The 72,089-nt window shown below is 39.0% G+C and overlaps 1 protein-coding gene, 1 non-coding gene and 1 pseudogene across 2 annotated transcripts; 1 reads left to right on the forward strand and 2 right to left on the reverse strand.

Annotated features, from left to right (window-relative positions):
- Window positions 1-8,536: 8,536 nt before the first annotated feature.
- UBE2D2 (ubiquitin conjugating enzyme E2 D2) lies at window positions 8,537-52,417 on the reverse strand. The gene is made up of 7 exons (XM_043465350.1): window positions 51,767-52,417; window positions 22,137-22,200; window positions 17,608-17,639; window positions 17,451-17,528; window positions 17,258-17,363; window positions 11,413-11,506; window positions 8,537-10,206 (listed from the first exon to the last, which is right to left on the reverse strand). The coding sequence occupies exons 1-7, from the start codon at window positions 51,788-51,790 to the stop codon at window positions 10,161-10,163; spliced, it is 444 nt and encodes a 147-aa protein (XP_043321285.1). The 5' UTR covers window positions 51,791-52,417; the 3' UTR covers window positions 8,537-10,160.
- LOC122441060 lies at window positions 27,753-27,859 on the forward strand. The gene has a single exon (XR_006269205.1). It is a non-coding gene; the product is annotated as a U6 spliceosomal RNA (small nuclear RNA).
- An 11,908-nt stretch (window positions 52,418-64,325) lies between the features above and the next one.
- Window positions 64,326-64,794, reverse strand: LOC122440834 (annotated as a pseudogene).
- Between the last annotated feature and the right edge of the window lie 7,295 nt (window positions 64,795-72,089).

The raw sequence follows: 72,089 nt of genomic DNA on the forward strand, positions 1-72,089 counted from the left end.
ACTGTCCACTTGGGGCCAGGTGGTCATTTGGCGAGGGTCAGAAGGGTGATGGGGAGGGTGGGGAGCTACGCCCGGCCCAGGCCCGAGCACTGGCTGGCTGGGGCCAGAGATAACCGGCGCCTCCCGGAAAATCATTAGCATCTGTTTGGGCCGAGGCAAAGTTGGCCCGCAGGCGCCTCCGCCCGCCGGAAACGGCCCTCACGCCCCCACCCGAGCACACTGGCTAAAGCAGCGTGCCCCCACCCTCCCAGGGGCCAGCTCAAACTGGTGTATCGACAACATCCACCCACCCAGGGAGGAGGGTCTGGGTGCAGGGCCGCAGGCCTGCAGGCCTGGCAGACGGAGGTGGGGGTGGGGTGGGGGCCGCTGGTCAGGCCTCGCCGTCGGGCGTCGTGGAGTGGTGTGGGCGGCGCGGTCCGCGCTCCGGGCGATCCAGGCCGGCTCTTAGTGGCGCCCGCACTGGCGGCAGCCCAGGGAGTGTGTGGAAATGACACCGCCAGGGCGGCGGAGATCCCCCCTCCTGACATTGGCTGGAAAGTGGAGCAGCTCGTCAGGGACAATCAATGGCGATCGATCGCTGCACGGCGCGGGCGGGCGGCGCGGCAGAGGGGCTGGCGGAGGTGGGGGCATCCGCGGCTGAGGTCAAATAACACGCAGACCCCAAAAGGGGCTCAGCGGCACATTGGGTCACATGGACACACAATCTGTACAGGGATGGGTCACTATGGGCCACAGCCCCCACCAAGGAAGCACACTCACCACATGGAGTTATTGCACACTACTACAGTGTCTGACACAAGTTACAGCAGGAGGTCAAGGGGTCAAACAAATGGTTCCCACGAGCACACACAAATAACAATACAGCCACAGTATCACACAACCAGTTCACACCACCACCACAACCGGTGATCCTACACTAGACACCCACAATTATCACCAAGACACAAAAGTCATACATTCCACTAGCTGGTCTCAACTACATGACAGAAGGGAGTCACATACTCTGGCTGCACAACAAAGTCACACAACAAAGCAAAAAAGTCACACAGCCACATTATATACTATCACCTCAAAGAACATTGTCAAATTGGGTCTTAAAACTAAGAAACAACAATGCCCCATATTGGCAACCCAAAAGGATAGAGCCTAGGTATACAACAGGGCCCCACACTGCCACAAGTTGCATTTCAGCAACTAAGACAACAGATGCAACTGAATCCCATCCCCCAATATGAATATAACATGGGAAGATAAACATTGTGGCACAGGCAAACCAGCATTAACTCTGAGGGTTCTTACAGAACCAATGAGCTACTTACTGCAGGTTAGACACTTAGTACAGGGCCAAGTACCTGGTAAGCATTCAAAACACAGTGGGTACTGGATTATTTTTAATGTCTGTATACTAATTAAGTCATATCAATATAATGATTATAACTACTTAATAACATCCCTCTCTCCAGATAGGTCCATCCCTCTCCAGAAATCTGATTCATCTCAGCAACAAAACTAGTTCAGCCATCACACACACCTGGGAAACACAATCCAAGCATCACAAACTCAAACTGCTGTACTCATTCAACATAGTGGTCACACATATCAATTCTCTTAGTACACTGCACACTGGCCACACACTCTGGGGCTTTGGTGGGGAAACCACCTCCAATCTCTCATCAGGTACAACTAGTACACAGTTACTGGCCCCATTTCCTGCCACTCTCACAAGGTTGAGACAACTGAGCGCCTCCCACCCAACAATGATACAGTTACAACAGGGTCCCAGAACCTCCCATACAAATTCTTTAAAGACCATGGCAATTCAGTCTCTCCATTGCTTCATTTCTCATATAGAAATAGAGGCATCAGCTCCAGAGCCCTCTCTATTACAAATCTAAATCAGGAAAGGGGACTGGCCCCAGATTGAAAAACCCAACCCCCAATCCCCAAACACCATTTCCCAGTGGTACAGGTATGTAGGAATAAGGCCAAGATCCTTCAACACACCCTAATAGGCCACTCCTGTGGTTCCAGTTGTAGGGCTAGCTGGGCTGGAGCCCTCATTTCCTCCAGTTAAGGCCTGGGCCCTCCCAGGGGCTTCCAGTAATCACTTGCAGCCAGGGAGCGCCCCCTAAATGTTTCATCAGGAAAGACTTCAAACATTCTCCTCTGGCTGTGTAACTGACTAATCCCTGAACCTCTGTGCCTGGATCCCAAATCTTGCCAGTTGATCCAAGATTCCAATACCTGCTCCCCTTCCAGAGCAGGTATTTCCCTTCCTCCTGCACACATGTGCGCATGCGCACACACACACACAGGCACTCTCTAAGAGAGCTGCAGAACCACTAGGTAGCCTGTGACCTAGGACGGGGAAAGCAAGGATCCTGGGCTGTGGGCAGTGGCTACAATTACCTCTCATCCCTTATTCTCATCCTTCAGGTAGCATGGAGAAACAGTTGCAGGGGAGGTCTGGCCTCCTTCCACATCATCCCCACTCCCAGGTGGCTGGAGGCTGCTCTTCCCAGCATCCCATTCCAGGCTTTTATTCACTAGAAAGGGTAGCTGGACCCCTCGTTTGTCCCCCAAAAGAAACAGGGACACACAGGCTGGCCAGGCATGTCCATCTAAATGCCTACCTGTTTTTTAGGTAAATTTTTGCAGGCCTTGCCCAAATGGGTATGTAAGGCATAGGTCTGAAAGGGGCCCAGACAACATGCCCCCAAGTCCCTGGGTTTCCTGGGAGATGGTCCTGCTCAAAATCCTCTGGCTTGTATAAGAGTCCAGCAAAGATGTGCAACTACCTAGGCCAACTTCCCTGAATCCAGGAGCATTCACACGCAGCCCCAAGCCTTTAATATGTTAAGGCTATTTTCCACCAAGCATTGCTATGGGCCAGGTTGGGTCAAGTGCTCATTTTCTAGATGAGAAAACCAAACAAAAGAGAGAGAAGTTTGTTGCCCAAGAATATACAACTGAAGTGTCATGGGCCTGTGATTCAAATCCGGATTTGACTTCTGTTTCTCAAAGGCTACACAGTTTAGGCTCACACCCATATGCATAAACACTAAGGAATGTCCATGCTCACAATTCTCTCACACTCTCACAAGTTCCTACACACATGAGCAGCCCCCTCCCGCACAAACACACACAAGCAGGCCTACACTCTCCCACGCCTGGGGCCTGTCAGCCACATTCTCCATGGCTCCCTCCCTCCAACAGGGACAGAGGCAGGCAGTAAGTCCACATTCCCAGGTTTCTGCCCTGACCCTGCCGCCCCCCCTTCCCCACTCAGAGCACACATTCCTCCTGCTACAGCCAGATAACCAGCCCCAGGGGGAGGCCTGGGAGAAAGCAAGGCATTCTGGGGGCCAGACTGCTGGCCCTACTCTGGGATGCTTAAGCCAGTTCTATTCCCTGGATCTAGCATGGTAGGAAGTCAGATGCTTTCCCTGCAGATAGCCCCCATCCTTTCAGCCACACCAGACCCAAGGCTTCCCTCTGTATTCCAGGGCTGAGAGCTTCACGCTGCAGGAGGACTCCAAGGGTCTCCCAACTCACCCTTTGGATGCAAAATCCCTTATACAGTTAGTAACTAAAGCAGGACCTAGGGAGCCCCCAGGACTCCTCTCTTTACCACCTTTTTTTTTTTTCCTTTACCACTCTTAAGAGTCTCTCAATAGGTAAAAGCATAGGTTCCATGCACCAAGAGCCCCTAGGCAGTTTTCCCCATCTGGGGGTAGTAGCAGTTAAATTCTCACAGCTCTGCCTGGGGTGCAGCCACTTGGCGGGCTCAGCAAATCTGGAGATATTTGCATACCCAGATGGCCAAGCCTGGAATTTCAAAGAATTCCCCAAGAAGAGGCAGCTGGCTTCCGGGTAGTGGCCCTGGAGGCTCACAGCTGTTGGGCTGGAAGACTGGGGAGTGTGGGGCCCCCAAACACAAGATAAGACTGAAAAGGACACGGGAATAACATTTCCCAGGTCTTATTACCAGTCCCAGCTCTGTTCCTCGTGTCCTCAGCCTCCATCCCTCATGTATGAAGTCATGTCCTGGTTGCCCAGAGTAAGTAGGCAGGCAAGACTAGTTGGCTAGTCATAGGGACTGCCTAATCTTTGGGGAAAGGTTAACGGTAGGCACCAGGCAGAGAAGGACTAGAAATATGGGGTCCCTTTGTTCACATAAAGTAACAGGTCTTTGTGCCCATGCAACCTAAAGCTAGGTGGCAAAGGCCCTGGCCTGGTCCCTACGAACCTGTCCACACACATGCACATGGCTACTATACCAATGCTGAGGGGAAACGGTGGCTTGATACTTCTGGCAGACCTTGGGCTAGAACACTAACCTGTTTCCTTACTGTGATTAAGGCTATGGTGGAGCGTAACTGAGCTAGGCACCGGCCACCCAGTTCTGGATAATCTGTAAACAAAGCCAAGCCCAAACAGGCCTCCCCAGCCCAACAAAAGCCCCTTCCAGGTTCTGTCCAAGCCGATTTACTGACCACCCACTTCATGATTGTTACAGCTATAGGTTACCACTGCCCTCTGCTGGCAACTCAGGTACTAGCATCCACTCAGACACAGCTCACTCTCTACCCAAGCAAAAGCCCCTTTCAGTCACCTCCTCCCAGTCACACCTCCTCCATCTGAGGGCACAGAAACTTAAACCTACCCAACTGTTAGTTAAAGTCAAAGGGTGACAGGAGACAGGATAAGCAGGGAAGAACCCAGGGATGGTGTTAAGAGGAGAAATCACAAAGGAATTCTGCCAAATTCTTCCCAAAATTTACACCCAAAACTTGAAGTATCCTTTCTATCCATTAGAAGTTAAAAACTTCTATCTATTAGAAGTTAAAAACAGTACCCACCCCATAACCTTTTACAATGCACTAGAACCTCCCCCTTACTCTTTGTCTTATGCCCTTTGTCCCCTCCAAAGAAGGGCCAGGCTTAGATGACCCAGAGCCATCCTTTGAGAAAGCTCAACTTCTCTGGCAGGTTTCAGAAAGCCTTTGTTCCCCTGGTTCCTTCTGTTACACTGCAGCAGGTGACTGAAAGTCCTGGGCACCTTTGAAATGCCAGCTCCCAACTTTTACTTCAACACCCTGCAAGCAGCCACACCTTTCAAAGACAGCAGAGATGTAGAATGTAGGTAGAGGGGACACTGCCCAGAAGAACCAGTACTACCCCTCAATTAGCTGGAGGAAGATCCCATGCCCCTGCTGTCAGGGAGTTAACCTAGATTTGCTAACTCAAGCATGGAACATCTCTCACCCCTGAGCTGGCTCTGGAGCCCAATTATCAGGTTGTATTTGTGTACTGTTTCTAGAAACCTCCAAGTCAGATGGTCTAACCTCCAAGTCAGATTTTCCTATGGAAAATCAAGGGTGAAAAAGCTCACCAAACCCTCCCTACCCTTAACTCTTGTTCTCTAAGAGGCCCTACAATTTATGGTAGGGGAGTATCCTTTAAGAGTCAAGATTTATAAGTATTTAGGAAGAAATTCAAATAGGAGAACAAGTGTGTCAGGGCAAGAAGCGAGGTGCCTGGGAAAATGGCTGCTGTCTCCGCTCATGTCCTTGGAGAAGTCTGAAAAGGAACACAGCACACTGACTGAAGCGGGCACTGCTCTTCTCTAGACATCAGTCACCGGAGGCCTGATCTGGGCACTTAATAACTTTTTTCTTCACTTTTCCAAAAGTGATCAACCATTTGTTTTCAGTGTGCACTGTCAGGTTATCCGGAACCCCAGCCCTGGAAAAGGCCATTCTACTAACAACTCACACTGGACCATTATAAACAAACCAACCCCCACACAGCAGAAAACTATTAAACTGCTATTCTGGTGATAAGACCTTCATATAGTTCTTCATCTGATGAGAGGCAGTTTGAAGGCAGGCATCTGACATTTGCTATGGTTAAGATGCAGCTCCACAAAAAATTCAAAGATGTAAAGCAATCACTTGTCACAGAAATGTCTGACTCTACCTCTTCTTTAACCAGCCCAGGAACAGGCACTGAGAAAAGGCAAAGCTGGCTGGTGACTGTGTTACACTGAAGCCAAAGGCCTTAAAAGTTGTATAGTTAACCTCAGTCTTTGAGTTTTTCCACTTATATTGATTAGGGTAAAATATGGCAATAATGGGGGAATGTATTTGTTTTGGGGTCACTCTAACAAAGTGATCCCATGGCCAGTTTTCATTATTTCTAAGCCCATCCCAGGAATTGGCCTGGAAATACTCAGAGGCAACCACTTACATCAGCTGGGGGCTTCCCTTGTGGCTCAGCTGGTAAAGAATCCACCTGCAATGAGGGAGACCTGGGTTCAATCCCTGGGTTGGGAAGATCGAGTAAGGCTGGGGGTTAGGTTAGGAAAAGCTGGGGCTAAGGTTAGGAAAAGGTTTTTAAGGAAGGCTTTTATTTGGTACTGAGAACTCAGAGCCACTTTTCATCTAAGCACGCACAAAAGTAATAAGGAAATAGGAAACAGGCTCTAGGAGTGTCCCAAAGGAAGTCTATTTCTCTTCTTGGGTGGATATGAATATATGTTCTGATAGACTGCTGCCTTCATAGTTATTCTCATATTAAAAATCTGCTTTCTCCACACTTCTCCAGGCTGCTGGCCCAGCCAGGATCCTGAGTGGCTTTTTAGCACGTTCAAAGTTCTATGTTTGGGAGCTACCACATGACAAACTGACTGGCTGAAAGTTGGACTGGTCCTGGGTACCTCTAACTTCTTGTGGCTCTATATTATCACATATAACGAAGATGTTTTAGACTATAAAGAAGAAATGGGTTAGAAAAACTTTTGAAATGCTAATATGTTTTATATAGTGATTATAACAGTTCCCCTGGATTTACAAATCTATTAACAACGTAAGAGAAAAAGCTTTATGTCAATATTATGTCAAGCCAGCATTTGTGTTTTGCATCATTAAATTAAAAAAGAAAAAATCTGCTTTCTCTTATATAACACCACACTCACTGTAACAACCCATCACTTAAAGACCGTTTCATAAATGGAATCAAAAGGAGACGGGTTCCTAACATGACTGACAATTTTCTGCAGGGGTAACAAAGATGCTGTTCCTAAGTAGGAAGGAAGGAAAGATGTGTTCATAATTCCTAAGACCTAGGAACTGAAGAAAGTTCTTCCACTAAAACCTACCCCCTGGATTTGTTAAGAGGTATGATACAGCACATCAGACAAGGCCAGTTTCACTTTAATTGACGTCAAGGGGCGGTTTATAGGCTCTCCAACTGTAGTTTAGAAATAATTCATTTCTCCTCACAATAGGGCTCAAAATAACTTGTTGAGGCAAAGAGGAATGATTGGAAAAGTGGAATACTATAGTTGCTGGAAGCAGAAAAGGAATGCTTCATCTGCTAAGTTAGTGCAGAGAACATGGACTCCTCTCTTTGACCACCATATCCTTCTCTCTTATAGACCTCCCTGCCACTCCCCTACCCAACAGTCCTCTTTCCAAATCTTTACATTACCCAAAATGTAGAAACTAGCGGACAATGGCCACTGGCCAGTAACAGAGTATGTGAGTATCTGAAATCATGTAGTTTTACTGTAAGAGACTGCTTCAACCATAACTTGATCAAGCGCTCCATGTTGTTGAGAAGCAAAGCAATTAACATATACACACCACTACATCAAAAAACAGATAACCAACAAGGACCTATTATATAGCACTGGGAACTATACTCAATATTTTATAATAACCTGTAAGGGAAAAGAATCTGAAAAAATAAATATATATGTACAACTGAATCACTTTGCTGTATACCTGAAACTAACACAACATTGTAAACGAACTATATTTCAATTAAAAAAAAAAAGGCAAAGCAACCCATACACTTGACATTCCCTTGTAACCAATGCCTCACCAAGATAATCAAATCTACTGCAAACAAGCTTTTGTGATAAAACTAGAGACAGCTCTATAAAAAGCAACATGATCCCAGATGAGACCCATCCCAAATGACACACTTTTTTTGTGAGTGGGGAAGATGGCCTCCCTCACTGAGACCTCATTCTGGCCAAGGAATATACAACCAAACTTGACAATATATGTTCCAACCTCAAATGAGCAAGACCAATTGCATTCAAAGGCCTAATGTTTCATTCAGCACCCGAACACTAGGATGATGACTTTTACTTTAGCACTTGACTTAAAAGTACTCTTGTAAAAATATCTATGTTATGGCCTAATAAATGGTAATAAGCTGGCTGGTCTCTAAGATGACCACAGAATGAGGCTTTCAGGATCTGCGCAACTAATCCATGGTCAACAGTCAAAAATTGAATTCCCACTTACCCATGATACTGAGAATGAGGGTAATTCTAGGTTGGAGCTCAATTCTAACTCCTTTACCCACAACTATTAACAGTCAAACCTTCTTTGCAAAGTCAAGGATACTAGAAATACTAATAAGTAGCCAGCAGCTAAAATCCAGCACTTTAAAAGGTTTGGAGTATCACACTTTAGTTCTGAGATATAGTGACACTGAGAGATAAGACAACTTAAACAAGTTTTAAACCAAAAGCAGTGGACATTTATTCCTCAATTTTTTGTGCAAGAGTGTAAAGATGCATTTGAAAGAACCTGACAGCTAGAGAGCATCAGCCATGGCTTTCAGGCTAGCCTGGTTTACAATTAGATTAGGAGAAGTAGGGGGAAAAACGGTAACTTGCCTAGTTCACATGAATGATGTTTCTGGCAAACACAGTTGTTTACAAGTTTCAAACTACATTTTACTAGCGTCAAGGGAAGACTTCAAAAAGCCACATACAGTACAATTTAAAATTGGATGAACATCCTGCAATGTTAGTGCAAAGTAATTATGTAGACTCTCCAATACAAGATTGTGCTCAAGTTTCCCAGGTTTGGTCAATGTTGCTCTTTTACAATCACAATCACAGAAGCTTAACTTACCAAACAGCAATGCCTTTGTTTTGTGTCCTATGTACCAAAGGAATGTCACAAGGTTTTGGTGAAATTCAGCTTAATTTCAATATAAAGCAAATTTTTTATGTAACAGTCATGTTCCTGGAATACTGCACATGTTTCATGGAAATTCTTTTAAGCTTATGTGTTTATTTTGTTCAATAAAATTACTTTCAAGATATACTTTTTACTATGTAAACTGGAATTGTTTCATGATTTTGAAGTGCAACCAGTATAAGTGAAAACATTTCAGAGGTGGGAGAAAATCCACCACTAATCTCAGCTAGACAAAGTTCTTAAAATCAAAAAGCCTATTCACACAAATTATATGTAATGACTGTAGTAATCAGTTTATTACACAGATTAATCATTCTTGAACGTACAAGCTCCAGAGGAGCAACTGGGTCTTTAAATATACACAAGTATTTCCATCAAATGAATTTTCACCCTTACATCCGGATAGACCTAAGCAGTTAAAAACATAAGAAAAATAAGAGCTATTAGCTATGTATTAACTGAGAAACCACATACAAACCAAAGAATATGGAAGAGAGAAAGAGGGGCTGAAAGATGAAGGTTGAAGGGTGGGGAGATGTAAAAGAGTTGGGAGCAAAGCCCATCACACGTTACTTACTAATAGCTCCAATCCATTTAAATGTTGACCAGTTAAACTTAGACCTTAAAATACAGGATGTGGGTAGAGTTTAATCTGGTTGGTCATAACTTTCACCTAAGACGTAAGTCCTTCGGAATAAAAGGAATACAGAAACAGCTTCATGTTTTTCACCTTGCTTTTCGTAACTGTTTTGAGTTTAATAGGATTTCACTTAAAAAACAATCTCCTACAGGTCAGTGGAGCTTTTCTTCCCCATCCAAGAACACACCATACCCACCACCCCTCACCTTGCCGTTATCCAAATTTAAGTCAATAAGGAAAGCTTTTAGTCTCACATCTAGGTTATGCCTGGAGAACTGGCTTGTCACACACACACTTCTCTGCTAGGAGGCAATGTTGGTACAGAAGTACAGTATTTCTAGTTTGTTGTTCCAAGTATGTACAACACGCAGCACTGCTGTATCAGGTAAACATGTGCACAGGGGAAGATGAGGCGTGGGCTCATAGAAAGCAGTCAAATGGAAATCAAAAGGACTTTCTCTTTCAGAGTTCCCCTATCTTTATTTGTAGAGGTTATCCAATAATTTCTTTAATTACATCGCATACTTCTGAGTCCATTCCCGAGCTATTCTGTTGTACCTGTACACACAAAGAGAAGCTTGGCTTAACACAGGTGAGGAGTCAGTCAGAAAGCAACAGAGTTCATTCATTATCCATCTAGTAACTTGAGGGGAAGAACTTATAGAACTTCAAGTGAAGCCATCTTCCTACTCCAAATTTCTAATAAACATTAGAAATATCCTATAAACACTATATAGGATTCTAATTAAATTTCAGCATTTGCTGGCGTATCTTCAGTCTCTACTTCATTGACCTATTTCTGAGATGATTTTCAACCCTTGTTTTACTTATGTGGAGTTCTTTAAACAATATAATTATATATTATATGGTTCTTGAAATCACATAAAAATGATCAAATTGACATAATACTTTCCCTGCATCAATAAAACAACCAGTTCTGGCAGAACTTATTTTAACAATTTGGTTGCTAAAATGAATGGGTTTATTGCTTCAGAAGAACATTCCAGTAATAAAATAAGCAGGGCAAAGGATCTTTAATCCTTATAGATACTATGTAGATTCAGAAACAGAAAAAAAACTAAGACCCAACTGCTGTTAGAATACCCCATTCTTATTGCAGCTCCTTTTAAAAATATCTTATCCATATGCCTCTCTAACCAATAATTCAAATAACTGTTTAATCTTTTATATTTTAACTTTTGAAAATGAATCATTTTCCCCCATCTATCTCCTTCACAATCTTATTGAATAATATGCAAAACAAACAAAAGATTACAACATTTCATTTACTATATCTTTTGATACCCTGACCACTTTTCAATAATTCATAATACAATTCTAAAATGTGCAAATTCTGCAAGTTTTATTTTAAAGGAAATTTGGGCCTTTTGGGTCTTGTAACATTTATTTACTTTCTTTTTTAGATTATTCCTAATGGTAGAACATCAATTCTCTTTCCCATTAATTTATAAATACCTACCTAAGACAACTGGGCTCTTGATGCAAAATCTTTACATGTCAAAAACCAAGAAGACATAAAGCTGTTGGAAAATAAACTGTAGAAAAGTTCTTCTAGACAGTAGGAATCATACAAAACAGAGATAAAATCATCTACTTATAATGATACCTGATGCAAATACTGCTCTTTCCTGTCCCCAACTGAGTATATTAGGACTTTGTTTTAAGTGTCTGACCCATACTCAGACCTTAGACACAAACATCTCCACCCTATCAGACGCTCTTCTGTCTGGAGACCATACTTACTTTTCTCTATCTGTTTTGTAGATCCGAGCAATCTCAGGCACTAAAGGATCATCTGGATTGGGATCACACAACAGAGAACAGATGGACAAAAGTACTAGAATGAAAAAAACATATAAATTAGTAGAGGATAAAAGCAAAAAGGCTGAAAGAAATATGAGATGCCAACACAAGAGAAAACTCTAAGACCCTATTTATTGTAATATCTAGCAGGTTTGTAAGCTCTACCTAAGTTTACAGTAACAGTAATTAACAAAGATTCTAAGACTTCTCTAAGCTTGAACCAGTAAGGAAGCTGGCCCAGGCTGGTGAACTGTCTTGCCCCATTTCCCTGGTTAGTGAGTAATCAGAGTGGAATTATTAATAGAATACAGGTCTTTCAAATCCTAGACCAATAAGACTTTCCCCAGCTTATAAATTTCAATTTTTAGAAGCCCATGTTCAGGGATAAATGGTTTTCAAAATTCTAAAGACAACCACACTACTGAATGCTCTTAGTAAGAAATGACAACTATGAAATTCAACAATTATTGCTTTCTTGATGGCAGTTACCATATTCAGATGCAATGGAGTTGTTTCATTTTTAGTTGAAAACAATTTAGTTTAAGAACACAAAGGCCGGTACTTGTCCCCAAGTGGGGTTGGCCACAACTATTACAGATGATATGACATATCTCAAACAAAAGTCTCAAATTATCTTCAGTAACAATTTAAAATCTCATCTCAGTCATTTCCTCAACGACAACCTGAAATGTGGCAGACAAATCTCAATAGTACAATTTTCTCTGTTTAAATTTGTTAACTTACATATTCCTTTATTGAAGGCAAAGAGGAGGCCAAAGCCACTAATTATATTAAATCCAGTGGCCTCTGACATACCAAAATAAATTCCAATCCTCCTATTCTGACGTTAACAGAACTCAGCTATCTTATTTCTCTCTAATGTTCTGTAGCAAGAGACAATAATTCAGAGCCCACTGTACTCCTAAAACATCAATTCAGCAGGAAAAGGAATTGATTCATTTTCCCATCAAATCTATCCTACAGAGATCAAGGGCTTCTGAGAGATAAAGAAAGTTTACATGCCCTTTATCATTCAGTTGTTAACAAAAAAGCTATTTCCTTGCCTTAAGAGTATATGGAAAATAAAAAACATCAGGAAAGATGTTTTCTGACTCTTCATTCCTGTTGCCCACAATCCTGGCAGATGGCATTCCCAACACATCTTCTCTTCCCATTGTCAGGTGTATCACCTATGCCCTCTTCAAGCACAGAATATTCTAACAGCAATTAGGAAAGATTTCATGTATTTCCTGGAAATGACAACAGGGAGTTATAGATTTTTGATTGTTCATGAAATTATTGACTACAGAAGAAACCTGTCTGACCTATCAAGCTGGCAAGAATACAACTGACTCTTCACCTAAAATTAGATACACTACCAAATTAGTATAAGTTCCCTTTACTTATTGTCCAACTATTTAAAACAGGCACCTTTAAAGAGATTTCTTTTTTTAAATTGAAGTATAGTTTATTTACAGTGTTGTGTGTTAGTTTCAGGTATACAGCAAAGTGATTCAGTCATACATATACATTTGTTTTCAGATCCTTTCGTATTACAGGTTATTACAAGATACTGAATATAGTTACTGAATATAGTGTCCTGTGCTATACAGTAGGTCCTTGTTTATTTTATATATACAGTAGTGTGTATAACTATTAATCCCAAGCTCCTACTGATTTATCCTTCCCCATCCCCCTTTCCCTGTCAACCATAAATCTGTTTTCTCTGTCTGTGAATCTGTTTGTTTTGTAAATAAGTTCATTTGCATCATTTTAAAAAGATAAGCTTTAAGTAAATAATTTTCCTCACTTTCTTACCAGGAAAGGAAGGTAGGATGATGGTTATCTGGATCTAGTGAAAGGATTTTTAGTACACTACTTAGTTCCTTTAATTTGTAGAAAACTGATTTTGGCTTATAATATACTATATTTTCTTTCTCCATAAAGAGAGTAACTTCTATTTCTACAGCTTGTAGAGACTCTTTACTAAAGTAACTGAATTTTCACTTATATATATATTCTTCATCAGTACATAACCATTTTCATTAGTGTCATAACTCAGAGTCACTTCCAATTCTAAAACCATATAATCAAGTAGCTTTACGATAGTTAACCTGTTTCAAGTTTTCTGTATATTTAGGTCCCATACCTATATACTCAAAGGGAGGGCATTTTGGGTCTAGATTATTGCCCCTAAAAACAGAATATGTTAAAGAATAATTATATCATACATAGCATTTGGGTCTTTCACAGCAATGCTTGCCCATACTTTAATTTACAAAAGAGTCTTTAAAACACTAAAGGAAAAATAAATAAATAAATAAAACACTAAAGGTATGCTGATAAAACCAAATTCAACAAAATGGTACTGTAGGTATGCTGATAAAACCAAATTCAACAAAATGGTACTGTAGTTATTTTAAAAGATAGCTATCCAGACAGAACATATCAAGTCAAATAAATTAACAGCCCTTATGACTTAGGATAATTGAAAAACAAAACAAAACAAAACACACCACCACTAGGCACAGAAGGGAAGAAAGAAAAGCTATGCTAACAATTTCAGCTATCCAGACTTCCCCCTACCACCATCCACCCACCCAACCCACTCACATACAGAGTCCCACCTCTCTTATATCTAGATTTATATCTCCACAGTTACTTGATAAAGTAAGAGCAAACAGGTCAGGAAATCACGAGAACAACAGGCATATGAATACTTTCACAAGGACTGCTGAATGGCACGGAGGCCTACAAAAACAAAAGGGGCCACTTATCTGTAAAATTATTTCAGTCACAACTTTTTAAAATGTGGTCCTTGATTTCTTTTGTTCATATTTTGCCTAGGATTCCAGAAATCTTAATTTAAAGCCTCAGAGTTTTTGTGCCTCTAAAAAATTAATGTGGAAGGGTATACAAGTGTTACCATAATTGTAACATGACAAATATCCAATACTTTTTACAACAGTGCCTTTATCCCAGTTATTTGGGTGCTTACAAGGAATCAGTTAACTGCATTTTTGCTTTTTAATCTTCAGAATAATAGTGAAATAGTTTTTATCACTCCTACTCTATAGATGAAAACAGTGTGGAATACAGAAGCTAATCTGTCTCAAATCTCAACCAATAAAATGTGGAGCTGAGATCCTAACACAGGCAGTTGCATCCAGAATCTATGTTCTTTACCATGAAACTATGTTGCCTCCTGTCTAAATATATGCATTAAAGAAATGATAAAATTTAAGTAGATAGGAAAAAAAAAATTTCATGTACCAAATTTCAGCCTCAAATACCCAAACTATTTCTTTCTAGCTATTTAATATACTTCCTATACAATGCAAGTTACAGCGTATAACATTTTATCTCTTTTCTGCTTTTTTCAAACACTGTATTTTCCTATTTTCTACACTATTTGTAAGGATCAATATTCTTTTGAATGCATGTGCCAGAACCGAATGTGTTTTTTCTATTGTTGAACCTATATGTCATTTCTAATTTTCAGAAATAACATTGTTGCAGATGCACAGAGAGATTTTAGCAGTTGGGTTTGTTTTCTTAGTACAAAGGAATGAGCCTAGAATTACTGCGTCAAAGGGTGTTAATATTAATGATTAAATCCCTTATCTCCTAATACATACAGACAGACTAAACAAATCTATCTGTAGCATATATAAGCAATCATTCCAATGTACTTACTTAACAAAGTACTTCAGTGTACTTTTTCTTTTAAAAAGAAAAAATGTTTAGTTTCCTTTTTAAAAGATCTTTATTAATTAAAAAGGTGAAGTGAAAATGTTAGTTGCTCAGTCATGTCTGACTCTTTGCAACCCCATGGACTTGTATGTAGTTCACCAGGCTCCTCTGTCTGTGGGATTTTCTAGGCAAGAACACTGGAGTGGGTAGCCATTCCTTTCTCCGGAGGATCTTTCTGATCCAGGAACTAAACCCGGTTCTCCCACATTGTAGGCAGATTCTTTACCATCTGAGCCACTACTGAAGCCCCAAATGGTGAAGAATGAGTACTTATTTTAATTTGTATCTCCCTGATTATTCTGTTCCTTTCTTCCATTCATTTATTGGGATCTAGGTTTTTCCTCTTACTGATTTATATATGTTCTTCATATCTGTTAAACATATTAGTCCATTATCATGTGTGTATGTGTTAGCTGCTCAGTCATGCTGGACTCTTCGCAACTCCATGGACTGAAGTCTGCCAAGCTCCTTTATCCATGGAATTCTCCAGGCAAGAACAACACTGGAGTAGGTTGCCATTCTCTTCTTCAAGGGATCTTCCCAATCCAATCAGCCCATTATCATCAGTCAGTTCAGTTCAGTTGCTCAGTTGTGTCCGACTCTTTGTGACCCCATGAATTGCAGCACGCCAGGCCTCCCTGTCCATCACCAACTCCTGGGGTTTACTCAAACTCATGCCCATCGAGTCGGTGATGCCATCCAGCCATCTCATCCTCTGTCGTCCCCTTCTCCTCCTGCCCCCAATCCCCCTCAGCATCAGTGTCTTTTCCAATGAGTCAACTCTTCGCATGAGGTGGCCAAAGTACTGGAGTTTCAGCTTCAGCATCAGTCCTTCCAATGAACACCCAGGACTGATCTCCTTTAGGATGGACTGGTTGGATGTCCTTGCAGTCCAAGGGACTCTTAAGAGTCTTCTCCACCACCACAGTTCAAAAGCATCAATTTTTCAGAGCTCAGCTTTCTTCCCAGTCCAACTCTCACATCCATACATGACCACTGGAAAAACCATAGCCTTGACTAGTTGGACCTTTGTTGGCAAAGTAATGTCTCTTCTTTTTAATATGCTATCTAGGTTGGTCATAACTTTCCTTCCAAGGAGTAACGGTCTTTTAATTTCATGGCTGCAGTCACCATCCGCAGTGATTTTGGAGCCAAAAAAATAAAGTCTGACACTGTTTCTACTGTCTCCCCATCTATTTCCCATGAAGTGATGGGCCCATTACCATACTTGTAGCCTATTATACTGCATTTTGACAACATTTAATCCTCTTATGATTTCATTTGAGTATGACGTTGAGAGGTTATACAATTTCAAATCAACAAGTAAGATAATATTCAGTTCAGAGATATAAAAAAATCTCCAATCTACTCATACAATTAGGTCTTATTTAAAAGAACTACTGGATCTTTCATCACAAAGTTAATAACCAACTTTCTCTACATATTTTCAAACACATTGTGCAGGCAGCAATATACCACAGACTAAGATGCTCACATAAAAACATACATTAAATTGATTATCTTAGATGATGATTCTGTTCTTGATAGAAACCTAAAGACAAGAACAGGTAAAACCTTAAATGATGTGAATATGAATTCATCTATACTTTGTCCTTTAAGAAACTAATATCTATAATTGTAGTACAAACATTCCTCTACAAGGGCTGTTTTTTTCCTATTCCTGAACACTATCTATCCTTTCCATTCATGGATCTTAAGGCCGGAAAGACATTACTTGGCTTCTACTTTAACCATGCTCTTAAAAAAACGGATTCACAAGGGCCATATTCTAATCTATGCCTGAACAGCAAGAACAATGGACAGAGAGCAATCACAGCACCAAGAAACATGTATGCTTAAAAATTCAACTCTCTCTAGTGGGTCTAAACCCCAGATCAAGAATAAGGGAGATTGCTACATTCTCTTAAAAAGGAATTTGACTAGCCCTTTCAAGAATAAGTAACCTAAAAAAGACACAAACACACAAAAAAATAGTAGGCTTTATTTTGATATCAAATATCCATTCCATTACCTTTTGAAATAGTTAGTGCTGGAGACCACTGTGACCGAAGAATATCAAGACAAATGCTGCCATTACTGTTAATATTTGGATGATAAATTCTTGTTGTAAATGCAACCTATCAAAACAAGGAAAACTTCTTATAAATGGTTTCATTAGCATTGTAGAAAGTAGATAAAAAAAACAATTTGCATATCCCAGTTACCTTAGGTGGTTTGAAGGGGTAATCTGTTGGGAAATGAATTGTCAAGAAAAATACTCCACCCTGATAGGGACTGTCATTCTGTTGACAACAAAAAAAGTTGGGTTAAAATGAGTGAATTACCTCAACTATTTATTCTGAAATTAATCTGAATACTTACTGGCCCCATTATTGTAGCTTGCCAATGGAACACTGAAAAAAGAACAACAAAAAGTCACCATCAAGCAATATCTACAGTATACCTACACCATAACAACATATTATTCCCCATGTAATCTCAGTTCATTTATGAAACATGATGAGTCCTGGGCAGGATGAGGAATTTAAATTAAGTTGGACTCTGAGAATAGCAAAAATGAGTGGCATGGTGTAGAACACTGGTAAGGTGCTCAACAACAAAGTATTTGGGCTAAAACGTCTTAAAAATTCATGTCAGGGAGACAAAATTCTTGACAAGGCCGCAAGTTTCACTTTTAAACAGGCACTTCCTTACCTCACAGGGTAAAAAAGAACCACAAGATTCAATTCTTTGATTATATCATTTCCCCAATACAAATATCTGTAATATACTTCTTTTATAGAACTGGTAAAGAGCAGAACAGTAAACTTAAAAGTAGATAATACTCAAATTAGGAAATGTTAGTTTTTTCCAGTGAGAAAAAAATTGCCATGAGTTCTCATGTGTAGATCTTTAGAATTACTGGTACCTCAATAAATAAAGAAAACGTATGCTGTAAGTCCCAAGCTTGATTACAAACTCTAGGGATAATCCCAATAAATCATAAACTCGTTTAGTAAGGAAATTTTCTCTTCAAACTGCAAAAAACGGTGCATGTTCTGTTTCAAACGTGATGCCACTAAGTACAACACAAAGATCAAAAACCCAGTTTTCACTTCTAAGCAAGTTACTAAGCACTTAACATTCACACTAGGATCTGAGCAAACTAAGGGAAGCTGTCAATGGGATTATTCTTGATGCAAGGAGGTAATGTGAAGACTAGAAAGCCACACAAAAATCCACTGGGATGTCAGCCCAAACCCTTAAATTCCTTCTGACCATCTGTATGAGAACTGCCCCTATGGTTGGCTTGCCCCTCACTGGGCCTGAAGCTACAAAGAGCAGTCTGTTTACTAGGGATTAAAAATAAAGGATAGGTATTACTGAGGCTCTCCTTTTTAGATTACTCATCATTAGTACTGAGAAAAATTCCTCTTAACTTCTGCCAACTAATTTTTTTATGGATTAAGTAGCTAAGGAGAAAGTTACTTTGAATCACTAAGATCAGTCCTAGTATTTTCAACAAAGGTTCTATAAAAGGCCCCCATATTAATTTAATTAACAAAAAGCATTTGGAGACCTACCATTTTAAATCTTAATTGCATATTCTGCCATCCTGGTTACATATAAGAATACCTACTAGAGTCACTGACTTAGGTCTCCCTCTGGAGCGCATTTAAGTTGCTTCCATGTCTTGGCTATTGTTAAGTAGTGCTGCTATGAACACTGGGCTGCATATATCTTTTCAAATTAGAGTTTTCTCCAGATAAATGCCCGGAGTGGGACTGCTGAATAATATGGCAACTCATATTTTTAGTTTTTTAAGAAACCTCCATACTGTTCTCCATAGTGGCTACACCAATTAGATTTCCACCAACAGAGCAGGAGGGTTCCTTTTTCTCCATACCCTCTCCAGCATTTATTATTTGTAAACTTTTTAATGATGGCCATTCTCACCAGTGTGAGATAATACCACATTGTAGTTCTGATTTGCATTTCTTTAATAACTAGCTGTATGAGCTGTTTATTTTGGAAATTAATTCCTTGTTGGTTGCATCATTTTGCAAATATATTACATTCCACAGGTTGTCTTCTTGCTTTGTTTACAGTTTCCTTTGCTATGCAAAAGATTTTAAGTAATTATGACCCATTTGTTTGTCCATCACTAAGTGATGGATCCAAAAAATATTGCTGCAATTTGTGCCAAGTGTTCTACGTTTTCTCCTTGGGAATTTTAGAGTATTTGGTCTTACATTTAGATCTCTGAGTTCATTTTTATAAATGCTGTGAAAAAATGTTCTGATTTCATTCATTTATATATACCTGTTCAGTTTTCCCAGTATCACTCACTTTTCTCCACTGTATATTCTTGCTCCGTTTGCAGTAGATTAATTGACTCTAAGTGCATAGGTTTATCTCTGGGCTTGCTACCCTGTTACACTGATCCATATGCTTTTTTCTGTGTGTGCAACCACCATACTATTTTTGATTACTGTAGCTTTGTAGTACAGTCTGAAGTTAGGAAGTGTGATTCCTCTAGCTCCAGTCTTCTTTCTCAAGATTGTTTTAGCTATTTGAGGTCTTTTGTGTTTCCAAAATTTGAAATTTGTTTTGTTCTAGTTCCATGAAAAATGCCATTGGTTATTCAAAAGAGATTAAACTGAATCTGTAGATTGCCTGGGGCAGTGTGGTCATTTTAACAATATCTGTTTATGTCATCTTCAATTTCTTTCACCAGCATCTTATGGTGTTCAGAGTATAGGTCTTTTCAGCACAATGTTTTTAATGCTCATTCATGTTGTAGCATATATCAATATTTCATTCCTGTTAATCATCAAATAATATTCTACTGTATGGACACACCATATTTTATTTATCCCTTCATCAGCTGGTAGGCATTTGGGTTGTTTTCACTTTTTGGCTATTATAAATGAAATTTCTATGAACAATCATGAGTGAGTTTTTATAGGGATATATGTTTTTATTTCTCTTGGACACATACCTAGGAATGAACTCACTGGGTCATATGGTTAACTCTTATGTTTTGCTTTTTGAGGAACTGTCAAGTTGTCTAACAAGGTGGCTGTACCATTTTGCATTCTACCAGCAAAGTATGATGGTTCAAATTTCTCCACATCTTCATCAACACTTATTATCTGACCTTTTGATTCTAGCCATCCTAGTGGGTGTAAAGTGACACCTCATTATGGTTTTGATGTGCATTTCCCTGATAATGATGCTGAACATCTTTCCATGTTCTTATTGCATTTGAGTATCTTAGAGAAAAAGCTACTCAGATTGTCTGTTCATTTTAAAATTGGGTTATTTATCTTTATAATGTTGAGATATAAAGACTTTAAAAAGTATTTTAGATAAATATGCCTCATCAGATATATACAACCTGCAAATTTATTCTCCCATTTGGTATACCTTTTCACTTTCTTAACAGTATCATTTGCTGTACCTAATTTTTAAATTTTGATGAAGTCTAATTTACTTTTCTTTTTCTCTTATTGCTTATGCTTTAGGGGAGTTTAACTCTCCAGGGTAACCACTTTTCAACCTGAGAAAGGAATGTAATAGTACCAACTACGGTAGAAGCAAAGGCAAATTACTTTAGCACACTACGGAACTTCAAAAATGAAATCTAATCCCCAGACTTCAAACACTTTTAATTAAAAATCAGTCTCTCTCAAAAAAAAAAAAAAAAAAAAATCAGCCTCTCTCAACTCTGAGGAATTTACCTGAAATAAAAACACTCTTTCAAAACTGAATGACCACATTGATGCAGATGGATATGATACCATGGAATGACAAAACAAGAATCAGAAAATCTGAGAATAAGTCTACTTCAAGAACCACCACAAGGTTCTCACTAGATTCTTCTCTAAAACAGTTAACAATTTCTTTTCCAATCACTTAAAGAATTGTGAACCTTAAATGAGAAATGTGTTTAAGTACTTGGCCCGTCCTGTTTGATATCAAATACTATATATACTCAATAATACTGGACAGATCTAAACATAACATAAATGGATTTTTCATAACAAGTACTTAGTCTTATAATTTATAACATCTGTTTTATCTATAAAGCAATCCTTATACAAGGATTATGCTTTGATTCCTAAGGATTTAGCAAACCAAAAGAACAATCTTAAGAAAAATGAGGAAAAACTTAATTTTACACACAAGCCCATATAACCTCATTTATTTTCTGTCTTAACCTATACACTTCCCTTACACAAATGCTTCTAAATATACTCTGAGTATATTCCACTTTTCCCTTATCTGCTAAATGTTGCATTTTTGTGTGTGAGAATTAGTTACACAGCCTGTTCAGATATCCTCTATTTTTAAAAGGCTGAAAGATGGTATTAGGGGGAAAAGCTGCCTTGAGACAAAGTGGAACAAAAAGCAAAATTATTATCCAACATGTACAGTAAGATACAATAAATTATTTCAAACAGGATTAAGAAGATAAACTGGACATTAAAGGTAAGTTGTAGTTGTCTTCACAAATGAGTCAATACAAATAAAGACACAGACCCACGTACACACCCCCCCCAATCATACTTACTATTATCTTACTAAAGAACAATAGCTTGCTGTAGACAAAAGCTTGAATATTTTGTCTTAGGTAAATACCCAGAAGGGACAAAGGATAGGTAAGGAGAAGCCAGAACAACTACACAAACATCTGGCAGAAGACGTTCAAAATGCAATACAGTACAAAAGAGGATGGAATACACATAAAACTGCACCTTTCATGGGCAAATAAAGGTAAATTGCATAATTTACTCTTCATACAAATAACCTTAGCAGATATATATATTTATTATTACCAGAGTTCACCAGAGGCAGACTGTTATGCTGTTTTATGTTTTATTTTATTATTCCTTTTAGATACTTACTATCATCTCCAACGGGACCTGCTGAACACTGTGCTGGGGGGTCCCGTGCCAGGTCATTCAACTCCTTCAAGGAGAGAATAAAGAAATGTATTTAACATAAATATAACTATTATCCATTAATAAAACCATCACTGTTACCAATACTCTCTGTCTCACCAGTAAAGCTTTTAGCAGCACTCCTTCAAAGTCAGAGAAGAGAAAGGTAGATTAATGAAATCTATAAAATATTTGGGATTCCTAGATATAAATGTATGTTTTTAAAAGAAGATAATTTTTGCTTTGTTTGGAGTTTAATAGGTATTAAATATAAGGAAAGTAAACATGTATCATATACTAAAGAACCACAAAAATTGTTTCTTTGGGTTTTCTTGGGCCGCATCATGTGGTGGATCTTAGTCCCTGGACCAGGTATTGAACCCATGCACCTGCACTGGGAGTGTGGACTGCCAGGGAAGTCTCACAAAAACTGTTTTTAAGTAAACACTTATTATTTTCCAATAAAGATCAACAGCTGGTTTTTGTACTTCAAAATCATTAAGTTACACTTCAGATAAACGGAGTCATAAATATTCCAAATTATACAGAACCATCTGACAAGATACTGTTATTTTTTCAGCTCATATCCACTACAAAGCTTCCAAAGGTAGTAGGAAAAACTTTAAAAGGGATATATTACAAAGGGTGGCTGGATATAACCCATCATAAAGTTTTGAAATCAGAGATGGAATTACATGTAGTCATGCTCTACAAAAGATGCCAGCTTCTTAGCTATTTTAACACAAGAACCCACAAACTTGAGATTTGTTACTGGGTGGGGATGCCTTAAAAACCACAAAGCAGGAAATCATACTATATTTCCTTACCCTTTGGCTTGGTATGTGAGATAAAAACAAACTCTGAGGAAGGACTACTTTTAATTATATTTTAAAACTACAATGGTAAAACCTACCATTTAAAAATTATTTCAAATCTTATCGAGTTATATAAATAAATATTTTAAATTGCAACACACAGATATTTCTGTAAGTTTCTTCTTCTGAGTTTACTTATTCAACCAGTCATTACATCAATTATTTTGTTTTATCCTATCTGTAAGCTTGGAGGACAAGGCATAAAGTATAGAAATAAAGTTCTGTTTTTTTTTAAGTGCTGGGATTGAGGTAAAGATTTAACAATATTTACTTTCTTTCACATCTCAATTTGAGGATTTTGTATTTCTCTACAACAGAGATTCCTTGCCCATCTCAAGGAGAAAAACATAAAACCTACTGTGTACCGTTCCCATTCCCAAATGTTTGTAATGCAGGTCACTATAACTAAGAAAGCTTGCTTGATCTGAAACACAAAAGTTAAGCTACTTCTTTTGACTAACTTCATCTAACCTGAATATAAGGATTCATCAGGTGGTGATCACTTTTTAACATATCAAACCACTATGTTGTATACCAGACAGTACCATAGTGTGGTAGATCAATTATACTTCAAAAATAAACAAACTCACAGAAAAAGAGATCAGATCTGCAATTATCAAAAGTGAGGGGAGGTGGTGAGGTAGTCAAAAGGTACAAACTAACAGTTTTAAGTAAGTGGTAGGGCTGTAATATGTATGTGTGTGCACGTGTGTGCGCACATGCATGCACTCAGTTGTGTCCTACTCTTTGCAACCACATGGACTGTAGCCCACCTGGCTCCTCTGTCTATGGAATTTTCCAGGCAAGAAGAGGTTAATTAACACTGCTGTATGTTATACATGAAAGTTTAACAGAGTAAATCCTAAGAGTTCTCATCCCAAGGAAAAAATTTTTCTCTTTACCTTTTATTTTGTACCTGTGAGATAATAGATGTTCACTAAACTTACCATGATAGTAATTTCATGATACATGTTAAGTCAAATCATTATGCTGAACATCTTAAATTTATGCCAATGACATCTCAAAAAGCTAAAAGGAAAAAAAAAAATCCTTGTCCTCTTCATAAGTCAGTATTATATAATTAAAAAAAAAAAAAAGAAAACCTTAACTCAAATTTGTGTTAATATACAATTAACATACTCATTCCAACTCCTTGATTCGAGGCACTCACTTAAGTATTTAAGTGAAATGAGACATAAAAAGACTATATTCTGCATGATTCCATTGATACACATTCTAGAAAAGGCAAATTTATAGCAACAGAAACCAGATTAATAGTTTCAAGGGCTAGAGGGAGTTGGAGGAGATTGATTACAAAGGAACATGAAGAAAATCTAGGGGGCTATGAAAATATTCTATATTATGACTTTGGTAGGGACTGCAAAACTGTGAATTATACTCATTAAAACTCAAACTGTATACTTTAAATTGTTGATTTTATTGTATATATAAAGTTGCTTACTAAAAGGGCATATATTCATTCATCTTCATATATGCATACAGTATCTCTGAAGAATAGACACAAAAGTAGTTCAAAGTATTTGCCTTCAGAAGGAAACTCTGCTTTGGGGATAAGAATAGAAACTACATGTATTTCTTTTATACCTTTAACAAGTATATTTATTGTCTATTTAAAAAATAACTTACCAGTTCTGACTATACATTTGGATTAAAAAAAAATAGTTCTGAAAAAGCTGTGACTATCTGAAGGGTAATTAGAACAGTGAAAATCCAGTTAGACTAAATAAACACAGAAGCTATAAAATTTGAGGTTTCCCTGGTGGCTCAGTGGTAAAGAATCCACTTGCAATGAAGAAGACCACCTATAATGCAGGAGAGACACAAGTTTCATCCCTGGGTTGGAAAGCTCCTCTGGAGAAGGAAATGGCAACCCACTCTAGTATTCCTGCCTGAGAAATCCCATGAACTGAGGAGCCTGGTGAGCTACAGTCCACTGGGTCACAAGAGTTGGACATAATTTAGTGACTATATGACCACCACCACAAAATCTGATGTCCCTGCATTATGATTAAAACTGAAGGGGGAAAAAAAAAACTGAAGGGAGTTCCCTACTGGTATAGTGGTTAGGATTCTGGGTTTTCACTACCATAGCCTGGGGGAACTGAGATTTTGCAAGCGTGGCAAAAAGAAAACAAAATAAAGATAAATCTTGAAATTAAAGGCACTGATCTAGCCAAATCACTGGGCAGAAAAAAATACCTTATTACATCAGGCTGTTGGCTTTATCATATGGTTTTAAACCTAGACATTAATTTCCTTGACTTTTTATCTCCCCCAAAATAGTATTCAGATTTCTCTTGTATATCATATAGCAAATCATACATTACTGGCATTGAGAGTAGAGCTAGGACAAAACCCAAAACCAAGCAATTTTTCTGTTTATTGGAAAACTTCTTCTATATAGAAAGAGCAATAGAGAGAAAGTCAAAGTGTCAATCACTCAGTCATATCTGACTCCATGACTCCTTGTGACCCCATGGACTGTACCCACCAGGATTCTCTGCCCATGGAATTCTCCAGAGACGAATACTGAAGTGGGTTGCCATTTCCTCCTCCAGGGGATCTTCCCAACCAAAGGATTAAACCCGGGTTTCCTGCATTGCAGGTGGACTTCTTACCATCTGAGCCACCTGGGAAGCCCTTACAGACAAAGTACATACAATTAAATTTAGGGGAAAAAAAAGGGAGGAGGGAAGTTTGACAGTTAAGGCAAAGAATCCTCAATTTCTAAAAAGACTTTATAGTCTTAACTTTGAAATCTCAAAAAATATTACGATAAAGGTCTTATTTTGGAAATAAACTGTGGATTTTAATAGAGTTCTCAATTAAGATTTTTTTCTTTGACATTGTACACTCTAGTTTCTAGGTATAACCATTATTCTTAAAGATTAAGGGTTATAAACAATTTTGATTATCTGAAACTTTCCCAAGTGTTTAACTTAGTTCAAACAGCCCCCAAACCTTATACCAATTAATTACTTTCAAGTAAAGTTTAATTCACTACAAACTTTTTTGTCCATGTTGCGTGGCATGCAGGATCTTAAAGTTTCTTGACCAGGACTGAACTCCTGCCCTCTGCAGTGGAATCGTGGAGTCTTAACCACTAGACCATCAGGGAAGTCCTCAAACTTTTAAATACATTTCCTACTACTATCTTTTCTGGCTCAGGAATATGTTTTCCAATAAAGATATACAGGAATGATTATAATGCCTTATATATTATTATCTTAATACCTATATTCCAAAGGATTAACCCTTCTTTAAAAGGGACCACCATTAAAGAAAACAGAACACTAAAGCCTCTAAGCCTGCAATATTTCTGTATTATAGCACTAGCAAAAAAAAAAAGGGCTTTCTAACTGTGGGGAGGGGGTCCTATAAGGGCTATGCTGACTTTGCTTTCCTTGTATCCTCAAATACTCAAATAGGTCGTTAACTGGTAAAAATGATATTATCTATTTTTCAAAAACCCTCTTTCCCCAGTCTTAACAATTATGAAGCAAAATATACATAGTATGGAACACAGATTTGTTTCACCATTTTGGTTTTACCCTATGGCAAATGGTAAAAGGAACAAGATGGGAAAATGAGGGATTATAGTTACTTTCATAAAAAATTGGCTCTAAAGTCAAGCATTAACAGTTCTAAAATTTCCTGTACAAATCAAAGGTCTTTGGTGGGTAATCAGGATATGAGAAGATTTAAGCAGAAATTATGATTCAATGTCAGAAGAGATATCTAAACTAATCCCCCATTTTATATATGTAAAAAAGATACAAAGTAGCTAATCCAAGGAAAACATGTAATTAGAGTAAGGACATGGTGTTCTACTATGTAAGTTCTATCCTATCATGCTTCTTTAGTCTGAATCTAAAATAGCGGAAATGTACAAGTTAGAATATCTGAGAATCTGTATGTTGCCCAGGAAATCAAACTGAACCTCCTTTAAGATGAACGAACAGCAAAGAAAGAACAGCTAGATAAGTAGTAGTTCTCAAAAATGAGACCCTGGCACAGCAGCATCATTATTACAAGAAAACTTATTAGAAATGCAAATTCTCAGGCTCCAACCAGACCTACTGAACCAGAAACTCTGCAGTTTCAGAGCCTAACAAGGTGCGTTTTAACAAGTCCCCCAGGAAATTGTGATGTACACTAAATTCTGACTGCCTTTTTGTTTGACGAATTAAGCATCAAAGACAAAAGACAAGGCTAGAAAACTCATTACCAGCAAGACTCAAAGTGAAGGGAAGGTGATGGAAAACATGGTAGCACAGAATGAAGAATTCAAGAAAGGGGTGTTTTCCACATTTTCAAGACACACTGAAGGCAAGCAGTCTGTCATTACCATAGTACTGCATCCCCCCTGCCCTACTCCTAACTTACCAGGGTTGCAACAGAAGTGCTAACTCATGTATCCAGCATAATATCTGAAGTTGGTATTAAAAATTAACTGCTAAAATACTTAAAATTACAAGTTTTTAAAACTCTGGAAATATTAGTAGGTCAGTTAGCCTAGATCAGTTTGAAAAAAATTATAATTTCTGAAAACAGCAAATTATAGAATCTTTTATATCTGGTACTGATAGACTTAATCCCTTGGTGCTCTCCAGTATTTTCTATTTCCCTCTTAATAATGCTGCCTTCTATTTTAAAGACAAATTGATGAAAATGTATCAATAGCGTGCTGGCTTCGGCAGCACATATACTAAAATTGGAACGATACAGAGAAGATTAGCATGGCCCCTGCGCAAGGATGACACGCAAATTCATGAAGCGTTCCACATTTAAAAAAAAAAAAGAAAAGAAAATGTATCAATAGCAATCTTTCCCTGAACTGAGTATAAGCAGAAGTAGTAACCTTATTTGAAATTAATGTCTATAATCTTTTAAAAAAATTCAAGTCAACTAAGACTACAGAAAATATCCAGCACAAACCTATTACTCAGCTTCAGTTCAGTTCAGTCACTCAGTCGTGTCCAACTCGTTGCGACCCCATGGACTGCAGCACACCAGGCCTCCCTGTCCATCACCAACTCCCAGAGTTTACTCAAACTCACGTCCATTGAGTTGGTGATGCCATCCAATCATCTCATCCTCTGTCGTCCCCTTCTCCTCCCGCCTTCAATCTTTCCCAGCATCAGGGTCTTCGCATCAGGTGGCCAAAGTATTGGAGTTTCAGCTTCAGCATCAGTCCTTCCAATGAATATTCAGGACTGATTTCCTTTAGGAGGGACTGGTTGGATCTCCTTGCAGTCCAAGGGACTCTCAAGAGCCTTTTCCAACACCACAGTTCAAAAGCATCAATTCTTCGGCACTCAGCTTTCTTTATAGTCCAACTCTCACATCCATACATGACTACTCGAAAAACCATAGCTTTGACTAGATGGACCTTTGTTGGTAAAGTAATGTCTCTGCTTTTTAATGTGCTGTCTAGCTATGCTGTCATAGCTTTTCTTCCAAGGAGCAAGCATCTTTTAATTTCATGGCTGCAGTCACCATCTGAGTGAATTTGGAACCCCAAAAAATAGTCTCTCAGTTTCCATTGTTTCATCATCTATTTGCCATGAAGTAATGTGACCAGATGCCATGATCTTAGTTTTCTGAATGCTGAGTTTTAAGCCAACTTTTTCGCTCTCCTCTTTCACTTTCAACAAGAGGCTCTTTAATTCTTCACTTTCTGCCATAAGGGTGGTATCATCTGCATATCTGAGGTTATTGATATTTCTCCTGGCAATCTTGATTCCAGCTTGGGCTTCATCCAGCCCAGCATTTCACATGATGTACTCTGCATATGATAAGCAGGGTGACAATATACAGCCTTGATGTACTCCTTTCCCAATTTTGAACCAGTCTGTTGTTCATGTCCAGTTCTAACTGTTGCTTCTTGACCTGCATACAAATTTCTCAGGAGGCAGGTCAGCTGAGCTGGTATTCCCACCTCTTTAAGAATTTTCCAGTTTGTTGCGATCTACACAGTCAAAGGCTTTGGTATAGTCAATAAAGCAAAAGTAGATGTTTTTCTGGAACTCTCTTGCTTTTTTGATGATCCAGCGGATATTGGCAATTTGATCTCTGGTTCCTCGCCTTTTCGAAATCCAGCTTGAACATCTGGAAGTTCATGCACGGTTCATGTACTATTGAAGCCTGGCTTGGCGAATTTTGAGCATTACTTTGCTAGCGTGTGAGATGACTTCAATTGTGTGGTTGTATGAACATTCTTTGGCATTGCCTTTCTTTGGGATTGGAATGAAAACTGACCTTTACTCAGCTTAGCGCAATCTAAACACTGCTAGATCAAACTAGATCTTTAAGAAGTCCTCGGTGTTTTCCTCTCCAAAGTAATGATTACCTTGAATTTAGAATTTATCATTCTCTTGCATACTTACATACATTTTTTATGTGTCCATAAACAACACAGTCTTATTATCATGTTTTTAAACTTTTATTTAAGAAGTGTTACATGGCATGTATTCTTCTATACTTTGCTTTTCCCTCAACATAGTAAGACATTAATATTTTTCCATGAAGATCTAGTTTGTTCCTTTTTACACTGTTTATTTTGCTAGTGGGTGCCTAAACCACAGTGTTTCCTTTCTTTAGGTGACACATATTTATCTCCTATTTTTCACTATTATAATGTTTTGGTAAATATTTATACCCACATTCTTGTATACACATGAGTTTTTGCAACTAAACACTCCTTTGACTTAAATAACAAGCTGTTGTTTAGTTGCCAAGTCGTGTCCAACTCTTTTGCAACTCCATGGACTATAGCCTGCCAGGCTCCTCTTGTTCATGGTCCAGGCAAGAATACTGGAATGGGTTGCCATTTCCTTCTTCAGGGGATCTTTTCAACCCAGGGATTGAACCCATGTCTCCCGCAGGTGTCTCCTGCATTACAGGCGGATTCTTAACCACTGAGCCACCAGGGAAGCCCTATAAATAATAAGTACCCCTCCTCTTTTTTAACTGTGTACCAAAGCCTTTGATTATGTATGGGTTTTTAAAAATTATTTCCTCAACCCATACACCCAGGCAAAACTAAGTGTACTGTTCAACACACTGGAACTTGCAAACCCAATCACTGCCTAGAGATGGGAAAATTATTCCTAGAGCATGCTTAACCAAGAGGTCAATTCATCTGCCAACATCTAAGAACATAGAGATGAACATGATAGAAACTATCCGCCATCTGAATCTTCATTCACCACTATCTGACAAGCCTTCTGTAAATACTGGAAACTAACCATCTCATGTGTAATTAATTATGTTAAATGAAAATTAGCTTCGTAAGGATTATAACGGTTATTCTACAACTGTTTATGTTCCTGCTGATATCAGCAGGGGCAACAGGCAGAAGTCAGTCTTTCCCAAGCCTTAACATCCGTTGATGTTTTATTATTCTGCTCTTAGGTAACTTTAAACAAGTCATTCCACTTCTCCAGATTAGAACTCCCTTATCTATAAAACAATGAAGTTAAAACTAAAAAAGCATGGTTTGGTTATAGGTTTAAGGGTCAAATCAATTTGGGAAATAAAGGCAACACTATTGTTTGGGCACAGAACCAGGCTTTGCTTCTTTCTGTGGCCCACTGTTCCAATGACATGTTCCCCACCCAAGATTTTATTCTCACAAAATGCCTAATGTCTGTGGGAAAGTCAGAAATAAGTCTGAAGGAACCAAGAACACTTTTTATCCCCCCAAATTTTTTTTTGTTGTAGAATAAAAGACTTTTAAACATAACATAGAGAAATCTACCCAACATGACTAATACTGTCCTAAAGTTATCTATACCTTGTCGTCCGCCCCCCCCCCCTCAATCTGGACTATAAATTACTTCAGTGTGGTTTTTTGTGTGTGGTAAAATACACAAACATATAATTTACCATCTTGTCCATTTTTTTTCCATTTTAAAGTATACAGTTCAGTGATATTAAGTACATTAATAACATTGTGATCAAAATGTTTTAAGAATGTTTATAGTAAGAGAAAGAGCATTATGAATAGCTTTTCAATTATAGTTAATACAACATAAATTTCCTTTCTAAGGCAATCACATGTTTTTATTAATTTTTAAAGACAGGTTTTTTTTTTGTTTGTTTGTTTGAAGTTACTTTTGTCAAGTTCCAGGAAATCCTTACAAGCGCTATTTGTGTGACAATGTTGATAGCTTCCAGCAGTGATCAAATATATAGTGGATGTGTTTCTGGCTTAAAATACTTTTTCTATATAAAAAGGGGGGGGGGCAGGAAGCACATATCTTTTAAAGGGGAAGTGATACGCTATATAAAGATATTAGCAAAATTTGTCATTTATATAATCCTATCTGTTGTACTAAAAGTTTGCAAATATAGAAAGCTTATACAACCAGTGAATTCCCTGAAATTTCTATAAAATAAATTACAGCTGAGTTATAAGGATTCATATTTGTTTTGGCACACAAAGGAGAACCAATATGAAATTCTGACAATGCATGTGATTAACATAATTATGAATCTGAGGTTAAAAAATTGCTTTAAAAAGGCTAGGCCCCAGTTCACTTTCATCTATCTTCACAATAGCACAGTTATGATTTTAAAACACATAAACATTAAATACTTTCACTTTAAAAGATTACTGTCCATATACTGCTTTTTTAGGATGAAAAAAAATCTTCTTTCCCAGGGACTTCCTTCTTTCTCCAAGCAGCTTACTATTAACTATACTATACAAATCTAGTATCATATGGTATAGTAATACGATCAATTTTTTATCCACAACTATCAAAATTTATGTGTACCCTTAACGCTACTCCTGGAATACTTCTAAATTCCATCAATTAGAGACAAGGTATAATATAATCTTTACAACATTTTCCAGAGTGGAACTTAAGAGACACGCAAATGTCTAAATGAGTAGATGAATGAATGTCTAGCACAATATCAAGCAGAACTGGTGTTCAAACACTGGCAAATGAGACGATAAACAAAAGCACATTAACAACTTCCAAGATGAAGTCCAGTTCAATTCAGCCTAATCACCTACAGTGCCAGGAAATAGAAAGTCTGTAGTGACAAAATATATTCAGATTTAATTACTGAACGTGAATGGAATAGGTGTTTTGAGTGAGACTGGGTAACAACAGAGAATAAGGAGTTCATCTCTTTGAGCACTTCAGCAATAACCACTTAGACGAAAATGTTCTAATTAAAGACAATTCTTTGTTCATTACTGAGGATCAAGAACCTTTTCAAGACCTTATTTTACCTATATGAACTACCATTTACTCATTTCAAAGCTTTTTCGTAATCAATTAGCTTTTAAATGTCAACTAGTTCAAGACTCCAGGAACAGTTTGCTTGGAATACTCTATGCACTCTTCCACCACATGCACCTTTAGCCTTCACTTAAATGTGCTGAGAGACAGGTTTCCTAGAAGCCCACAATGCAGGTAGACCTGGGTTCGAAAGATCCCCTGGAGAAGGAAATGGCAATCCACTCCAGTACCCCTGCCTGGAAAATCCCATGGACGGAGGAGTCTGGTAGGCTACAGTCCATGGGGTCGCAAAAGAGTCGGACACGACTGAGCGACTTCACTGCTTCTACATCTTTCAATGGATAGCATCTTAGATTTAATGAAGTAAGGCACTTGAGAAGGCAGTAATAGTCTAATACTGCAGCCACGGGACCCTATAAATACCTAACAAAGAACAAGTTTAGAATTTTGGCAATCAAGGACAAAGTAGAAAGTGCCTGAGTAAATGACAGTTATGATAGGAAAATCACAAGTCTTCCAGAAGACTGATTCTGTAATAAGGAAGGGGACAAAAATATTAAGGAGGTACAAATGGTACCAGAAGCAAAACAGGCAAGTAGTGGTTTCTTGCTCTTGGAGCTGATGATGGTTGGTCAGGTTAGGTCAGACTCCACACAGGGTCTCGGTCAGTATCCGAAACTACCTCTCCTTTCAGTTACTGAGGCAGTGGTCAGTGCTCTTCCACACTCTATTTCCAAAATGAGCCTGGCATATAGCCAAGGAGATAGGAAGAGTCTATGTGCTTATTACATATGCCAAAAAATTTCAGCACTAAGCTCAGAAGAAAACACTGAAATACTAAGAAAAGAGCTCCATTCTTGGCATTCAAATAACCAGAATCTACACCAGTGGATTCCACCTCAGTTAACAACTACACAGCAAACTAGAAACCTAAAGAACTCTTTTATGGCACTAATCACCATGTACCACAGTCCAAAGTCTAAGGAAATGGGGAAATAAATGATGCTATCACTATCTTGGTGTGCTTCTAGGCTACTTAAAAGTGGCAGGACAACGAGGACCTTAAAAAGAGTTAAAAACGACATTCTTTTTCTCATACTCCATAAAACCATGAGACCCCACATACCCCTAAAATAATTCACATGTACTATTTTTAGTAGTAGCATATAGTTAAGTTCTGGTACTCAGATGTTTTGAAATATATAAATACTATTTAACTAGGGCTTCCCTTGTTTAGTTAAGTTGGTTAAGAGTCTGCCTGCAATGCAGGAGGCCCAGGTTTGATCCCTGGGTCAGGAAAATCCCCTGGAGAAGGAAATGCAACCCACTCCAACATTCTTGCCTGAAGAATCCCATGGACAGAGGAGCCTGGCAGGCTACAGTCCATGGAGTCATAAGAGTCGGACACAACTTAGTGAGTAAACCACCACAGGACTGTAAATCCTCAAAACTTAAAAATAACACTTTCCATGGACTTTACTCTTCACTCTTCCAAAGCACAGCTTCTGTTTCATGAGTTCTCTAACACTAACTCAGGGAGTTCACGACAATGAATCAGCATGTGTGCTCAGTTGCTCAGTCATGTCCAAGTCTTTGTGATCCCATGGACTGTGGCCCACCAGCCTCCTCTATCCATAGAATTTTCCTGGCAAGAATACTGGAGTGGGGTGCCATTTCCTTCTCCAGGGGATCTTCCGGACCCAGGGACTGAACCCAAGTCTGCTGTATCTACTGCATTAGCAGGTGGATTCTTTACCACTGCACCACCTGTTCAAGACGATGAATCTATCCACAGTTAAATCAGTCTTCCTACAGACTAAAATCTCTATAAGATGTGACCAAAAGTCAAGTAAACAAATTGTACTCTGCTAGATGACTTGCTACATACTTGCTTGGCACTGTATTTTAGAACAACTATAAAGACAGATAAAAAATGACTTGTCCACCTCTCAGGAACAGTCCAACCTCCAAAACATGACACTAAACAGTATTAGCCAAAGCGTGAATATATCTGAAGAAATGTTTTTTCAAAGTTACATTTTAGGTTAGCCTAGAGACAGGAGAGTTCTCTGTCCACATTAAAATCACTTGAGATGCCATTTAATCAACTATATGCTGCACAATAATAGAAACATGTACTACTATCTTGGGGAAGGTACTATAGTATCAGGACAATAAGAGAAAAGAACAGTTTCCTTTTTGCTATGATGAAGTTTGCAGTATAAAAGTATTTCCATTTTGTCTGCAGCAAAGATTGGGGGAGGGCCAGACAGAAAATTCAAGTCCAAAGTTAGGCTGGAGGAAAGTCTGGTACTATTACCTGCTTCAAAAACATTTTATATTCCTGATGTTAACAACAAAGCATAGTTCTCCTAAGCAGTTTCTGATATGGCAAATCTGACCAAATAACCTACCAAGAATGTTTAACCTATATAGTCATTATAGTGGTGCTACTTGAGGATTCTGAGAGCACTTTTTTAACAAAGAGGAGGTAGCAGGCAGAAGTTGTTCTTTGGTATGGTAACAGGAAAAGTATGAAAACATTATGAATCAAGTAGAAAACAAACAAAAGAAAGCATAGCCTAGTCAGCCTTATGTTATCAAGATCATGAGTTATGCGACAGTCTTAGAAAGAATAAGACTGGTAGTATAAAATTATGTGTCCCTATAACAAGAGTACAAACTTCTAGTTATTAGATAAATAAGTTCTGGGGATCTAATGCACATGGCAATTATAGTTAAGAATACTGTATTATATATTTGAAATTTGCTAAGAGAGGAGATCTTAAAATGGTCCCACCACAAAAGAAAAGAAGTAATTATGGGACATGATGGCAGTGTTAGCTAACACTATCGTGGTAATCTTTTTACACTATGTAAATATCAAGTTCACACTGTATAAGAAACTTACACAATGTTATATGTCAATTATCTCTCAATAAAGCAAATAAACAAAGCAACTTAGGTTATTTTAACAGGAAAAGACAAACCCCCAAGTAAACAGTTATATCTCTCCTCAAAACAACCACATTTTTACATTTCACATCCAACAAGCCTTTCCCTTCCCCTCTACTCTTCCCTTCCTCCCTCCTCCTATTGATTGGCCAAACAAATCTTCATAAAAAACTTCTCTGAATTAAAACTGGAAAAAATATTATTAATAACTTAATATTACCCAACCATTCAGAACTGTTTTTAATGAATCCAAAGAAGCAAAATTCTACTACTACAGAATTAAATGCATTTAACAAGTGACCTTATCCAAGAAGTAAACATGTTAGTATAAGACAACGCTTACTACAACTTCTCCTGCAGTAAATAATCTCCAAAGATGGATGCCAACAATTTTTCCCTCCCTGTAAGAACATACCACTTCTCTTATTAGGAAGTAGTCTATTTCCTTTCCCTTTGAATCCCAGCTGGCCTTGGATCTTGTTCGACCAAAAAAAAATTAAGCAAATATGACACTGCATCAGTTACAAGTCTAGGGTGGAAGAGACTTGACGGCTTTTCTTTCTGCTCTTTCCACCACAGCAGCTCTAAGCCACCACACAGGAGGTCCAGGCTTTCTTGCTGGAAAGGCCATTTGGGGGACAGTGGTGCACACTGCAGCCAAGTCAGTATCAAGGCCCCAGTCACATGAGAGAGATCTTCTTGGACCTTCTAACCCTGAACACAGCCACAAGAATAACCCTGGCTGATAACACATGAAACAAAACCTTCAAGTCAATCCAGAATCCTAAGAAATAAATCACTACTGTTTTATGTTTTGGAATCATGTTATACAGCAAAACTAACTGATAAATATCCCTATGCAGCCTCTAAAAATAAGACGACTCAATGATAGATCCTTCCAACAATTACTACCACAGCAAATTCTCAGCAAAACAATACCAATTTCTAATCCTGCAACATACTGGAAAACAAACACACACACAACCCCCACCCCAAACTACCCTGCTACTGAAAGTTACTGGCCCAAAAAAGGTGTAACGTCATGACAAAAGTAGTTTATTTCAAGTGATCCACATCCCTTCAGAATTGACATTTCACTATATTGCCCAGGGTTCTTTATAACACCAAATAATAGTCATGAACTATTTTAAAAATATGTAAATATCCAATACTTTTATCAGTCACATAAAGATACTAAGATTCACAGGAGTTTTGTATGACTTTTAAAGTGCTTGTTCTTTTAGAGTTATAATTCCCAGAAATTAAATCTTTGTGTAATACAACAGCATGTGTTTAGAAATATATACAGGAAGAACCACTGAATGTACCTCAGACTTCCTTAGCTCAGGATTTCTCAATCTGGGAAATGACTGACATTTGGGGCAGGATAATTCTTTGTTGTGGGGGCTGTCCTACACATTGCAGGATGTTCAGTAGCTCCCTGGTCTCTATCTACCAGATGCCAGTAGCACCCAGTAGCCTCCCAGCTGCGACAGTTAAAAATGTTTACAATGCCAAACATCACCTGGTAAGCAAAACTATCCCTACGGAGAACCAATGCATTATCTCTAAGTAACACATTCTGAATTATTTACAGATAAAATGATATGACATTTGGGGTTGAGTTTGAAATAATCCAGAAGGGTGGGTGGAAGAGGTAATCAAGAATAAACACAAAATAAACACAAAAGAATAAACACAAAAAACATGGTGATATATTGTAGACCACTGAATGTTTGGATATGTCTGAAATTTTCACTGAAATTTATTAGACACCTGGTGTCTCAGATGATAAAGAGTCTGCCTGCAATGTGGGAGACCCGGGTTGGATCCCTGGGTCGGGAAGATCCCCTGGAGAAGGAAATGGCAACCCACTCCAGTATTCTTGCCTGGAAAATCCTACGGACGGAGGAGCCTGGGGGTCTACAGTTCATGGGGTCACAGAGTTAGACACAACTGAGCGACTCCACTTTTTTGTACCTTTATATAGCGTTCAAAATAATGTTCAAAATTATGTTCAAAATAATGAAAAATTTTAAAGAAAAAAGTTAATTTGGCATTATCTTGCAAAAATAAAGAGCCTCTCTCTACAACCAAACAATCCTACTGACTAGAAAGAGAAACTCTCACCTACATGCATCAAGGCAACACTGAGCTTCAACATCTTTACTAATAAAAACTTGGAAACAAAATATCTATTATAGGGGGAATAAATTTTAAAATATATTGGTGGAATATTTCTATTCATTGAAAATGCATGCTATTTAAAATGTAGACATTTCCATAACATCTATGTAAACTGACAACATCCAAAGCAGTATTATATGTTGTTTATGGGTAAAAATCTGAAAATAACTTAAAACTAAAAATGACATCTAGATCACTTCCCTGATTCTACCAGTGAATGTCCTTTCCATCCAAGCAAACCAGAGGTTTGTTCTCCAGAGAGGATAAAACATAAGGTCTCAGAACTCACAGACACTGAGCATAGTTAATGGCATGAATGATGTATGGAAATCAGAAGGTTAAGTGAATATTTACATACAAACTTTGTCCTGAAAACATACACACAATGTCCTGAAAACATGGGAAGCTTGACCTGTACGTTCCAGGCAGGAGATGAAAAGACCCTTCTCAAGAAAAACTTGACCAGCACAAAATAAAGAGCTATATGACTCACTGACATCAGTGATTCATCTGGAGAATAGCCCTGCCAGCAAACCATAGAGTTTCACAGTTGCCAAACCTCACTCCCATATGCTCAGACCCTTTAATCAGCTTTTTAATGCCCTATTCTAAAATAAGGATAAACAACAACAATGAAAGAAACTGGCCATCTTCAACATCACTCAACATGAAAGATAAAGACCAAAACAATGTGAAGAAAAAAAGAAGCAGGAAAAAGCAAAGACCATGCAGGGAGAAGAAAAAGTTAAAAGAAAAACTATCATGAATATCCTTAAAGCTAAGAGAAGCTATTGCTTCTATGAAATAAGAGGAAAATCCTTAAAACAAGCAAGCAAACAATCTGAGAAAGTCTTTCCAAAAAACAGATAAAAGATAAAGATGGAAAATAGAAAATATAGGAAAACTAGCTCAAATACTTCCCAAATTTATCTGTAGATTCCATACAATCTCCATCAAAATTCCAACTGCCAAAAAAAAAAAAAAAAAAAACACCACACACAACAACTAGCAGAACCTAAAATTCATAGGGAATGCATGGGATCTAAAAACACAAAACAGTCTCGGAAAAGAACAAAGTTGGAGGAGTCACAGTTTCTAATTTCAAAACTTAATACAAAGCTACAGTATTCAAGACAGTATGGTACTGACATAAGAAAAGACATACAGATCAACGAAACAGAATTGAGAGTCCAGAAATAAACCCATTTATCTATGGCCAATTGGTTTTTGACACAGCTGCCAAAACAATTCAGTGTGGGAAAGAATGATCTTTTCAACAAATGGTGCTAAGACAACTGGATATTCACATGCAAAAATGAACTTAGATGCTTACCACACAAAAATTAACTTAAAATGGATCAAAGACCACCATCTCACTCCATCAGGATGGTTACTATTTTAAAAAAAAAGTGGGGGAGGGCCAACCAACCAACCAAAAGCAGAAAATATAAGTGCTGGTGAGGATGTAGAGAAATTGAACCCCTTGTGCATCACAAGGGGCGGGGGAGCAGGGGCTGAATGTAAAACAGTAGAGCCACTGTGTAAAACAATATGGTAGTTTCTCAAAAATTAAAAAATAATTACCATATGATCCAGCAATTCCACTTCTTGGTATATACCCAAAATAACCGAAAGGAGGGTCTTTTAAAGATACACCCATGCTGACTGCAGAATTACTCAGAAGAGCTAAAATGTGTAAATAACCCAAATGTCCAACATCAGATAAATGGATAGGCAAATATGGTATATACACAACAACAGAATACTTTAGTAGCCTTAAAAAGGAAGGAAATTCTGACAGTATAGATGAATCTTGAGGACACTGTGCCAAGTGAAATAAATCAGTCACAAAAAGAGAAATACTTTATGATTCTACTTCCATGAGTAACCAAGTCAAAATCATAGAGAAATAAAGTACAATGGTGGGTGTTTAAAGGCTAGGGAGAAAGATGAGGAGTCACTGCTTAATAGGTAACTTTTGAAAAATGAAGAATTCTGGAGATAGCAATGGCTGTACAACAATACAAATAAAATACACTTACTAGCAATGAACTGTATATTTAAAAATAGTGAAAATGGCAAATTTTATATGTATTTTACAAAAATTAAAAATTGGAAAACACAGATCAAAGATCTAAATATAAGAGTTATAGCTAAAAAACTCTTAGAAGGAAATAATTTTAAAAATTTAAAATAAAATTACCATATGATCCAGCAATTTCACGCCTAGGTATATACCCAAGAGGAATGAAAACATATGTTCACACAAAAATCTGAAGATAAATGTTCACAGCAGTATTATTCTTAATAGTTAAAAAATTAAAACAAACCAAATGCCCATCAATTGATAAATGGAAAAAGAAAACATGGTATATTCATAAAATGGAATATTATTCAGTCAGAAAAAGGAATTAAGTACCGATACACGCTACAACTTGGATAATGTTGAAAACACTGCCTAAATGAAAGAAGCCAGATACAAAAGGTCACATGCTGTACGATTCTATGAAATGTCCAGAATAAGCAAATCCACACAGACAGACCCAAAAAGACCAACTGAATGTCAAGCAAAATAAATGAAAATTGACCTACATACCAAACATCAGGAAATTTCACAATACTGGGGACAAAGAAAATCTGTAAGCTTCCAGAAAGGAAAGTTGTCACATATATAGGATCACAAATTAGAATAGTTTTGGACTTAACAGAAGCTAGAAGATAATGAAAATACTGATTATAAAAGTAAAAAGAGTGCTATCACTGGTGGTCCTACCTCAGACTCTGAGATTCAAGTCATGTTCATGATTCAAATGCCAATACATTGTTACTTGTTCCTCAAAGTTTGAACAATTTTCTTAGCCTTGTATTAATGTTGTATGTAACCTCAGGAAACCGACCTGCTATAACCTCAGTGATGATATATTACTGCCTTGATATAATGGGTAAAGTAGAGGAGGTTGCACAAGTAATTCCCCATCACTAACAACAATGTACCTTTAGCGAAACATGAATATTTTTGAATATATGCAAAGATTTCAAGCTCATAAATTACCAAGAGAAGCCATGGTTCTTGATTAATGTTTAACACTGGAGCTAAATTAGGTAGGTCTGAATCTTAAGCTGGATAGTAAGTGCCTAGGTGTTGGTCATTATCAGTATCTAAAACTTTCATAATAAAAGATTAAGCTTCAGGATTTTAAATTATGATTGCTTTCAATTATTTTAAGAATGGAGATGAGTTTACACGGGCTTCTAGAATTACCAAAATTGTTTCATAACACTAAACTAAAATTATGGTTTTAGTCTTTTCAAAAAAGGGCTACAAGAAAATGCCATACTGTCTAACTGGGAAAAGTGCTATGTGGTCAGTCACTAGACTTGATTTTTCCATATCTGTTTTAAAAAACAACTAGCACTACTATTTTAAACAGTTTTTAATCTAAATATTTATGTCACATAAGTCCTATATTTTAATTTATTTTTTAAAAATAGTGAGGCTATCCACACTGGGATAGGCATAACTCAGTGCAGGATGTCCAAGTCAGGAAGGACAGAGTTAAGAAGGGCAACCCTAGGAGAGAGGGGAGCAAAGAACAGTATCTACGCAGGTGGGCCACAGCAATGGGAAGTTGATTATACACAGAGGAACTGATCAAATGAGTAATTACATTAACGAAAGCTAAGTTTTTCACTGTAAGAAAAGGAATGTCAATATTGAAAAGAAAAAATACACGATGAACCCTATGGTACTGGACTGGAATTAAGATGCATTAGTGTGAATTCATGGTCTCTGATACACAGAGAGAAAGGCAAATCTACACATTCACATACTCCCTAGCTACATCCACTAATTACACTGAGAAAGTGTGGAAACAGATTCCAAAAGCATACCTAGATGATTACAGAGCCAGAGCAGGGAAAGTGTAAGAAAAAGCAGGAAACATCTTTTGTGCCAGAACTTAAAGAAGTGCTCAACTGATGGGGAAAAAAGCAAACTGGGGACAAGTTGAGCATTACAGTAAATGATAGTCAACTAGTATAATTCACATGAATTAAAAAAAAAGAAAGCATGAGTCTACACAAATATAAATTTAAGTGAATAAATTAAAATTTCTGAGTAACCGCGAGGTACCCAAGTTGGCTCCCAGTGATCTTTAACTCCTAGTATTCACACCCTCATGTAGTCCTCCTTCCCACACTGTCCCGGGGGTAATCTGTGAGGCCAACAGAACACAGAAGTCATGGTATGCTGCTCTGAGGGTAAGTTAATAAAAGATACTACAGCTTTCACTTGGCTGCTCTCTCTCACAGATCACTCTGCGGGAACCCAGTGCTATGTCCTAAGTACAGCCAGGCAGCCCTCAGTGGGAGAAACGTCCGTGGGGAGGAAATAAGTCCGTAAGTCCAGCAACCCATAAAGAACCGAGATCTACCAATAACCACGGGACCCTGAGCCAGAACCACCCAGCTCTAAGCAGCTAAGTTTTAGGGTATTTTCTCTTGCAGCAATAGATAAATTAAAAAAAAAACAGAAGACATACATATATTCAAAGTGTCTCTGAACAGATTATTTATTCATTATAAAGGAGAAAAAAAGTAACTTCATAGTATGAAACCCCGGTAGATATCCCCTTAATCAAGTGATGGAAGTGAAAATTCTCCATAATGGGTCAAACTAAAATTGAACAGTACCTGACAGGATGGAATGAAAAAAACTGAACCAAAATCACGCATCACTTCATAGGATGCAGAGATGGAAATAGTAATGCTTCTGTGACATTCCTATCAAAGATGCATGACCTAAACCTAATCTTGAGTAAATAACAGGAAAACACAAACTGAGGGACATTCTACAAAATAACTGGACTCTAATCTTTTAAAAGTGTCAAGGCCATTGAAGCAAAGGAGAGACTAAGGAACCGAAGGAAACTAAACGAGTTAAAAAATAAATAAATAAATAAAAAGGAAAAAAAAGAAACTAAACGAGTAACTATGGACTGGATCCTTTTCTGTAAAGCACATTACTGGCAAAACTTAAACGGGGTCTGAGGATTAGACTGCAGTAATATTTCAATGGAAATTTCCTAATTTTGATGTCCATGTTTGTAAGAAACACACTGAAATGGTTAAAGAAAAAGAGGTTCTAGGTATTGTATTTGCAACTCCCTGTAGGTCTGAGATTGTTTCAGAATTTTAGAAAGTTAAAAACAGAAAAGCCTAAAGGCTACTACAATCTAAAACAGTCATTTATTAGAATTTGGGGATTAGATGGTACACTGCATTGAATGCTCCTCAAAATGATATGTGACACATCTTAATTCCTATCACCTATAAACATTACCTTAGTTAGAAAAAGGGTCTTTGTAAACATACTTAAAATTAAGGATCTTGAGATAAGATCATCCTAGATTACCTGGATGGGCCCTAAATATCCTTTTAAAAGACAAAAGAGAAACCACACACAGAGAAAGTAGTGTGAAGATGAAGGCAGAGACTGAAGTGATGTGGCCACAAACCAAGGAATGCTTACAGTCACCAGAAGCTGGAAGAAGGAAGGAGGATTCTCCCACATAGCTTCCAGAGGGTGTGTGGCTCTGCTGGTATGCTGATTTTGGATTTTTGGCCTCCAAAACTGTGAAAGAATAGATTTCTGCTGTTTTAAGCCACTCAGTAATTTACTGTGTAATTTATTACAGCGGCCCTATGAAGTTGAAACTAAGATCATGGCATCTGGTCCCATCACTTCATGGGAAATAGATGGGGAGACAGTGGAAACAGTGTCAGACTTTATTTTTTGGGGCTCCAAAATCACTACAGATGGTGATTGCAGCCATGAAATTAAAAGACGCTTACTCCTTGGAAGGAAAGTTATGACCAACCTAGACAGCATATTAAAAAGAAGAGACATTACTTTGCCAACAAAGGTCCAACTAGTCAAGGCTATGGTTTTTCCAGTGGTCACGTATGGATGTGAGAGTTGGACTATGAGGAAAGCTGAGCGCCGAAAAATTGATGCTTTTGAACTATGGTGTTGGAGATGACTCTTGAAAGTCCCTTGGACTGCAAGGAGATCAAACCAGTCCACCCTAAAGGAGATCAGTCCTGGGTGTTCATTGGAAGGACTGATGTTGAAGCTGAAGCTCCAATACTTTGGCCACCTCATGCAAAGACCTGACTCACTGGAAAAGACCCTGATGCTGGGAGGGATTGGGGGCAGGAGGAGAAGGGGACAACAGAGGATGAGATGGCTGGATGGCATCACCGACTCCATGGGCATGAGTTTGAGTAAACTCCGGGAGTTGGTGATGGACAGGGAGGCCTGGCGTGCTGTGATTCATGGGGTCGCAAAGAGTCACGACTGAGCAACTGAACTGAATTGAATGAAGCTGATACAGTTGGTGTACATGAGGACATTTAATCTAAAGAAAAGCACTCACTCCCATTAGTATACTATTATTTTAAGAAATCTATTTCTAAACTGTTATCACTGTGGCTTCTGTAAAATTCAGCTTTGATTTCAAATTTTTTAATCTGATATAGGCCCTTAAAAAGTTGATGAAGGAGTGCTATGATTTAAACAGGTGCAAGTGGCGGGGGTGGGGGTGCGTGGTTATATGCTCAAAGGACAGAAGCAGATACTTCTATTACAAGATAATGTTAAGAAAATTGTTCTTACATCTAGGCTTACAAAAATATCACATGTGCTGGAAATATATTAAGATAACAGTAGTTAGAAGTTTACTGAAGAAAAGATTTGGAATTCAGTCCCTTTTTCCATTTAGAAGTATTATAAAACATAATTTTTACAACATCAGGGTGTACATTTTTTTCCTTCTTTTTTGACTGTGGTGGCAATGAAGTGAAATGGAAAACATCACTGACACCATCTAAGATTTCAAGATTCTACCAATTTCACGGGTCAACATTACTGGGCAATTAAGCCAGTGGTAATTAATATTAAAAACTATCTTTTATGTGGTCCATATTTCCTTTCTACTCATCCCCCACAGGCTTGCAAGGTATGTGACATTATCCTCATTCTACAGGCAAGGAAGCTGAGACCAAAGAAAATCAGTGAAGTAACTTGCCTAAGGCCACACACACAGGGTTAGAACATGACTGAGTAGACATGGAGCTCCAAAATTCTACTAGTTTTTCCACCATACTACTTGCTGTTAAGATTCACTAAAAGCTGCTGGCAAAAACTGAATGCCTACTATGTGTCAGGTACTGGGAATATAAAGAAGACAGGGACTTTGCCCAGAAGAATTCAGTCTAGAGGGGGTAATAATCAATCATGTCTATATACTAAGAAACAGTTCTATAGTAGAACCCTATTGCCTGCATGCCTGGGGCATGCTTCACAGAGAAGTGGTCTGTTGGATATTCAAGGATGAATAAGAATTCAGAAGGAGGAGGGGGTGGGTTGAGAAGGCATAAGGAAAAGCACAAAGACTAAAGGAAAATAATTCTGAGAACGGTTTCAACTACAGTAGTATTTCTTATGAGATGCTAACATGTACTACAGGGATAAAGATGGCAACATTTTTGTCCTAAATTTTACCTATCTTTAATACATGTGTTTAAGAAATACTACATATTTACACTAATTTAAAGCAGTAATATGCCTCAAGAAATTTACACACTACAAAGCAAATTATGTCTATGCTCTGATGCACAAACAGCATTTAACCATGGGTATTATCTATTTAACTTCAGTGATTTATTTTACTTATTATAATTCAAACATATTTGAGAAGTTATTTAATCAAAGCATATTAAACACTAATATTTCTACTATACCAATTGAGCCCCTATGGGCTAGAAGATGGAAGTTTTAAATGAAAAGCAGAGTCCTTTCTTAAACCCAAAAATAACAGATTATTTTAAAATAAACATAAGTAAAGAAAACTTTTTTTTTAAGTTAAGTGACCTGTCTATCCATGAGACAATAATGTTGGTAGTAGTCTAACTGCATGAATATTGCAAAATATGCAATTTTAATTCTTTCTTTTGCTGCAGTGCACCTGTTTAAAACAAATGTTTGCATTATACTGTAATGAAAACAACACAGAGTAACATCTTTTTTTTTTGCCACACCAAGCAGCCTGTAGGATCTTAGTTCCTCATCCAGTGACTGAACCCAGGTGAAAGTGGGTGTGAAATGAGCAGTGAAATTGAGGGGTCCTAATCAATGGACTACAGGGAATTCTCAAGAGTAACACATTTAATGCAGCATCTGATGATGATTCCTTTTATTTTCTTAAAATACCATTTTTACTTTGTTACTTTACAGCAAAATGACAGTGAACAATGTTTCCTCTTAATGTATTTTGTTTGTAAATAATTTCCCTATTTTTGTGCTTGTGATATTATATATTGATATGTTAATTTATCTGGGGTCATGTGTGCTGTCAATTTTAATCCAAGTATACATTACTTCATGAACTCTTGTTTATATCCATCAATAATATTAATTTAACATTATTCTAAAAAAGTTAGGAAACACTAACTTTATTAGAACACTAGATATGCAGAAGGAGGAAACAGTTTATCAGAAGCCGAGGGAAAGAAGTAATAATCACATCAACTGTTACAGAAATTAAATAAAAACAGGTATCCACTGAATCTGGCAATTAAGTAATCATCAATGACCTTACTGAACAGTTCCAAAACAGTGAATATACACTATTCTGTCAAGAATTTTGGCACTGAAATGTCAGAGATGGAAGAGATAAAGAAGAGGAAGGAAAGGAATCAGCTCTAGTTGGGGAGAGGAGGTAAAAGTTTTTTTATTTTTCTTATGATGAGAAAGTCTTAGATAAGTTTGGATACTGAGGGGAGTCAAAGAAGAGATAAGAACTAGGAGAGCAGGGACAATTATTAGAGAGCAAGGACCCGGCAAAAGAATAGGATGTATAGCAAAAGTTAGCTTGCAATGGGAAAAGCAGAGCTTCCCCTGAGACAAGAGGGAAGAAGAGTGATGACTAAGGTACATTTGGAGCAATGGTTGGCTCCCTGGTCAAGATAGAATGCATCTGAATCCTGGCTCTTCATATCATAGCCATATAATCACAGCCAAGTTTGTTTACTTCTCCAAGCCTCCATTTTCTCTTCTAACCTGAGAACAGAATTCTCACAGAGTTGTTCAGAAGATTCAGTCATTCTGATATACACTGAGTACTCTCAAGATTGTAGCTGTGAGGTCTGGTTTTTCTTTTTAAAGTCTTCAAAGGAAATTTGAAAGGATTCACACAGATTTTTATTTTCTCTACAGAATAGGTAATTGGGTCACCTACTGAGATTAAGGAGTGTTTAAGGAGGTAGGACAGTGATTCTTAGTCTTTTGGAGAGATTAAAAAACCCATTAAAAAAAAAAAACCCATTTGACTATGATGAAAGATATATGGAGGATAGAACACCCAAAATTTGCATAGTTTCTTATTTTTCTGCTTTATGGGAATTAAAACACTGAAAAACAAAACAAAAACTGCATTGTTTTAAGCGAATTCATGGACACCTCTCCAACAATAAAAAGAGATGCTGAAGGTAAAATCTTCTGGTTCCAGAGCATAAATGCTCAATTGTTTGAACAAAAGAAAAAATTGCATTCCCTGGGATTACACCCCTAACGACTGTGTAAGGGTACAGTGCCTGCCAGAAAAGACACTGAGCAGTCAAGAAATCCAGATTCTTAATCCAGCCCTACTAAGTCACATGGACTTTTTAGGCCATAGCTCTGAGATGTGATGCAGAGCTAAAATTTTATGATTCTATTACTTGAAATCTCACTTGATTGTGTATACAGAAGAAGAAATGGTACTTTATTTTTCTATGTCATATTTTTAACATGATTTTTGAAGGTTAGCCTGGGAACCTAACCACCAAAACTTTATTTCTACAGAAAAAACAAGTGTGCTCCTTCAATTTTGGGATGAGGCTGCAAAGGTTGCTGGCAGCATCAAGCATGAGTCAGGTATTCCTATCCTGAGAAATGCCTAGGATATTTTAGCAGCCTTCTCTCTCTGGACTAAAATATCTAGAATTGGACTTTGTCAAAACTTCCTCCTTGTCAGTCAGCAGTACAATAATATACTTTGGGAGACTTTAGACACCGCCCCCCCCCCCCCAGATTTATGAAGTTAATGATGGCTGTTTAAATTATATTTAAATAGCAACCCAAAAGAGCCAAAGAAAGTTTCTCAACTAAACAAACCCTTGTGAAGCAAAGAATCATTTCTAAAGGAAAAAAAAATCTTCCCAGAGATTTCAAGAAGTTTATCTTTTGGAGTAAGAAGGGATGTCTACTTTCCAATATATAACTAATTGAGTCATCTTCTGTCAACCACTTATTAAAGTTCCAAATACTCCACAAGACTATTTGCTAATTTGTTTCATCATTTTGACTGGGATTAACTGAATCCTTACCTCTGATAAGATTAATGTAATGTATCATATCACACTTCTATTTTAAGATAATCTTAAAACTAGTACTATTATAATATTACAACTCCCTTCCCATATCCTTAAAAATCATCCTTTGGTAACTGGCAATCTTAGATATTTTCAAAGTATGTAGTCTACAGAAAGATGATTCATAACATGAAACAGATTACAATGAAGAGTAAGTTGTAAGCATCTGCCTGGGATCAATCTACCTACTGAACTGGTTTTTCCTACAACCATAACCATACAAAACTTCACTGAAGAAGTTAATTAAAAGTTTACCAAAAAAAACTACTTAATTATGCCTATTTACATAAAGCAATACTTTGAAAAAGACAGAAAGTATGGTTCAAATGATTTAATCCTTACGCTCCTGGTTACTTGCTGAACCTCAATCTTTTGTTAACTTTAATTCATACATTAAACTGGTACCTACCAATCTACCAAAAAAAGTGTGGAGGTGTCTTTTGGTTTTGCTGTCCTTGTTTTTAATTTGAATTGGTTGCCAAAAATTTGGTTTTGTGGCTTCCCTCAAAAAAAAAAGAAAAAAAAAATCTGGTAACTTTGGGCACGGATCCTGGCAAAAGCAACACTTGGAGGGAGCTGAATAGCAGCTGCCCTCTTCTAAAAGCACGTGCAATTTCTAGTTCCCTCCAATTCCCTTTGCTCTCATTTTGGTTACCTGCCTAGCCATCAGAGTTTGAAATTTTATTTTACTGGAAAATTAACTGACTGACTGGGCTTTTCAGGAAACTTAAAAGACGCTTTAATCATAGAAATACAGTAAATCAAGTGACAGTCCTGGCATTAAAGCTATGTATACCAAATGTAATTATATCTAGCAGGACACCATTAAAATGTACAAGTCACTATTATTGTTAAGAGCTTTTAGTATCCTAACTTTGGTCTGTCTCCAATTCCTCATGATATTTAGCCTTTTACTCTTCCTCAAAATAAAGAAATTTACCCTGTATTTCAATGCTGACGCACTGTAAGAGCACAAAAAGCCTCCTGCATCTGTATAACAAAAGTAAAGAAGAAAAACAGGAAGCAAGTTAAAAAAAAAAGGTCTCTGATCAGTCGAACAGACCACACAGTTCACAGAACACATGAAGCCCTCTTCACTCAGAGCCTACTGGATCTTATTTTAGACATAATTTTAATAAGCTCAGTGATCTGGTTTCCCAGCCCACAACAGATGAGATGCAGCCAACTGGAAAAAGGCTGGGGGTGGTGCTGCTAGAGGCAGACACTCAAAGCATCAAAATCAAAGCTGAAGACCCATAATGTCAGCAGAAAACCTCAAAATGTAGCAGACTGGGGCCATTTGGTGTAGATACAAACAATACCAAAGGGTCCCAAACCCTGCATGGAACCATAATGGATGTTCAAAATGAAAACTCTTCGGTAAACTCTGTTAAAGCATATACGACCTTAAAGTTTCTATCAAAATAAAATCCATCAAGAGCTTTTTCCAAAAAAGTCATGGCATTTAAAGGACTGTGAGATTCACAGAACACTATTATCCTGTGTCAATGAAACACAAGACACAGAATTCCTGACGCTGCCTTGGTCAAAAGTATTTGCTCTTAATAAAATTTTATTAGAACCCAGATGCAGTAGTCCATGCTATCCGAAGTTGAGAGGTATTTAAACAGAACTACTTTCTCAGAGTGGTAACTGGGAAGATTCAAGACTAAGACCAATTATGTAAGCCAAGTCTGTCTTTGGGGGATTGCATCGCAGATACATTACTAGGGCTGAGGGTGAGATAGGACTGGTCTTATACATATCTAGGTTAAGTCTGTATTCAATTTAAAATTAGTGTTTTACAAAATGCTTGGGGGAAAAAAAATCTTCATTTTGTTTTCACAATTTTATTGACCAGTATGTACACCAAAAATAAGTTTATTTTTCAAATCCCTGGCAGTCTAAGTTGAGCCATACTTTGAGGACAGTTCTAGGTTACAAACCAGGTGAAAAAAAGGTTAATAGTGAGTTTTAAAAGTTCAAATAATCATGGTAGACACTTGATTTTTACTAAAATTTTAATAAAGGTATCTTTTAGAGAAAATCTAGCGAATATGCAGTATCTCAAAAGAAGGCAAGGAAGACGATTAAAATGCATGTTTTGAGTGCTATTTCCTTCTCTAAAAAAACCGCCATAACACACATATCACTTAGAGTAGAGACTAAAGGTTATATCTCTTGATCTGTAAGTGATTGCACATTATATTTATTCTTCTTCAGGTTTTAAAAGTGCACAATCTTCTGTAAGTATAATTTCAAGTTGATAACTTCTCAATTAGTCCTTAAGAATCTATTAACTCCTTAAAGTCTTAAAAATGCTATTATTTACTTACATAACTTGTCCTCAGTGTGCTCCTGCCCCTTAAAAGGGTTCAAGAGATCTCTACTTGAGGATGAGCTTCTTTTAACAAATAACCTGCTTCACTTTAGTACAAGATTTACTGTCTAAAGTCTGCCCTTTTTCATTTGATGGAAATCAAAGTCAAAAGAAGTTGGTGAGGATCTAACCTAATTTACAATAACCACTGGGATTAATTCCACAGGAAAGGTCTTTGATCAAGAATAAAACCAGAACCAACTGCTGAGCTGAAGTGTTTAAACTGACCAAATCTCCATTTTCACTGAATTTAATGCAAGGTGAAAATTAGTTCTCTTCCCCCTTGCATCTCCATCCCATCCTAGAGAATGGATCCCAGGATCTACTTCTCACTGGCTAGAGATTTAGTACAGCCTCTCCAAGTAGCCAAGTCAAACACGAAACAAATCATCAGTGTCGCTTCTCCCCCTAAGTAAAAAAGATAGTGAGAGATAATAGGAGGTTATAATATTAGAGGGAAGGGAAAAAACCCTAAACTTTAAGCCAAGTCCATAATCTAGAAGCAATATTAGAAAAACCTCCGTAGAGACAACTACAGATAACCTTTCAAAGGGCAAAGAAATCTTTTCTATTGGAAAAATCTAGCAAAATCCCTTCTACATTAAAAGGATCTCCCAGAAAACATCACCTCATTTAAGCGTTAAAATCCATTTTGCGAAGAGAATGTAAAAGGAAACCTGTGAAATTCTCTCCAGTGGTTTTCAAATGTTCAGGTTTCTACCTCTATCCTTGACAATACCCCTTCTATTAAATCCACTCCTACAAACTGAAGTATGTTTCTGACTACATTTGGCAACCTCAAGGAATAAAATGCTTCTCCCTCCACTTCCCCCCTTCCTCTTAAAAGTCATGCTTATTTCCTCAACTTCCTATTTAGTTTCTGGACGAGCAGAGTGGACGGAAGCGTGCGGCCGCTAAACGGCAAGTGAACTCAAGAAATATTTCTGGATCGGACAAAAACGTTTCCTCGTAAGGGCCCCAAGCTCAAGGGGTTCTGCGGAGGGAGCCTAAGCAGGTGGGGATAGGGGGTGCACAGGCGGAGATAGGGCACAGAGCCCTTTCGACCTCCGTCGATGGGGCCGCCCAACGCCCCAGTTCCAGCACCCCCTCCTGGCACAGCCGGACAATGGCCCTCTGGCACAGAAGTCCCAGGCCGGGGAGAGGCCCTGGGACTCCATACCACGCGGGGCCTAGAAAGGAGGCCGGGAAGGAACGCTGAACCAGCGAGCATACCTCCGGCCTAAGTGCGGGCAGCGCGCCGGGGCCTCTATGGGCGCCATCACTGGGAGTGGGGTGTGAAGGCCGCCCGGCCGGGCCATCGCCAGCAGCCCGGTCCGAAGCAGCCGGGAGTCCGGCGGAGAAGACGGCGGGAAGTGCAGGCCGCAGCCAGCTCGGCCGACCCGCCTAGCTGCCCAAACACACAGCCGATCCCTCGCCTCTTACCTTGTGGATTCTCTTCAGAGCCATCGTGGGAGGTGGGTGGCGGCGGCCCCGGGGCGGGGACGGGGGCAGGGGAGGGACGGGGAAGGGGCGAGGGGGCGCGAGGCCGCCTCGGTGATTGCGGATCGGCCGGAGAAGATGGGGAGTTCCGGAGCGCGGTTCCGGCGGGACGGACTTAGGGCCGAGGCCAACTCGGCTCCTGAGCCTGCCGCAGCGGTCACCGCATCACCCGGCGGCGGCCCCTTTATGCGCTGCCGCCCGAGCCGCCGCCGCCACCGCCGCCGCCGCCACCGCGGTAGCTGCCTCTTCCTTCTAGGCTCAGCGCCGCCTCCTCAGCCGCCGCGGATCCCTCCGCCGGAGAGCAAGAGCTCAGGCCTCGGGCTCGGCCGGCGCCTCTAGGTAGGACAGCCGGAGGGACTGCCTGCTGCAGGTGGACCGAGGGACGCGCGGGCGGGCGGCGCCGCCGGGGTGGGGCAGCCGGAGCGCGGGGTGGGCCCAGGCCGAGGGGCAGGTCGGGAGAGCGGGGATTGGCGGGCCGGGGGAAAGGAGGGCCGGGCCGCGCCGGCGGCGGAGGGATACGGGCCGCCCCTGTGAGTACCTCACGCGCCGTCGCCGTCGCCGTCGCCGCCGCGGCCGGCGAGAGGATGACGCCGCGAAGCGCAGAGGAGAGATCTCGCGAGACTTGTGGCGCGGGTCGCAGAGGTTTGCCAGTAGTGGTCCTTGATTGCCTTGACTGTGGGCTCGGATTGGCGTGATACCTGAGATGAATAAATGTTTAAAAGCGAAGGTTTTCCAGATCACTCGACCGTCCCCATAGCATAAACCGACCGGGGAAGAGCACGTAGGGCCATAGGAGGAAAGGACTTGTCCAAGGTCACACAGCTCCACAGTGGCATAGCTTGGGACTTCCCTCAAGTCAAGAGTCTGGTCAAATCTCTCTCGGGAAGCCGCGTGGTAACAGCCTGGGCACCTGCGGGACTATGGTTCTACATGCACACCGCCGGCAGCCCTGAGATGGTTTTCCCCACGAAGGCCCCAAGTGAGTGACAATTTGAATGTCTCTCAGCCACTGGCTTGTCAGGAGAGGTGCTCCGCTTGGTGAGTTGTTACAAATAAGCAATAAAGCTGTTACCTCAGCAAAAAACTTGCACAATGTGTGCTCCAGTAATAAAACCAACTTTGCGTTCAGCTCACCATCAAAAGCAAGCTTAGAAAACCTATTCTGGATAGCACTGAAACATGTATATTTAGCATGTGTGAAACAGATCACAAGTGCAAGTTCGATGCATGAGACAGGGTGCTCAGGACTGGTGCACTGGGATGAGCCTGAGGAATGGGATGGGGAAGGAGATGGGAGGGGGTTCAGGATGGGGAACACATGTACACCCATGGCTGATTCATGTCCATGTATGGCAAAACCCACTACAACATTGTAATTAGCCTCCAATTAAATTTTAAAAAGAAAACCTATTCTGGGATTACTTTTAAAAGATAGAGGCAAAAAGTGAGTTCACGGAGCAACTACTCTGTGTGGAGGCCAGCAACCAGGACCAGAGAAATATAAGGCTGACTGGTTTTATAAGGCCTGGTCTGGGAGGTGCTTTTTACCTGGTTGGGGACCCTTTTGGGGACAAAGAATAATAAGGAATATTCTTCTGGGCGGTGATGCCTACATTCCCAAGTCTCCCCCAGGGTTTCCTGATTCTAAGTCTGTTCTTACTCTGTCTGGAAGGCACCTTAAAGATCACTGATTAAGAGAGGAGAAACTGGAGCCCCTAAGGAAAAGGATCTTGCTAAAAGTCATGCCATAAGTCAGCCGCAAAACTTGTAATGCCTAACCTACTGAATACAGGTTGGACCCATAAGGCAGGGCCACCATGGATCCAGTGTCAAAGGAGGGCAAAGCTATGTCCAGTGGCCAAGGATGGATAGGTGTTAGGTTGGAGGTGGAGAGGAAGATTCCAAAGTCCTAAATCTTTTCTTCCTAAGAACTGTAATGGGAGAGGTGCAAAATGCTCATTGGTCACATTTTTAAAACTTTTCTTCAACAATACTTTGTATTAAAAAGTAATTTACATTTTTCATTGCAAGAAATACAGATAAGGAAGTAAGCAATACAGATAATAATACAGATAAGCAAAAGGAAGGAAACAAAAGTCTACTACACTCCCATCATCCAACAATTAACCATTTGTGACATTTAGTTTCTGTCCTTTCTGTGTTTTCCCATTATATATAAATATATATTTTTCTTTGAAAATGTAGGATCATGCCATTATACTATTTCATCATATACCTGTTTAAAAAAAATTATGGACTTAAGGTGTACAACATGTTGATTTGATACACATAAACATAATGGCATGATTACAGTCATGACAGTTAACTTCTCTATTCATTTGTGTGTGTGTAGTGAAAGCACCTGAAATTTTTGGTAATTTACTTTTTAAAAAATATTTATTTTAATTGGAGGATAATTGCTGTACAATATTGTGTTAGTTTCTGGCATTTATCAACATGATATCATCCATAGGTATGCATATGTCCCCTCCCTCCTGAACCTCTCTCCCACCTCCTACTCCATCCCACTCCTCTAGGTTGTCAGGTAACTTACTTTTTTTTTTTTCCAGTTATTTTTATTAGCTGGAGACTAATTACAGGTAACTTACTTTTAAAATAAACAATATATGGTGAATCTTCCTGTGTCAAGACATATTTTTATTATATTTCAATGGTTGTATATTCAATCATAAACATATCATATTATCACATTTTGGGGGACATTTAAGTTGTCTTAATATTTTTACTATTAAAAATATTACTATATGGAACTTCCCTGGTGGTCCAGTGGCTAAGACTCCATGCTCCCAAAGTGGGGGGCCCTGGTTCGATTTCTGGTCAAGGAACTAGATTCTCCCATGCTACAACTAAGAGTTCATATGCTGCAACTAAGAACTGATGCAATCAAATAAATAAATAAATATTAACAATGGAACAACAGACTGATTCAAAACTGGGAAAGGAGTACATCAAGGCTGTGTATTGTCACCCTGCTTATTTAACTTATATACAGAGTACATCATGCAAAATGCCAGGGTGGATGAATCACAAGCTGAAATCGAGATTGCTGGGAGAAATATCAACAACTTCAGATATGCAGATGATACCACCCTAATGGCAGAAACCAAAGAAGAACTAAAGAGCATCTTAATGAAGATGAAAGAGGAGAATGAAAAAGCTGGCTTAAAACTCAACATTCAAACACCTAAGATCATGGCATCTGGTCCCATCACTTCATGGCAAACAGATGGGGAAAAAAAGGAAACAGTGACAGACTTTATTTTCTTGGGCTCCAAAATCACTGTGGACAGTGACTGCAGCCACGAAATTAAAAAATGCTTGCTCCTTGGAAGAAAAGGTATGACAAACCTAGACAGCTTATTAAAAAGCAGAGACATCAGGGCTTCCCTGGTGGTCCAGTGGTTAAGAATCTGCCTGCCAGTGCAGGGGACTCAGGTTCGATCCCTAGTCCAAGAAGGTCCCATATGCTGCAAGGCAGCTGGGCCGGCATGACCTGCATGCCCTAGAGTCCATGTACCATAACTGGAGAGTAGTCCCTGCTCTCAGCAACTGGAGAAACCCCTCACACAGCAATGAAGACCCAGCACAGCCATAAATAATAACACAGCAGAAGATATTAAGAGGTGGCAAGAATACACAGAAGAACTATACAAAAAAGATCTTCATGACCCAGATAACCACAATAGTGTGATCACTCACCTAGAGCCAGACATCCTGGAATGTGAAGTCAAGTGGGCCTTAGGAAGCATCACTACAAACAAAGCTAGTAGAGGTGATGGAATTCCAGCTGAGCTATTTCAAATCCTAAAAGATGATGCTATGAAATTGCTGCACTCAATATGCCAGCAAATTTGGAAAACTCAGCAGTGGTCCCAGGACTGGAAAAGGTCAGTTTTCATTCCTATCCCAAAGAAAGGCAATGCCAAAGAATGCTCAAACTACTGCCCTATTGCACTCATCTCACACGCTAGTAAAGTAATGCTCAAAATTCTCCAAGTGAGGCTTCAACAATATGTGAACGTGAACTTCCAGATGTTCACTGGTTTTATAAAAGGCAGAGGAACCAGAGATCAAATTGCCAGCATCCGTTGAATCATCAAAAAAGCTGGAGAGTTCCAGAAAAACATCTGCTTTATTGACTATGCCAAAGCCTTTGACTGTGTGGATCATAACAAACTGTGGAAAATTCTTCAAAAGATGGGAATACCAGACCACCTGACCTTCCTCCTAAGAAATCTGTACGCAGGTCAAGAAGCAACAGTTAGAACTGGACATGGAACAACAGACTGGTTCCAAATCGGGTAAGGAGTATGTCAAATCTGTATATTGTCACCCTGTTTATTTAATTTATATGCAGAGTACATCATGAGAAATGCTGAGCTGGATGAAGCCCAAACTGGAATCAAGATTGCTGGGAGAAATATCAATAACCTCAGATGACACCACCCTTTGTTATTGTTATCAGATGACATCAATAACCTCAGATGCAGATGACACCATCGTTATGGCAGAAAGCAAAGAAGAACTAAAGAGCCTCTTGATGAAAGTGAGAGGAGAGTGAAAAAGTTGGCTTAAAACTCAACATTCAGTGTTGAGGAAAAGAAAAGAAAACAAGCACTGATCTGGAACTCAGCACTCTGTGAAACTATCCTTCAAAAGTAAAGGAGAAATAAATACTTTATCAGACAAAAACTGGGCAATTATTACAAGTAGAACTGCCCCTAGGAAATGTTAAAAGAAATTTTAAAGAGAGAGAGAAAAACAATATAGATCAGAAAGTTGGATCTTCGTAAATAAAAGAAGAACATCAAGGAAGAAGTGAAGTAGCATAGAAACATTTTTCCTATTCTTAATTTATCCAATAAAAGCAATTTGTACAAAATAATAATAGCAACAGTGTATTTGGTTATATATGCTTATGTATATGTATGTGCATATTGTGTATACTTTTGCATAAAAAGTGAAAGTCTTAGTCACTCAGTCGTGTCCCACTCTTTTTGACCCCATGGAATAAAAAGCAAAAAAAAAAAAAAACTCAACATTCAGAAAACTAAGATCATGGCATCTGGTCCCATCACTTCATGACAAATAGATGGTGAAACAGTGGAAACACTGAGACTTTTATTTTGGGGGCATATAGAGTGCAGCACTTTCACAGCATCAAGTTCCGTCTAGTCAAGGCTATGGTTTTTTCCGTAGTCATGTATGGATGTGAAAGTTGGACCATAAAGAAAACTGAGCACTAAAGAATTGATGCCTTTGAACTGTGGTGTTGGAGAGGACTCTTGAGAGTCCCTTGGACAGCAAGGAGATCCAACCAGTCCATCCTAAAGGAAATGAGTCCTGAATATTCATTGGAAGGACTGATGCTGAAGCTGAAACTCCAATACTTTGGCCACCTCATGCAAAGAACTGACTCATTAGAAAAGACCCTGATGCTGGGAAAGATTGAAGGCAGGAGGAGAAGGGGACGACAGAGGATGAGATGGTTGGATGGTATCACCGACTCAATGGACATGAGTTTGAGTAAACTCTAGGAGTTGGTGATGGACAGGGAAGCCTGGCATACTGCAGTCCATGGGGTCGCAAAGAGTTGGACACGACTGAGCAACTGAACTGAACTGAAATATAAAAATACATTTTTTAAAAAAGCAGAGACCACTTTGGTGGCAAAGGTCTGTTTAGTAAGCTATGGTTTTTCCAGTAATGTATGAATGTCAGTTGGACCAGGAAGAAGGCAGAGCGCCAAAGAATTGACTCTGATGCTAGGAAAGATTGAAGGCAAGAGGAGAAGGGGATGACAGAGGATGAGATGTGGGATGACATCACTGAATCAATGGACATGAGTTTGAGCAAACTCTGGGAGATGGTGAAGGGCAGGGAAGCCTGGCATGCTGCAGTCCATGGGGTGAAAAAGAGTGAGAAACGAATTAGTGACTGAACAGCAACAAAAATATTGCTATAGTGGATATTCTGTAGTTAATTTTTGTACAACTCTGAGGGCTTTTAGGTATAAATTCCTAGAAATGAAATTGCTCTGTCAAAGACTAATCAGATTTTTACATCTAAGTTCATGAGGGATAAGAATTTATATTTTTCTTTTCTTATAATATCTTTGTCAACTTTTCATATCAAGGTTATCCTGGCCTCATAAAATAAGTTGGAAAGTGTTCCTTCCTCTGTGTTTTGAAAGAATTTGTGTAGGATTGTTATTTTTTCTTCTTTAAATAAATATTTGATAGAATTCACCAGTGAAGCCATCTAGTCCTGGAGTTTTCTTTGCAGGAGGAGTTTGATAATAAGTTAATTTCTTTAATATGTATGGGGCTATTTAGATTTTTTTTTTCTTCTTGTGTCCATTGTTTTTCAAGGAATTTGTTCATTTCATTTAAGTTGTCCAATTCATTAGAATAAATTTGCTCATAGTATCTAGTTTTTCCTCTACTACCTGTAGAAGAAAAATTTCCTAGTCCAGGGGCTCTTCCTGACCCAGGGATCGAATCTCATCTCTTGTGTCTCCTGCATTGGCAGGCAAAATCTTTACCACTAGTGCCATCTGGGAAGTCCTAACAGTTATATAGTATTTGTTACTTATTTGTTTTTCCAATAGTGTGTAGAGATCACACAATATAGGTAATGGATGTGCTATAGGAAGAGAATAACATCTGTGCTTGGTGGTTTCTGAGAGAGGATTATGAGGGACTTTTGCTTTCTAAGTCAAACATTTCTGAAATGTTGAAAGTTCTCTACTGAGCATGTATTATTCTTATATAAAGAAAAGAAGTTTTAAAATCTATAACATGAAATAGCAAAAATTGGATACAGTCTAACTATTCACCAATTAAGAAAGGTTAATTACAGTACTGAATTCATACTACAGGATACTGTGCTACCATGAAAAGAATGATTAAATCCATATGTCCCACTGTGGAAGAACTATCATAATACTGTTGAGGTAAAAAACAAAAACTCCAGCAAAATGTAGTTGATATAATTCCATTTCTGTGGGTTAAAAAATGTCCAATAAAAACTCATGGAGCTGCTTACACTTGAGATTTGCACAATTTATTCTAATGAATATCTTTCTTTTTTTTCCTTAAATATTTATTTATTTGACTGCACCAGGTCTAAGCTGTGGGGTCTTTAGTTTTGACATGCAGAGTCTTTCTTGGTCGCAGCATGTGGGATCTAGTTCCCTGGCCAGGGATCAAACCTGGATCCCCTGCACTGGAAGCCTGGAATCTTAGCCACTGAACCACCAGGCACATGCGTGACAAATACCTGAATAGAAGTTTTTTTCATCTTTATGAAATTCTGGTTACATCTGTATATGTGTTAGAATGTGCATGGGAAAATATCTGAACAGATGAAGACCAAAATTTTAACTTAATTATTCCTGGGGAATTACTTGAAGGGAAGGCACTTGCACTTTTTGCTTTACATACTCCTCTATATTATTTATGTTTTAAAATAATGAACATGGAGATTCCCTGGCAGTCCAGTGGTTAAGACCTGGAGCTTTCACCGCAAAGGCCACAGGTTCCACCCCTGGTCTGGGGAACCAAGGTCCCGCAAGACTCAGGGATGGGCAAGATAACAAAATGATTTTCTTTTGTTATTAAAACCAAATAGAAAAATAAAATTCTTTGTCTTCTATGGGGTCCCCTGAATCACTCCATTGATTTAAAGGACATTTTTGCTGCCTTCCCTCCCTCTCAGTGGATAAAGAAAATGAAGTCAGAACAGCCCAAAGGCTTCAGGCAAACTGTGTCCAGTCCACGTTGACAGTATTACTGACTTCCCCTTTAATTTACATTAAAGAAACTGAACTTTTGGTTGAAGTCGCTTTTGTTTCAAGGAGAAAGCAGACGAACTTTAATGCTAGGTACTGTCTCATGACCTTTTAACATTAACACGGCTCTCAGGAAAGAACTGGAATTTGGCGGCAAAGCTCTACGTGAACATTATCACTTTTTAAATGTCTTATTTTTGACGATGCCCTAGAAGCATTCTTTTGGAGAGGTTCTTGGTCCCATAAAATTTAGCCAATGGGAAACAGGAACCAGAGACCTGAGAGGTGGGACTGGTTTCGAGAATCTTCAGCCGCGAGTGAGAAAGCTGCCTCTACAGCCGGTCTCCTCACAGCTTGTGGCTCTGTCCTGGTCCCAGTGTCTCTGCTGGGGGCAGCTGCAGCCCTCCCGCCAAGTGGAGCAGGGGACCAACCCGAGCGGTTGGTCTTTCCTCTGCATTCAGCCCCACCTACAATCCAGGATCCACACAGATTTAGAGGGATGATTGGGCTCAAAAAAGGCAGAATGATCAAAGAGATGAACACAAAACAGGGCGAGGAAAGGGGACGTTCTAACAGAGGCTGGGGGCTCACCTGCCAAGCTTTAGCTTTCAGAATAATATTTTGACTATAGTAGGGTAACCCAGATCCATTGTGAGGCATGAAAGAGGGGCTGCCTCAGTAGCTTTACTGCTTTACCTTTTAATATTTTTGTCTGATTTTTAAAGTTTTATTTATTGTCAAACAATGCAGAAACCTATAGAGCTGAAAATTAAAGCCACCTTCTCTAATTCTACCTTCCTAGAAATAACTACCATAACAAATACTGTGTGTCTGTCCAAATCTTTTAATGTAAATATTGTATGTATAAATATATATATGGTATGATGTAGTGGTTAACAGGTTAACCACTAAAAGTTAGTCTGTTAGATACAGGCTAACTTTGACAATTCAGCCTTATCCTGGACATCAGTTTTCTCAAATGTAAACTGAAGATAATAATAAATAATAGCTCCTTTTTAAAATTAAAAAAAATGTTATAGACATGGATTCATACTACCTTTGTGGTTCTATAAGTGTAATTTCAAATGAATTTTTAAAAATTCTTACAGATTCACAGGGAGTAGCAAAATAGTATTGAAAGTTCCAGCGCCCTTCATTCAGTTTCCCCCAATAGTTACATCTCACATAATGATAGTACAGTATCAAAACCAGGAAACTCATGTTGGCACAGTGTGTATATACAGTTTAATGTCATTTTATCACATCTGCAGATTACTGTGACTACTACTGGAATCAAGATGCAGAACTATTCCAAAACTACCAAACGCCTTCACAGTACCTGTTACAGCCATGTCCACCAACCATCAACCTCCACATCTCTGCTGCTACTGCAAAGTCACTTCAGTTGTGTCTGACTCTGTGCGACCCCATCCCTGGGATTCTCCAGGCAAGAACACTGGAGTGGGTTGCCATTTCCTTCTCCAGTGCAGAAAAGTGAAAAGTGAAAGTGAAGTCGCTCAGTCATGTCCGACTCTTCCAGACCCTATGGACCGCAGCCTAACCCTTGACAATTACTAATTTACTTTCCATTTCTGTAATTTTGTCATTTTGAGAATGATATATAAATGAACTCATACTGTATGTATGAGTTTTGAGATCCCTTTTGAGACTGGCTTTTTTCACTCGGCAAAATACCCTTGAGATCCATTTACACATCTCAACATTAATTGTTTTTTATTGCTGTGTAGTATTCCATTCTGTAATGTACTTAAAACTTTTTTAAAAATTGTAGTAAAATACGTGCACATGACAAAAATTGCCATTGTAATCATTTTTAAGTGTACAGTTCAGTGGCACTAAGTATATTTACATTGTACTTAATGTACTTACTACATACAACCACTACCACCACCCATCCATAGAAATCTTCTTCATCTTGCAAAACTGAAACTCTGTACCCATTAAAGAATAACTCCCATTTCTCCTTCTGCCACCCCCTGGCAACCACCATTCTACTTTCTGTCTCTATGAATTTGACTACTCTATATAGCACAAATAAGTAGAATATATAGTATTTATCCTTTTGTGATTGGCTTATTTCACTTCACATAATGTCCTCAATAATCAACCATGATATAGCATGTCAAAATTTCCTTCCTTTTTAAGGCTGAATAAAATTCCATTGTATGTAAATCCATTCATCTGTTGATGGACATTTGGGTTGATTCTACCTTTGGCTATTGTGAAAAACGCTGCTATGAATATGGATGTTCTATAATGTACTTTTGTTTGTTAAAACTGTATCATGCCACCTGTTAACAAAATAGTATATGAAGGGAAATTTTTCTTTATAAAAGTAGTCTAGCTAATATTTTAAGTAGTAATGAGAAAGTATCAGCATTTTGTGACCTCTAATGAATTAATTGATCTAGGCATGGAGTGTAAATGACTGCTAATTTTTTAGTAAGAGACAATCAGACACTATTTGCCTTCTGGTAGAAGTACACCATACCAACTATGAAGCAGTCTTGCCATCAAATCTCCACATCGTACTATGTAGTAACAGGAAATACAAAGGACAGAGAAGCAGATCAAAACTACCTCAGAAATGCAACCACAAAATTCAGATTGTGAGAACAATAACAACACAGTTTCTTTAGCAAGAAGTTGCAAGTAAGGACACACACACACACAGAGGAAACTTATAAATTGAAAGATATTTAAGAATCCCCACCAAAAACTTGTGCAAATGTTCGTAGCAACATTATTCATAATAGTACAAAAATGGAAAAACCTAAATATTTATCAGCTGATGAACAGATAAACATGATGTGGTATGCCCATGCAGTAGAATATTATTCAGCAATAAAAACATGCTGCAACATGGATGAAACTTGAAAGTATGTTCAACAAAATACACCAGTCATGAAAGACCACAGATTGTATGATTCTGCTTATGTGAAACGTCCAGAATAGGCAAATTCATAGAGACAGAAAGCATATATGGGGTGATGGGGGATTTGGGAGGTAAGGGCTAAGGAGTGAGGGTTACTTTGGGGGATGAAAGTGTTCTAAAATTGACTGTGATGCTTGAACAACTCTAATATACTAAAATGTATTAAATTTTACATTTTAAATAGATGAATTATATGGTATGTGATTATATATCAATAAAACTATTAAAAAGTATTTAAGAAGCATATGAATCAATCACAACATGTGGACCCTATTTATATTCTGATTCAAATGATTAAAAATGAAATTTATGATACAATTGGAAATTTGAACACTAACGAGATACTTGAGGATATTAAAATATTTATTACTATTTTTAAAAGTGGGATGACAGTATGGTTATCACACAATGGGATGATACTTTTGGTTTTTAATAGGGTCTTTTACTTTCAGAGATACATACTGAAATATTTTTATAGGTGAAATAATGTCTGGGATTTCTTTTATTTTTATTTATTTTTTGGGGGGGATTTCTTTTAAAATGAGTCGGGAAATAAACAAGTGAAGATAATGAAACATGACTTCCCATGACATAGTAATTATTGAAGTTGGGTAATGGAGCTATGTCAGGCTGGATAAAAACACAAGCTGGAATCAAGATTGCCGGGAGAAATACCAATGACCTCAGATACGCAGATGACATCACCCTTATGGCAGAAAGTGAAGAAGAACTAAAAAGCCTCTTGATGAAAGTGAAAGAGGAGAGTGAAAAAGCTGGTTTAATACTCAACATTCAAAAAACAAAGATCATGGCATCCAGTCCCATCACTTCATGGCAAATAGATGGGGAAACTATGGAAACAGTGACAGACTTCATTTGCTTGGGCTCCAAAATCACTATGGTGACTGCAGCCATGAAAGTAAAAGACGCTTGCTCCTTGGAAGAAAAGCTATGACCAACCTAGACAGCATATTAAAAAGCAGAGACTTAACTTTGCCGATAAAGGTCCGTCTAGTCAAAGCTATGGTTTTTCCAATAATCATGTATGCATGTGAGAAAGTGAAAGTGAAAGTTGTTCAGTTGTGTCCGACTCTTTGCAACCCCATGGACTATACAGTTCATGGAATTCTCCAGGCCAGAATACTGGAGTGGGTAGTCTTTCCCTTCTCCAGGGGATCTTCCCAACCCAGGAATTGAGCCCAGGTCTCCCACATTGCAGGTAGATTCTTTACCAGCTGAGCCACAAGGGAAGTTCAAGAATACTGGAATAGGTAGCCTATCCCTTCTCCAGCAGATTTTCCTGACCCAGGAATCGAACCGGGGTCTCCTACATTGCAGGTGGATTCTTTACCAACTGAGCTGATGTGAGAATTGGACCATAAAGAAAGCTGAGCACTGAAGAATTGATGCTTTTGAACTGTGGTGTTGGAGAAGACTCTTAAGAGTCCCTTGGATGTCAAGATCAAACCAGTCAATCCTAAACGACACAACTGAGCGACTGAACCGAACTGAATGGAGGTATGAGAACTTATTGTAATCTAGTCTGTCCACCTTTGTGTATGTTGAAAATTTTCCATAAAAATACATACTAATGAGGTCCAGCACGTTAAAAAAAAAATACATACTAATGAACATATTTCCATGTCAATATATGGAGATGTACCTCATGCTTTCTTTTTTTTTGTTTTTAGTAGTGAAACTTTTATATTTGGAATTAGCTAGATGGACTCAGTTTAGGTGATCCCAATTTTGTTGGCAACATTCAAAGCATCATAGTCAGGAGCCAGTTGAACATATGCCTTCTTCTCTCCATCAGCCCTGATCAGGAGTTGACCTTAGTCACATCAATGTCGTAGAGCTTCTTCACAGCCTGTGTAATTTGGTGCTTGTCAGCCTTGACATCCACAATGAATACCCGTGTGTTGTAGTCTTCCATTTTCCTCATGGCTGACTCGGTGGTGAGGGGGAATCTGATGATGGCATAGCAGTCAAGTTTGTTTCTCCTAGGGGCACTCTCTGAGGATATTAGGGCTGCCTCCTGAGCCATAGTGTTTGGCTGACGCCAGGAAGGTGGGTGACATCGGATCTTCTTTTTTGGTGGATGTGGACGCCTTTGAACACTGCTTTCTTGGCCTTCAAAGCCTTTTCTTTGGCTTCGACTTTAGCAGGGGCAGGGGCTTCCTTCTTCGCCTTTGCCACCATCTTCATGAAAAAGGGTTTCTGTATCTCATGCTTTTTAAGAGCTACATATACTTCCATATTTATATATAAACAATTCCCTATTAGAGGATATTTGGATTGCTTCCAAAATATTTAATATTCTAAACAATGCTGCAGGAAATATCCTTGTCTCTGCTCATCCTAAAGGAAATCAGTCCTGAATATTCATTGGAAGGACTGATGCTGAAGCTGAAACTCCAGTACTTGGGCCACCTGATGTGAAGAACTGATTCATTTGAAAAGACCCTGATGCTGGGAAAGACTGAAGGCAGGAGGAGAAGGGGATGACAGGGGATGAGATGGTTGGATGGCATCACCGACTCAGTGGACATGAGTTTGAGTAAACTCCAAGAGTTGGTGATGGACAGGGAGGCCTGGCTTGCTGCAGCCCATGGGGTCGCAAAGAGTCGGATACGACTGAGAGGCTGAACTGAACTGAACCAAACTGCCCAACTAGCCATTTCCTTAGAATAAATTTCTAGAAGTAAAAGTGTTAGGTCAACTGATGTGAATGTTTTAGATTTTTATATACATGGAGAGATTGTTTTCTAGGAAAATTCTTGCACTTATTTTCCCACACTTACAATAAAATATTGGTCACTAGCAATCCTTTCCTTTTTCATAAAAAGAGTTTATTGCCATTTAACTTTTATACCATCAAATTCACTCATTTCAAGAGTGCAAGTTAATGATTTTTAGTGCATTATTTATAGTTATACAACCATAGCTGTATAAGTTATGCAACCATTACTCTATAAGTTATAGTTAGGCAACCATCTCCACAAATTAATTTTAGAATATTTTTATCACCCCATAAAGAAACTTAGTGTCCATTTATTGTCAACCCTTAGTCCTACTCCCAGCCCTATATGAACAGTAATCTACTTCTTATCGCTATAGATTTCCTTTTTAGGACATTTCATGGAAGTGAAATTATATACAATATGTGTTCTTAGCATGCTTTTGAAGTTCATCCATGTTGTACCATGTGTCACTTAGCATGCTTTTGAAGTTCATCCATGTTGTACCATGTGTCAATATTTTGTTACTTTTTATTGCTGAATAGTATTCTATTATATGGATATGCCATATTTTGTTTATGCATTCATCAGTTAATTGAAAACCAAAATGCTGTTTCCCCTTTTTGGCTATTATAAATAAGGCTGCTATGAATATTCACATGCAAGTCTTAGTGTGGGCCTGTGTTGTCATTTCTCTGGGTAGATACCTAGGGGTAGAATTGATGTGTCATATGAAAATTCTGTTTAGCGTTTTGGATAACTGACAAACTGTTTTCCAAAAGACCTGCACCATTTTACATTCTCACCAGAAGTATAAGAGGATTCTGACTTCTCCGCATTCTGACCAATGCTTGTCTTTTTTTTTTAACAGTCTCTTAGTAGGTATGAAATGGCCCCTCATTTTGCTTTTGATTTGGGACCATATTAGTAATCTCAAGACAAAAATATAGGTGATTTTAATTCTGTGGGATAAACCCTATGAAAGTGAAAGTGAAAGTCACTCAGTCGTGTCCAACTCTGCAACCCCATGGACTATACAGTCCATAGAATTCTCCAGGCCAGAACACTGGAGTTCTTTCCCTTCTCCAGGGGAGCTTCCCAACCTAGGAATCGAACCCAGGTCTCACAGACTACAGTCAGATTCTTTACCAGCTGAGTCACAAGGGAAGCCCAAGAATACTGGAGTGGGTAGCCTATCTCTTATCCAGCGGATCTTTCCTACCCAGGAATCAAACCAGGGTCTCCTGCATTGCAGGCAGATTCTTTACCAACTGAGCTATCAGGGAAGCCCTGGGGTAAATCCTATAGCAACAGTAAAAACAACAACAGTCATCATTTTTACTGACCCCTGACTCTGAACTTTATTCTCATTTAATCTTCCAAACCACCCTATGAGGCAGATACTACTTTTAAGATGAGTAAACGATTTCCACATCAGGAAGCCAAGGCTTTGGTAAAGATAAGCACAGACAGTTGTGTAGCACAAAGGAGGGGTCCTCATTTAGACTGTGGGGTTCAGGGGAGGAGTTTTGGAGGGGACAACCTCTCATTTGAAAACTGAGTTACACATAGGTGGTACCAGGCCTTGGTGAAGAAGGGCTGCCTTGCCAGGCATAGGAAAAGCAGGCACAGGGGCTCGTGAGTTGGGGGAGCTATTGTGGCCGTTCTCTCCCCTGTACCAGCATCCAGTTCCAGAATTCCCAGGACAAGCATCTGTCCCCCGCCAGCTCTGCCTGTTTCTCCCCAAGACCCCTTTGTCATCTTGTAGACCAGATCCTGCAACCAAACTACCCTTTGAGAATAAGGGGTTACTCCAGTTACTGCCCAGCCCCTGGGAATGGATGGCCTGTCACACTCACAGGGTGGCCTGAGTAAGATCAGCATGTCCAACACGAAAGCCAGACTGGAAGTCATGCACCTGTGTATGTGTGTGGGGTCTCCTTGGTAAGCCACACCCTCCCCCAACCCCAGAATCTCCACCTTGAGGTTTACTCCTGGGAATCAAAATTTCCCTTCTAAAATATAAACAACCCTTGCAAAGGGGCACTTCAGCCTTTAACTCCTTAGGACAAATTGTATGAGTTATTTTATAGAGAATAATGAGAAAGATAATTATCTCTTTCAACAAGTGTTCATGGAGCAGCTATTTTGTGCTAGCTCCTATGCTGGCTTCTAACACTGGGCACCAGGATGTAAAGGAGATAAAGCCCCAGCCCTCATAGAGCTCACATCCTAATGAAGGAGTGTTTAAAGTTACTGTAACCATGTAACAAATTACCCCAAAATTCAGTGAAGTAATAATTTAGTATGCTCATGGATTTCCCAGGTCAGAAATTCGGATAGGGTACAGTACAGATGGCTTATCTCTGCTCTGCCGTATCTAGGGCTTCTGCTGGAAGCTCTCTATGTGTGGTTGTTGGTCCTGGCAGCCTGAGTCCCTAACTGGGGCCAGAGGCTGAATATTTGAATGTAAAGGGAATAAGAGTGCCCTGAGGATGAGACTCTGAAAAGGACTGTGGCGCTATAATAACAGCTCATGTTTCTTTTTAATAATTTTATTTATTTAAGTATTTATTTTTGGCTGTATTGTATCTTTGTTGCTGTGCAGGCTACTCTCTAGTTGAGGTAAGTGGGCATCCCATTTCAGTGGCTTCTCTAGTTGCAGAGCACGGGCTGTAGGTTACACGCTTCACTGAGGCACATGGGCTCAGTAGTCGTGGTTCCCAGGCTCTAGAGCACAGGCTCCATAGTTGTGCTGCAGATACACAGGATGAGTTGCTCTGTGGCATGTGGGATCCTCTCAGACCAGAGATGGAACTCATGTCTCCTGCACTGACAGGCAGATTCTTTACCACTGAGCCACCAGGGAAACCCCTCAGCTCATGTTTATTAAGTGCTTAGTATGTGCCAAATATAGGGAAGACATCCCACGTAACCCAGGAAAGTGGGTGAAAATGGAGCTCCAACAAATAATTTTTTTTAATTATGTTTTTTCTTTCCATAAAGAGAAGCATACTATTTTTGCTCCAACTTGCTGTTTTACATGTCAATATATCAGGGATATCTTTACATGTTACATTCAGAACTATACTTTTCTTTTTAAAGACTGTAGAATCTTTCATAATAAGGATTCTATCATAAGTAATTTAATGAATCCCTTATTGAGGGAGAAAATTAAGGAAAATTAATTTTAAAAATTAAGAAAAATTAATTTTTCTCGACACATTTGTAGGATAAATCCTAGATGTATTATTAGTGGATGAAAGGATATGCAAATTTAAATTTTCAGTAGGTATTGCCAGATTATTTGCTAAGGAGGCCATAAGATTTACACTCTCTGCCAACAGTATTAGTAAATAAGACCACATGATTCCCTACACCCAACAACATCCCTCATCACAAATGGGTGAGGTATACCTTTTCGTATGCTTTTTGGCCACTTGTATTTTATGCTCGGACACCTGCATGTCTATATCTCTCAAGCTGGCGTCTTTATTTGTAAAAATGGGGTTGTAGGACAGATGGGAATCCCAAGCGTGAAAATTACAAAATCAAGAATGAATGACCCCCCCCCCCCAAAAAGAGAATGAATGACCCCTCCTACACTGTTGGTGGGAGTTACATTGATACAACTGCTATGGAAAACAGCATGGAGATTCCTTGAAAAACTAAAAAAAAAAAAGAGAGAGTTATCATATGAGCAATCCTACTCCCAGGCATATATCCAGAAAAGTCAGAAGCTCTAATTTGAAAAGATACCCATACCCCAGTGTTCAGAGCAGTACTATTTACAATAGCCAAGACATGGAAGCAACCTGAATGTCCTTCAGGTTGAATGAATGGATAAAGGGGATGTGATGTATATACAATGGAATATTACTCAGCCATAAAAATAATGAAATAATGCCATTTGCAGTGACATGGCTGGACCAGAGATTATCATACTAAGTAAAGTAAGTCAGACAGAGAAAAGCAAATATCAGAGAAATCACTTACATGTGGAATCAAAAAAGGATTAAAATGAACTTATTTATAAAACAGAAATAGACTCATAGACATAGAAAACAAACTTACCGTTACCAAACGGAACATGCGGAGAGGGATAAATTAGGAATTTGGCATTAACAGGTACACACTACTATGTGTAAAATAGATAAACCACAAGGACCTACTTTATAGCACAGGGAACTACATCTTGTACCTATAATGGTAAAGAATCTGAAAAAGAGTAACTGAATCACTTTGCTATATACCTGAAACATTATAAATCACCTATACTTCAACTGAAAAAAAGGAAAGAAAATGGGGCTTTCCTGACGGTCCAGTGGTTAAGAATCTGCCTTGCAATGCAATGGACACCGGTTCGTTCCCTGGTCCAGGAAGATCCCACGTGCTGAGGAGAAACTAAGCCTGTGAGCCTCAATTACAGAGACTGCCTGATGCAACTACTGAAACCTGGGTGTCTAGAGCCTGTGCTACCCAACAAGAGAAGCCACTGCAATGAGAAGCCTGCACACCACAACGAAGAGTAACTCCACTCACTGAAACTAGAGAAAGCCTGCATGCGGCAAGGAAGACCCAGCGTGCATCCAAAAAATAAAATAAAGTAAATAAATAAATCTTTAAAAAAAATGAAGGGCAATGCTTGTGCAGTTCCCACCTTCTTACCTCCTACCCTGAAGATGAGAACCCCACACAAGATGGCTCCCTTTTTGAATAAAGCCCCTGGCCTTGAAGGGAGAACACTAGGGATTTCTGCCGAGTGGATTCTGAACCTTATTTGTAACTCATTGGAAGCCCCCCACTGATGGTAGCCAGTGACAAACAGCATTCACGTTCATCTGTAAGAAGATGACACAGCTTTATGGGAGTTACCAGACACTACAAATTAAACACAAGAATCCTTGAGAGGCCTTGAGGAAGGCTCTAAAAGTGAGCCCACCCAGTCCCTCCTTGAGAGTGTGTCCAAGAGGCAGAGTCACCCACCAGAGGGAGGCTTTGCCCCCACTGCCACTTACTCTGCTGAATAATCCTGCACCAGGGGCTTTCCCAACTCTGAACACAATTTCTTCACCTGGGGATAATAATAGCACTGACCCAATGGGATTGCTGCAGCATCTGGTGAACTCATGTGCCAGGCACCAGGCACCTAACTAGGTAGTTATTATTATTCTTACAGGTCTCTGACAGAAGGTTTCTAACCTCTCTGTAAGTAGCTCTGGCTTCCCTGGTAGCTCAGATGGTAAAGAATCTGCCCGCAATGCAGGAGACCTGGGTTTGATCCTTGGGTCGGGAAGATCCTCTGGAGCAGGGAATGACTACCCACTCCAGTATTCTTGTTTGGAGAATCCCATGGACAGAGGAGCCTGGGGGGCTACAGTCCATGGGGTCACAAAGAGTCAGATAGGACCGAGCGACTCACACACACACACACACACACACACACACACACACACACACGTAGCTCTCTTACATTGCTATCAGTAGGTAAATAAAATCCCTCTGTAGTCTAATCTCATCCCTCCTACTGCTGATTCAGCTCCTTCACTTGAGTTCTGGAGCAAGTAAAGGTTATTTTTAAGACCCTCTGTAACTTACTCTTTTCCCTCTGGTTCCAGGCACAGTCTGTCAAACACCTTTGGGGAGGGAAGGAGGCATGAGAAGGGGCAGTGCTCACAGCAGCACCTCCCACTCTTTCTTTGTCCACACCTGTATCTGAAGATTACATGCTATCTGCTGTGTGGCATGTGGGATCTTAGTTCCCCAACCAGGGATCCTAAAATGGGAGCTCAGAAACTTAACCACCAGACCACCAGGGAAGTCCCCCTCCTGGTCTTTAAACTTTGCCTGACAAAGCCCAAGGGGGACTATTGACCCCTTCCAGAGAAAGAGGGGGTGGGTGATGGGGCTAGGTTTAGGATTGGGCCTCAGCCTATTGCTTAATAATCATCATAAAGGCCTTTCTGGCCTTGGAGCTTCCTGAGGGGCTTTCACATTCAAGATGCTCAGGCCTCCTTTGATCCCTCTCCCTCCAGTGGTGGACCAGTAATACATAACAGTGGCCTCTTGTTACCGAGCACAGAGCACAGAAGGGACCATATCTTTAGCACTTGGTAATAATAATAGCTAGCATTGATTGAGTGCTTAATAGGTACCAAATCCCTCACAACTATTCTGGGAAGAAGATACTGTTACAGACAAGGAAAAGAAGACAGAAGGTCCTTAACAGTTCAAAATTACGGCAACCAAAGGGCCAGGTTGGCATCTGAAGTCCTGCTGGGATTCTGAAACCAGTATGCAACACCTCCCTGCAGGTTGCACTTCCAAACCTGTTAGTCCTCCTCCTTCTGCAGTGCTCCAGCTTCCTCTGACCTCCTCTTACCAGGAATTTTTTTCCAGGCCCCTCTCTCACCTCCAGGACATCCACTGGTATTTTCAATACCCTCCATCATCTATCATTGTCCCTCCAATTATTTAAGACTCTTCTAGGGTCACAAAGTGATCCCTCCCAGTCCAGCCACCCTCCATCCTTTCTGGGACACGCGTTTGCAGTCATATGCTTGCACACCCCCTGTTCCCCATCTCCAACAAAACAGGCTACAGCCATTACAAATTGTGCAGCAGCAGGTTGTAGTGACAGAAACAAATGTTCAGAATGTCTTTTATTTAACTTTTCATAGTTTTGAAGAAAATGATAAAATATTATATTAAATATTTTTTGCTGTTGCTTATCTGTGGTTTCTGATTTATTTTCAA

This window comes from Cervus canadensis, chromosome 4, assembly GCF_019320065.1.
Source record: "Cervus canadensis isolate Bull #8, Minnesota chromosome 4, ASM1932006v1, whole genome shotgun sequence".
Taxonomy (NCBI): Eukaryota; Metazoa; Chordata; class Mammalia; order Artiodactyla; family Cervidae; genus Cervus; species Cervus canadensis.

What these genes read in the sequence shown, in the direction of transcription:
- UBE2D2 (XM_043465350.1), bottom strand. Translation starts at nt 51,790, where the DNA reads ATGGCTCTGAAGAGAATCCACAAG. An exon ending in AGGTCCCGTTGGAGATGATA is followed by an intron (nt 17,640 to 22,136) that starts GTAAGTATCTAA and finishes TTCTTTTTTCAG; the next exon opens with TGTTCCATTGGCAAGCTACA. An exon ending in AAGCTACAATAATGGGGCCA is followed by an intron (nt 17,529 to 17,607) that starts GTAAGTATTCAG and finishes TGTTGTCAACAG; the next exon opens with AATGACAGTCCCTATCAGGG.